General features: G+C 42.8%; 2 protein-coding genes and 1 pseudogene across 2 annotated transcripts; 2 read left to right on the forward strand and 1 right to left on the reverse strand.

Moving 5' to 3' along the window:
- The first annotated feature begins 21465 nt into the window (after positions 1 to 21465).
- LOC109748675 (aspartyl protease family protein At5g10770) lies at positions 21466 to 23801 on the forward strand. Its single transcript, XM_073497157.1, has one exon. It carries the CDS (start codon positions 22480 to 22482, stop codon positions 23593 to 23595), a length of 1116 nt encoding a protein of 371 aa, XP_073353258.1. The 5' UTR covers positions 21466 to 22479; the 3' UTR covers positions 23596 to 23801.
- On the reverse strand, positions 23531 to 26782 carry LOC109748673 (pentatricopeptide repeat-containing protein At2g03880, mitochondrial-like; annotated as a pseudogene).
- A 31822-nt stretch (positions 26783 to 58604) lies between these two features.
- Positions 58605 to 60370, forward strand: LOC109756563 (protein SLENDER RICE1-LIKE 2-like). Its single transcript, XM_020315411.4, has one exon. It carries the CDS (start codon positions 58633 to 58635, stop codon positions 60103 to 60105), a length of 1473 nt encoding a protein of 490 aa, XP_020171000.1. The 5' UTR covers positions 58605 to 58632; the 3' UTR covers positions 60106 to 60370.
- Positions 60371 to 72089: the final 11719 nt, after the last annotated feature.

Below are 72089 nucleotides of genomic sequence, written 5' to 3' on the forward strand. Positions count from 1 at the left end.
CCGAGCTGAACGTGTGCAGATCGCGGAGGTGTCGTACGTTTGGTACTAGGATCAGTCGATCATGCAGACGTACGACTACATCAACCGCGTTGTGATAACGCTTCCACTTTCGGTCTATGAGGGTACGTGGACAACACTCTCCCCTCTCGTTGCTATGCATCAGCATGATCTTGCGTGTGCGTAGGAAAGTTTTTTTAATTACTACGTTCCCCAACAGTGGCATCCGAGCCAGGTTTATGCGTAGATGTTATATGCACGAGTAGAAAACAAGTGAGTTGTGGGCGATACTAGTCATACTGCTTACAAGCATGTCATACTTTGATTCGGCGGTATTGTTGGATGAAGTGGCCCGGACCGACATTACGCGTATGCTTACGCGAGACTGGTTCTACCGACGTGCTTCGCACACACGTGGCTGGCGGGTGTCAGTTTCTCCAACTTTAGTTGAATCGAGTGTGGCTATGCCCGGTCCTTGTGAAGGTTAAAACAGCACATACTTGATGAAATGTCGTTGTGGTTTTGATGCGTAGGTAAGAACGGTTCTTGCTCAGCCCGTAGCAGCCACGAAAACTTGCGACAACAAAGTAGAGGACGTCTAACTTGTTTTTGCAAGGCATGTTGTGATGTGATATGGTCAAGACATGATGCTAAATTTTATTGTATGAGATGATCATGTTTTGTAACGGAGTTATCAGCAACTGGCAGGAGCCATATGGTTGTCGCTTTATTGTATGAAATGGTGATCATGACGGTGCTTTGGAGATGGAGATCAAAGGCACAAGATGATGATGGCCATATCATATCACTTATATTGATTGCATGTGATGTTTATCCTTTATGCATCTTATTTTGCTTAGTATGGCGGTAACATTATAAGATGATCTCTCACTAAATTTCAAGGTACAAGTGTTCTCCCTGAGTATTCACCGTTGCGAAAGTTTGTCGTGCCAAGACACCACGTGATGATCGGGTGTGATAAGCTCTACGTTCACATACAACGGGTGCAAGCCAGTTTTGCACACGCAGAATACTCGGGTTAAACTTGACGAGCCTAGCATATGCAGATATGGCCTCGGAACACTGTGACCAAAAGGTCGAGTGTGAATCATATAGTAGATATGATCAACATAGTGATGTTCACCATTGAAAACTACTCCATCTCACGTGATGATCGGACATGGTTTCGTTGATATGGATCACGTGATCACTTAGATGATTAGAGGGATGTCTATCTAAGTGGGAGTTCTTTAGTAATATGATTAATTGAACTTTAATTTATCATGAACTTAGTACCTCATAGTATTTTGCATTTCTATGTTGTTGTAGATAGATGGCCCGTGCTGTTGTTCCGTTGAATTTTAATGCGTTCCTAGAGAAAGCTAAGTTGAAAGATGATGGTAGCAACTACACGGACTGGGTCCGTAACTTGAGGATTATCCTCATTGCTGCACAGAAGAATTACGTCCTGGAAGCACCGCTAGGTGCCAAACCCGCTGCAGGAGCAACGCCAGATGTTATGAACGTCTGGCGGAGCAAAGCTGATGACTACTCCATAGTTTAGTGTGCCATGCTTTACGGCTTAGAACCGGGACTTCAACGACGTTTTGAACGTCATGGAGCATATGAGATGTTCCAGGAGTTGAAGTTAATATTTCAAGCAAATGCCCGGATTGAGAGATATGAAGTCTCCAATAAGTTCTACAGCTGCAAAATGGAGGAGAATAGTTCTGTCAGTGAACATATACTCAAAATGTCTGGGTATAATAATCACTTGATTCAACTGGGAGTTAATCTTCCTGATGATAGTGTCATTGACAGAATTCTTCAATCACTGCCACCAAGCTACAAGAGCTTCGTGATGAACTATAACATGCAAGGGATGGATAAGACAATCCCGAGCTCTTCACAATGCTAAAGGCGCGGAGGTAGAAATCAAGAAGGAGCATCAAGTTTTGATGGTCAACAAGACCACCAGTTTCAAGAAAAAGGGTAAAGGGAAGAAGGGGAACTTCAAGAAGAACGGCAAGCAAGTTGCTGCTCAAGTGAAGAAGCCCAAGTCTGGACCTAAGCCTGAGATTAAGTGCTTCTACTGCAAAGGAACTGGTCAATGGAAGCGGAACTGCCCCAAGTATTTGGCAGATAAGAAGGATGACAAGGTGAACAAAGGTATATGTGATATACATGTTATTGATGTGTACCTTACTAATGCTCGCAGTAGCACCTGGGTATTTGATACTGGTTCTGTTGCTAATATTTGCAACTCGAAACAGGGACTACGGATTAAGCGAAGATTGGCTAAGGACGAGGTGACGATGCGCATGGGAAATGGTTCCAAAGTCGATGTGATCGCGGTCGGCACGCTACCTCTACATCTACCTTCGGGATTAGTTTTAGACCTGAATAATTGTTATTTGGTGCTAGCGTTGAGCATGAACATTATATCTGGATCTTGTTTGATGCGAGACGGTTATTCATTTAAATCTGAGAATAATGGTTGTTCTATTTACATGAGTAATATCTTTTATGGTCATGCACCCTTGAAGAGTGGTCTATTTTTATTGAATCTCGATAGTAGTGATACACATATTCATAATATTGAAGCCAAAAGATGCAGAGTTGATAATGATAGTGCAACTTATTTGTGACACCGCCGTTTGGGTCATGTTGGTGTAAAGCGCATGAAGAAACTCCATTCTGATGGACTTTTGGAATCACTTGATTATGATCACTTGGTACTTGCGAACCATGCCTCATGGGCAAGATGACTAAAACTCCGTTCTCCGGAACAATGGAGCGAGCAACAAATTTGTTGGAAGTCATACATACTGATGTATGTGTCCAATGAATGTAGAGGCTCGCGGCGGGTATCGTTATTTTCTCACCTTCACAGATGATTTGAGCAGATATGGGTATATCTACTTGATGAAGCATAAGTCTGAAACATTTGAAAAGTTCAAACAATTTCAGAGTGAAGTGGAAAATCATCGTAACAAGAGAATAAAGTTTCTACAATCTGATCGTGGAGGAGAATATTTGAGTTACGAGTTTGGTCTTCATTTGAAACAATGCGGAATAGTTTCGCAACTCACGCCACCCGGAACAACAAAGCGTAATGGTGTGTACGAACGTCGTAATCGTACTTTACTGGATATGGTGCGATCTATGATGTCTCTTACTGATTTACCGCTATTGTTTTGGGGTTATGCTTTAGATACGGCTGCATTCACGTTAAATAGGGCACCATCTAAATCCGTTGAGACGACACCTTATGAACTATGGTTTGGCAAGAAACCAAAGTCGTCGTTCCTTAAAGTTTGGGGCTACGATGCTTATGTGAAAAGGCTTCAACCTGATAAGCTCGAACCCAAATCGGAGAAATGTGTATTCATAGGACACCCAAAGGAGACTATTGGGTACACCTTCTATCACAAATCCGAAGGCAAGACATTCGTTGCTAAGAATGGATCCTTTCTAGAGAAGGATTTTCTCTCGAAAGAAGTGAGTGGGAGGAAAGTAGAACTTGATGAGGTAACTGTACTTGCTCCCTTATTGGAAAGTAGTTCATAACAGAAATCTGTTCTTGTGACTGCTACACCAATTAGTGAGGAAGCTAATGATGATGATCATGTAACTTCAGATCAAGTTACTACCGAACCTTGTAGGTCAACCAGAGTAAGATCCACACTAGAGTGATACGGTAATCCTATTCTGGAGGTCATGTTGCTTGACCATACGAACCTACGAACTATGAGGAAGCGATGATGAGCCCAGATTCCGTGAAATGGCTTGAGGCCATGAAATCTGAGATGGGATCCATGTATGAGAACAAAGTGTGGACTTTGGTTGACTTGCCCGTTGATCGGCAAGCCCTCGAGAATAAATGGATCTTCAAGAAGAATACTGACACTGACGATAATGTTACTGTCTACAAAGCTCGACTTGTTGCGAAAGGTTTTCGACAAGTTCAAGGAGTTGACTACGATGAGACCTTCTCACCCGTAGCGATGCTTAAGTCCGTCCGAATCATGTTAGCAATTGCTGCATTTTATGATTATGAAATTTGGCAAATGGATGTAAAGACTGCATTCCTGAATGGATTTCTGGAAGAAGAGTTGTATATGATGCAACCTGAAGGTTTTATCGATCCAAAGGGTGCTAACAAAGTCTGCAAGCTCCAGCGATCCATTTATGGACTAGTGCAAGCATCTCGGAGTTGGAATAAACGTTTTGATAGTGTGATCAAAGCATATGGTTTTATACAGACTTTTGGAGAAGCCTGTATTTACAAGAAAGTGAGTGGGAGCTCTGTAGCATTTCTAATATTATACGTGGATGACATATTATTGATTGGAAATGATATAGAATTTCTGGATAGCATAAAAGGATACTTGAATAAGAGTTTTTCAATGAAAGACCTCGGTGAAGCTGCTTATATATTGGGCATTAAGATCTATAGAGATAGATCAAGACGCTTAATTGGACTTTCACAGAGCACATACCTTGACAAAGTTTTGAAGAAGTTCAAAATGGATCAAGCAAAGAAAGGGTTCTTGCCTTGTGTTACAAGGTGTGAAGTTGAGTCAGACTCAATGCCTGACTACTGCAGAAGATAGAGAGAAAATGAAAGGTGTTCCCTATACTTCAGCCATAGGCTCTATCATGTATGCAATGTTGTGTACCAGACCTGATGTGTGCCTTGCTATTAGTTTAGCAGGGAGGTACCAAAGTAATCCAGGAGTGGATCACTGGACAGCGGTCAAGAACATCCTGAAATACCTGAAAAGGACTAAGGATATGTTTCTCGTTTATGGAGGTGACAAAGAGCTCGTCGTAAATGGTTACATCGATGCAAGCTTTGACACTGATCCGGATGACTCTAAGTGACAAACTGGATACGTGTTTTTATTGAACGGTGGAGCTGTCAGTTGGTGCAGTTCTAAGCAAAGCATAGTGGCGGGATCTACGTGTGAAGCGGAGTACATAGCTTCTTCGGAAGCAACAAATGAAGGAGTCTGGATGAAGGAGTTCATATCCAATCTAGGTGTCATACCTAGTGCATCAGGTCCAATGAAAATCTTTTGTGACAATACTAGTGCAATTGCCTTGGCAAAGAAATCCAGATTTCACAAGAGAACCAAGCACATCAAGAGACGCTTCAATTCCATCCACGGTCAAGTCAAGGAGAGAGACATAGAGATTTGCAAGATACATACGGATCTTAATGTTTCAGACCCGTTGACTAAGCCTCTCTCACGAGCAAAACATGATCAGCACCAAGACTCCATGGGTTTTAGAATCATTACTGTGTAATCTAGATTATTGACTCTAGTGCAAGTGGGCGACTGAAGGAAATATGCCCTAGAGGCAATAATAAAGTTGTTATTTATATTTCCTAATATCATGATAAATGTTTATTGTTCATGCTAGAATTGTATTAACCGGAAACTTAGTACATGTGTGAATACATAAACAAACAGAGTGTCACTAGTATGCCTCTACTTGACTAGCTCATTCAATCAAAGATGGTTATGTTTCCTAACCATAGACATGAGTTGTCATTTGATTAACGGGATCACATCATTAGAGAATTATGTGATTGACTTGACCCATTCCGTTAGCTTAGCATTTGATCGTTTAGTATATTGCTATTGCTTTCTTCATGACTTATACATGTTCCTATGACTATGAGATTATGCAACTCCCGAATACTGGAGGAAAACTTTGTGTGCTACCAAACGTCACAACGTAACTAGGTGATTATAAAGGTGCTCTACAGGTGTCTCCGATGGTACTTGTTGAGTTGGCATAGATCGAGATTAGGATTTGTCACTCCGATTGTCGGAGAGGTATCTCTGGGCCCTCTCGGTAATGCACATCACTATAAGCCTTGCAAGCAATGTAACTAATGAGTTAGTTATGGGATGATGCATTACGAAACGAGTAAAGAGACTTGCCGGTAACAAGATTGAACTAGGTATTGAGATACCGACGATCGAATCTTGGGCAAGTAACATACCGATGACAAAGGGAACAACGTATGTTGTTATGCGGTCTGACCGATAAAGATCTTCGTAGAATATGTAGGAGCCAATATGAGCATCCAGGTTCCGCTATTGGTTATTGACCGGAGACATGTCTTGGTCATGTTTACTTATTTCTCGAACCCGTAGGGTCCGCACGCTTAACGTTCGATGACAATCGGTATTATGAGTTTTATGTGTTTTGATGTACCGAAGATAGTTCGGAGTGCCGTATGTGATCACGGACATGACGAGGAGTCTCGAAATGGTCAAGACATAAAGAATGATATATTGGACGACTATATTCAGACACCGGATGAGTTCCGGGGGTCACCGGATATTTATCGGAGTTTCGGGGGGTTATCGGAACCCCCGGGGGATATAATCGGCCAACATGGGCCTTGTGGGAGAGAGAGGAGAGGGCCTAGGGCTGCCCCCCCCCCGGGAGTCCGAATTGGAAAAGGAAGGGGGGCGGTGCGCCCTCTTTCCTCCCTCTCTCCCTCTCCTTCCTTCCCCCTTCCTCCTTGCTAGTTGGACTAGGAAAGGGGAGTCCTACTCCCACTAGGAGGAGGACTCCCCCCTCTCCTTGGCGCGCCCCAAGGCCGGCCGGACTCCCCCTTGCTCCTTTATATACGGGGGCTGGGGGCACCCTAGAACACACAAGTTGATTGTTCCAAGCCGTGTGCAGTGCCCCCCTCCACCATAATCCACCTCGGTCATATCGTCGTAGTGCTTAGGTGAAGCCCTGCGCCGGTAGCTTCATCATCACCGTAATCACGCCCTCGTGCTGACGAAGCTCTCCCTCGAAGCTCTACTGGATCGTGAGTTCGTGGGACGTCACCGAGCTGAACGTGTGCAAATCGCGGAGGTGCCGTACGTTCGGTACTAGGATCGGTCGATCGTGAAGACGTACGACTACATCAACCGCGTTGTCATAAAGCTTCCGCTTTCGGTCTACGAGGGTACGTGGACAACACTCTCCCTCTCGTTGCTATGCATCACCATGATCTTGCGTGTGCGTAGGAATTTTTTTGAAATTACTACGTTCCCCAACATCCTCTCCACCACCTGTTCCATTCCGGCTTGTAACTTGCTCTCTCTCTCTCTCTCTATCTCTCTCTCTCCCTCTCCCTCTCCCTCTCCCCCCCAATGTTGAGTAGTTGTATTAGTTCGTGAGGATTTGGATGAACCCTTGCGTGATTAGTACTTGGTTATTGAATAAGTGATCCGACTCTCTTTATATGTATTTCGTTAATCGTGTCATGGTGTTTTGAAGGGCCCCCACACAACATTAATCGCTTATGGACTTGAGGTGATTTATGTTGGTGAGCAGGCTAGTTGAGGAGGTAGGTAGTGATAGGGCCTAACTTCCTTCGTCACTGGTCACTGCAATAGGGATTAGTGGAGAACCCTAGAACTTCATGTCGTGTCCACGGGGAGAACACTCCCCTTAATTATTGTTGTGGTAACTGGAGTGGGGACACGTGGTGGTGGCACAAGTGTACGCAATAACCAGAATGGAGATGCATACTTTGTTGGCTCCGCCCACGCGAGATCATATACAAGTAGAACAGTGATACGATTATAGAGCTATGCTTCTGCATGTGTTGTCAGCATCACACTTGTGGTGATGACTCTGGATACCTCAAGAAAGTTTACTACTTAAGAATTATTTTCCATAGTATAGTCCCCTTCGTTTTCGGTCTTTTGTTTTCCGTTTGTAGTTTAGTAAACACTCCTTGTTATCTATCTTCCTAGCAACCTACTAAAATAGACTATTTTCAAACTCCGGTTTGGGTGCGTATAGAACTTCATTAAGTGACGACGTAGTTGCTGGGTTTGTGGTACCATCTTATTCGCTCCCTGTTGGATTCGAAACTTACTTATCACGAAAGTGCTACAACAGACCTGTGCACTTGTAGGTCATCAGAGCTAAAAACAGAGCAGCAAGAAGAAATTGCAGCTCTTAAGAGGGAACAAGAGGAGAAACTGCTTCTACATAAAAGAATCTACAAGACCCGGATGGAACGTTAAGTTTTTTTGTTAAGACAATTGCACAACGACTCTAATAACAGCATGTCGCAGCCCCTTTTGGGGGACCCTAATAACAACATGTCGCAACCCCTTTTGGGGAGCTCTAATAACAGCATGTCGTAGCCCTGACGGTGGTCTTCTTCGTTGTCGAACTTTGGTTGAGGATATAGCTTATCGTTAGTGTTTTGGTCAACTCAGGATTAGATATTAATCAAAAATCGGGCGATTAATTGATTTTATCGCTCAACTATTAATAGGCCAGTTTTTGCTTGCAATTCCAGGTTCTAGACACTAATAAGGTAAAAATGACCGATTAAATCGGATTCACCAGCTTCTGGACCCATATGTAACCAGCCATGTCAGCATCCAGTGGGCTCACATGTCAGGATCTTTGACCGGTCAAATATGATTGTTATTGATGGCCACCGTCACTGTTAAAACCTTGGCCAGGTGCTACCTCTTGAGCATCCATTGGTTTTTCCCTTGAAGAGGAAAGGGTGATGCGGCAAAGTAGCGTAAGTATTTCCCTCAGCTTTTGAGAACCAAGGTATCAATCAAGTAGGAGGCCACACGCAAGTCCCTCGTACCTACACAAACAAATAAGAACCTTGCAACCAACGCAATAAAGGGGTTATCCATCCCTTCACGGCCACTTGCAAAAGTGAGATCTGATAGAGATGATAATATTTTTGGTATTTTTATGATAAAGATTGAAAGTAAAGATTGCAAAGTAAAAATAGATTGGAAACTTATATGATGGAAAATAGACCCGGGGGCCATAGGTTTCACTAGTGGCTTCTCTCAAGATAGCATAAGTATTACGGTGGGTGAACAAATTACTGTCGAGCAATTGATAGAAAAGTGCATAATTATGAGAATATCTAGGCATGATCATGTATATAGGCATCACGTCCATGACAAGTAGACCGACTCCTGCCTGCATTTACTACTATTACTTCACACATCGACCGCTATCCAGCATGCATCTAGAGTATTAAGTTCATAAGAATAGAGTAACGCATTAGGTAAGATGACATGATGTAGAGGGATAAACTCAAGCAATATGATATAAACCCCATCTTTTTATCCTTGATGGCAACAATACAATACGTGTCGTTTCCCCTACTGTCACTGGGATCGAGCACCGCATGATTGAACACAAAGCTAAGCACTTCTCCCGTTGCAAGAAAGATCAATCTAGTAGGCCAAACCAAACTGATAATTTGAAGAGACTTGCAAAGAGAACCAATCATACATAAAAGAATTCAGAGAAGATTCAAATATTGTTCATAGATAATCTTGATCATAAACCCACAATTCATCGGATCTCGACAAACACACCGCAAAAAGAGTTACACCAAATAGAACTCCAAGAAGATCGAGGAGAACTTTGTATTGAGATCCAAAGAGAGAGAAGAAGCCATCTAGCTAATAATTATGGACCCGAAGGTCTGTGGTAAACTACTCACACATCATCGGAGAGGCTATGGTGTTGATGTAGAAGCCCTCCGTGATCGATGCCTCCTCCGGCGGAGCGCCGGAAAAGGCCCCAAGATGGGATCTCATGGGTACAGAAGGTTGCGGCGGTGGAAATAGGTTTTCGTGGTGCTCCTAGTTGGTTTCGGGGTATGTAGGTATATATAGGAGGAAGAAGTAGGTCGGTGCAGCCACGAGGGGCCCACGAGGGTGGAGGGTGCGCCCCCTGCCTCGTGGCCTCCTCGTTGATTGCTTGACGTCCACTCCAAGTCCTCTGGATCACGTTTGTTCCAAAAATCACGCTCCCGAAGGTTTCATTCTGTTTGGACTCCGTTTGATATTCCTTTTCTGCGAAACACTGAAATAGGCAAAAAATAGCAATTTGCACTGGGCCTTGGGTTAATAGGTTAGTCCCAAAAATAATATTAAAGTGTATAATAAAGCCAATTAAACATCCAAAACAGAATATATAATAGCATGGAGTAATCAAAAATTATAGATACGTTGGAGACGTATCACCAGGCCAAGCTGTAAGTTGCACGTCGGCATCTTCTGGGTCGTATGTCAGAAACATTGGCTAGTTAAACATGTGGGTTTTGGTTAATAGTGACGGGTATATCGTCACCGAAAACTACAATGAAGGATGGCAGGTCATATACAGTGACAATTTGGCCTTCACAGAAGATAGCTTTCAGCGACGAAATCAGGTTTGTCACGGAAAAGATGATCTTGCGTGATAGAAAAGGTGGTACCATCAAAGATTTATTTTCGACGGCGCTTCCGTGTCGACCGGGGTGATGGCTGAAAACGTCACCAAGCCATTTTTGGTGACGACAAATGGTTTTACGTGGCACAAGTATGCCGTCACAAAATAGATTATGTTTTGTAATGCCGTAAGTTGTTATCATTTGTGGGTGATTCCTATAAATCAATACCACATCTTTGAATAAAGTTCATCATTTTAAGGTGGTCTTACCAAACCAAACCAGATTAGAAAACCCGTAGAAAAAATGGGCCAAACCGGGGATGAACCGGGGGCATGTGTCACTCAGGAAAGTGCTCCCACCCAAGAAACGCATAGGAGGCACCCTAGCTTAGCCACCTTTAAGTTCTTACAAGATTTTAACATAAGCACCTTTGGAAGGTCTCGAAGCACATCAGTCGGTGGTCCCTCTGAGTCATCACGGATGTAGCCGAAATTGCGGACGGGGTTGGGCCAGGAGCAAAATGACGAGGAACCACTATGGTGGGTGGCCGCCGCCAGACGCGGAAGTCGTCGCCGGATTGGGAGCCGCGGAGCCATAGGAGGGGGGACGACGATGACCGGACCGTGCTGTGGCGGGAGGGGATGAGCGACGCGATCTGGCGGTGGTGGCCTGGTGGGGCGGCGGCGCAGCATGGTCTCTCGATTGTGAGAGAGAAGGGAGGGCCAGATGGACTGGGCTTACCCGACGCTAGACGGGCTGTCTGCGGGTGCATATGGCCCAATCAACCAGATAACTCAGATTTTTCTACTAGCTACCTCCTACGACAGGCAGCCCGTTCCCGTTCGCAAGAAAACACGTGATTAGGCAGCAATTAACGGCCAAAAACCAACCTGAAGACACGATCTGACAGCTATAAAGTGTGGATGCATGGGAGGGCAGGGATTATGTACGGTTATACTGTCTTAAATCTATTCAACACCCCCTTTCAAACTAACCCCATTGTGATGTTAACTGACGCCCCCTGATTTACACTCTGTCATCTAAGCTCCTTTCATTGAATTTATCCCGTAGATATAGATCTAGCTAGTATATTAGTCTTCCACTGGCGGTAGATTCATGGCAAGACAATGGTTACACCACTCGAACACTGGCCTAACTTTTAATTAACCTGCTTATTATTAACACTAGCTAATTGTTCGTGTGTTGCAACGAGGTCATACAATCCAACATATACCTTACATCGACCATATTGAAGAATTTTGTAAGCTTTCATTTAACTTAAGTATGGGCAAGGAAAGACATGGAAAGTTCTTTAGTTGAGATTTTGATAAGATTTGGTTTGATTTGAGTATAGATAGGGGAATGCAAAAAAAGATTTCATTTAGATGAGATTTTAGTATGGTTTGATTTGATTTTATTTGATCGAGTTAATGCAACACGTAGTTTGGGAATGTATCGATTTGGTTTAGATTATTCTAAGTTACTGTATTATGTTTGTTTTTGTTTGTGCAGCATTACCAAAAAATCAACAGGTGTACTGTGTTTTTTGAACATGGTACATGTATAGGCGCAGACGCTCCCCCTCATTCCTATGAACACGCGCATGCACACTCTAGCTCTATGAGCACCTCCACAGATGTACTGATTTGATTTAGATTGTTCCAGGTTACTATTTATTTGTTGATTTTTACTTTGTGCAGCATCCGTTAACATCAAAAAGAAAAATCAACAAGAGGCTCGTTGGGGACATCCAAGAAAAATAAATAAAGGAAGAAATCAAATGAGAAATAAAGGCTTGGAAGGAAAAAACCAGGGAAGAAGGTGAGGCAAACCTACAACTCCTCTTAATATAGAGAATAGATGCAGGAGGGTCACGATCTTTTTCCTGCGCACTGAGGAGCAAGGGCGACGCCTGCTTCACCTGCTCCATCGGTCGCCTAACTTTGACCTAACCGAGACGTACTTGACTATAGTTGACACCAGAGACCTTTTCCTGCGTACACCGTCGTCACTTTGGAGTTTGGCTTCCACTGCCCCTCTTCACAAGATGATGCGCTGTAGGAGAGGATGGCTGCTCGCGCCGTGCATCGTCTCCGTGCTACTTTTGGCACCAATCGTCTACGAAGGATTGTTCTTCGGCGCAAGCGACATGTCGCCGCCTGCGCTGACGCCACCCTTCATCAAGCAAGCAGACGAACGGGTGAGTGTAGCTTTCCGTTTATTTCATTACACTCGGTAGTACGTAACATCTACTGTAGTGAGATGGTTGACATTGCATGGTTCGTAATCAACAGCAAAGTAGTTTAAACGGGACGTGGAACTGAAGGCCCGTCGTCATCGAGATCATATAATTTCCGACTTTTTAAAACCATGGACGCGTTCGTGGCGGGTGTAAATGACCAACCTTCCCCATTAAGGCTCTTTTGATTCAAAAGAATTCTATGTTTTCTTACAGGACTTGAATCCTTCGGAATTTTCCTACAGCTCAGTCAAAAAAAAAAAACCATGGACGCGTTTGTGGCGGGTGTAAATGACCAACCTTCTACATTAAGGCTCTTTTGATTCAAAAGAATTCTATGTTTTCTTAGAGGACTTGAATCCTTCGGAATTTTTCTATAGCTTAGTCGTTTGATTCGCATGATCTGAAACCTTAGAAATGTTTTCATAGGATTCATTTGTTACAACTCTATTATGAAGAAAAAAACCATCCATTCAAACCTTGTGGTAGGATTCATTTGTTTTTTCTGCGCTATCAAACACCCTGTCTAAATTACTATAGTTTTATCATCATCACATGATAATCTATTGCTAGTTTTTTCTATTCATGCGTTTTGAGAATCATGTGAATCAGAGATGTCCTTATTAATAAGAAACAATAGAGTTGATCGAGCTAACGTTAAGGCAACTCTAGCTGAACCCTCAAAAGGGTATAACTCCTCAAAAATTTAGCGTTAAACCGTACCTAGCCCAACCATCAACCAGTTTAACTCCTCAAAAAAAAAAAATAGCGGCGCATCAACTGTGCCACAAATATGAGTGGTCGCAGCCATTTCTCAGAAAAAAAATTATCCCCCACTCCACTGTTGCTCACCCCCGCTCGCACCCATCCACGCTTGGGCCGCCCATCGCAACCCCACAGCCCCTGCTCACACCCCCACTGGCACCGCAGCCCCCGCTTTCCCCCATCCCCACTTTGAATCGACTGCCGCCTCCCGCCATTGCCCGAATCGACGGATCTAGCTGCCACTGAATCGACAAGGAGGCCCACCGCCAAATCTGTGTTGCGTCTGGAACGGGGGCGCACAGCCGCCCCGAGTGAGATCCATGTCTCGGCTGTCGTCGCCGCCGCCGTAGAAGAAGAACAAGTGTCATGGTGTGCGGCAGCGGCCATGGGGCACTTGGCCAGGGAGGGGGGGACATACGCAATTCGGAGACGCGAGAGAGGGTTGGCTCAGCACTTTCTAGTCCGCCGCGCAGGCGGCTTGTGCATACAACGTGGCAGCGATTTGTTTGTTCGGCGGTCGGACAAGGTTTACTTCTTTCTCGGTAGCCGCAGCATCCCGGACTTCATCGAGCCTCGAGTGGTCTCGCGATGAGAGGAAAGGATAATCGTGAGGCCTTCGAGCAGATCGAGGCCGAACGCATCGACAAGGCCATTATGGCTAACCTCATAAGGAAGCATCTAAACCTCGCCGCCGAGGAACAAGCATTCTATGTGGCCTACAAGAAGCATAACAACAACGACGATGATGTCGAACCCTCCTCCACTGCAGTGATCGATATTTCGTCTGGCTCCTCCGACTCCGGCGACTCCTAGGTGCATTGGGAAGAGCTCATGGGGGATCCGAGTAGTTTTAAGTATGGCATGTAGTTTTAAGTAGTTTTACGTTCTATGAACCCTCTAATGATGCTATGTATAATGTGCTATTTTTGTTTAATTAAGTAAGTTGGTAGTTTTCATTTTTGTTTGAAATGAAAATTATGTGCGGAAACAATTTAGGGAGTTAAGTTTAGGTTCGGCTAGGAACCACTGTTTCTAACTTCTCAAAATCTAGGAGTTAAGGTTTGAAAAGGCTTCTTAAGGAGCTAAATTTTGAGCGTTCGGCTAGAGATGCACTTGTGCACAAAACCTATTTTTTTTACCGGTATAGCATTCCACGGCCAAGAGAGGCGAGCGACTAATTAGGCCAATAATGCTCTATCTACGAAAAGCTCTACGTAAGGTAACGTAACCTTCCTAACAATAATTCCCCTTAATCCAATCCTGATTGTCCACGTTGTACATTACGTAAAATACGTACGTTACTTTACGTAGGTGTAGCATTGCCGCTAATTAGGCCGACCGGTTTAGCATTCCACGCATGCTCGTTTTGGGAACCTTCTGTGTTCAAGTCTGGATTTTTAGTATTTCTTATTGTCTTTTTACCGGTTTTCTTTTTTTTCAAAATGTTTGCTTTTCTAAAAAGGGGATTTGAATTTCAAAAATTCATGTTATCACAAATAGTGTGGGATTTTCAAAAAAAAAATCATATTTTCGAATATTATTCACAACTTCAAAAACAGAATCTGTTTTAAATAATTGTTCACAAATTCAATAAATTTTCAGGCTTTCAAAAGAAAATCAGAATGCCAAAAAAATTTCTTTTTTTCAAAACATCATAAATTCAAAAACATTTACATTTTCAAAATTAGTTCGTGAACTTTATAAAAAGGTCAGAATTTTCCAAAAAAACATGTTCAGAAATTTTTCAAATTTTTTCGCTTTTAACAAATGATCACAATAGACAACCGATTAAAAACCAGTTGCTACAGCGTCCCGGGTCGCTACACTGTCCGCTCCACTACAGTGTACGTGCGCTGCAGGCCTGCAGCAAATCGATACACCGAATCGGGGAAATCCCTATTTGACGCATTCTACAACAAAATGTCGCTCTACTGTTTGGGCCGGCCCGTTTAAGGGTTCTCAGCCTTCCCGGTTTTGGAAACATTCTAGAGGTCTCCAGCCAGATTTTGCTGTTTTCGGAAACTTCTAGAAGGTTCCTGAACCCGATGTTTTTTATTTTCTGTTTTTATTTTATTTTTTGTTTTCCTGTTTCTTTTTTACTTTTTCTGCGTATTTTCTTTACTTTTTTCGTTTTTCTTTTTTCTTTTATTTCTCAAATGTTTAAAACAAATCAGAAATTTTATAAATGTTCGCATTTTACAAATTTTGTTCATTTTTTCATAAAAATGTACAGTTTTCAAATGCTGATCACAATTTCCAAAAAGAAATATAATTTCAAAATGTGTTCGCTTCATTTCGGAAAATCACAAAATGTTCACCTTTTTTTTCTTCACAAAGCAAAAATATGTTGTTTCAAAAAAAAGTTCCCCTTTTCAAAATTCGTTCACAAATTCAAAAAAAAATGTTCACATGTTTAAATATTGTTCACAAATTAAAAATGGTTTAGGACTTTCAAAAAAAATGTTTCTGTTTCCAAATTTTGTTCACAAATTCAGAGATGTTCAGGAATTTCGAAAATTCTTCCTATTTTCAAATTTTGTTCAGAAATTGAAAATATATTTTCGTTCTCGAAATTTGTTCAAACGTGCAAAAAATGTTTGCATGTTTAATTTTTGTTCACCATTCAAAAGTGTTTGCGAATATAAAAAATGTTCCTTTCGCCAAATTTGTTCACATATTGAAAACCGCTACAGTTTTAAATTTCTTCTCAAATTCAAAAAATGTTCATGCTTTTAAAAATTAGTTTCCAAATTCAAAAAATGCTCAAGTTTCATAAAACTAGTTTGCAATTTTGAAAAATATTCACTTTAAAATTTTGTTGTTGTTTTTAAGAAAATGTTTTCATTTACAATAAGTAGTTCAATTTTTTATCCTATTTGTTTTTAATTTTTTTGAGTTTCCAAATAAAGTTTGCGTTTCAAAAAGTAAAATCACGTTTGGCGTATTTACATTTTCTTTAATATGCCATGTATTATGGTTCATATATATTGGGCTGCCATTTTGCACACTAAACCTCAGTTACTACAATGCTATAGACGCGTTTCCTTGCGGGAGTACTTGTGTTCGATCCCTTGCCCACAAGTTCTACAGAATTTTGCAAACTTGTTTTATTTTGTGCTGCTTCTGGTTAGTTCTAAAGGTCCGCGCTGCCAATTCTTCACACATAGCTCTCAAGGCGAAGTGGCTGGTGCATGGTGTCCACCTGCAAAGGTCGCCGGTTTGATTGCCTTGCTAGCGCACTCTTACTCTTTTGCATTTATTCCGCACAGGACAGTGAACAGGGCGGTCGAGGTGAACCCCCTCTTGTGTGAAACCGCGACTCCCTGCCGCAATAAGTGGCATATAGGAGGTCCCGCGAATCGGTCCGCTACAGTCTAGGTGCATGGCTAGCCCAGTCATGGCTACCTATGTGGTGAGTTTCCTATTGAACGCAACGAGCATCACATAGGACCTCTCGCCCACATTTCGAGTGGTCCGTACTATTTTCCGCGCTAAAATCCCCCACATTCTCCACCATGTCTGCTCCAATCATTGCCATTCTCCACCCCCAATTCTCAGCCTTTTCGCTTCCACCACCGCATGGACATGCTCGACGAGATGTTGGAGCAAGTAGAGGCGGAAGATCCATAGAACGCAAAGGCCCGGAGGATCAACTCGGCGGCACGACAATCCCGCCGCATCAAACAGAAGGGCGGCTGGAAGGGCTGGCGTGGCTGGGTACGGGTTGCGGGGGCTGGGACGTGGGGCACCGCCGTCGCAGCCCTCCATGCACACACCGTCCTGACGGGAGCAATATGAGTGGTCGTACTTCTACGCCGCAAAGTACCTTGTCTGGCCCAGCAATCCCCGGCCTCTGCCGCTAGTACGTGGCATATTGCGTCGACGTGAATGCAGTGCTGCTCCATTTCCCCAACTCGTCACCTCAGCTTATGCGTTTGCAGACACCCCGTGGATCAGCTTGGTGCCCACTCTCTATTTATCGGTATGTCTCAGTTGGCTGAGACATCGTATGACGACGCTGACAGGCAGATGATGGAGATCATCCACAGCAGAAGGGAGGTGGAGGCTACTATGAGGAGGGACAAGTGGATGACTAGGAGTCGAATGGGCACGCCCAGTCGGGCACCTAGTATGGCACGTACGCCCAACAGCCGGACTCGTCACCGAGCAGTCGGAGCAGGACGGCAACGATGACCTTAATCTGGACGAGTGGCCGGCCGATCCAAAGAAGAAGGATAGAAATGAAAGTTTTAACATGAGGAATGAAAAATTGTTGTGCGATGTATGGTTGTCCACTAGCATAGATCTAATCCATGGCAGTGAGCAAAAGGGCGCAACATTTTGGGCCAATATACATACTTAGTTCCATGTAAGCACAAAAAGTTCGACCCCTACCGCAACGAACTCATCCGCAATCATGGGATCAAGTCGCTCAACCATTGATGGTACATCATCCAAGAGGCCATGAACAAGTATTGTGGCCATTTGAAACAACTCATCGGTCAGTGGCCAAGTGGTGTGCTAATCACCGAACAAGTAAAATCTTCTACGTATTCTACATTTGGTTGGCTATGCTCTATGTTATTTGGCGGGCTATGTTCTATGTCATTTGGCCAGATATGTAACTTGTTGCTGGCTATGCTCTATGTCATTTGCCCAACTATGCTCTGTGTCATTATTATGCTCTATGTCATTTGCCCGGCTATGCTCTATGCTCTATGTCATTTGCCCAGCTATATATGTCTTTTTCCCGGCTACGATCTATGTAATTGTTATGCTCTATGTTATTGTCCAACTATGCTCTATGTCATTTGCCCGGCTATGCTCTATGCTCCATGTCATTTGGCCGGCTATGCTCTATGTATTTCCCCCGGCTATGCTCTATGCACATTGTCGACAATGTCCTTTGTTGTAGCCATCCTGTGCGTGCAATATTTTTAGTGAAGATTGAGAAGAGGAACTTTGTCCTCATGCATTGTTGGTCGAACTTCATCCTCATGCATTGTTGGTTGAAGTTGAATGGGCAACCCAAGTAGAAAAATGGCATTGCTAATTCCATCAAGAGCGCCAGCATCAGCAATGAGGAAGAGGCGGGTGATCCAACCAACCCAACAAAAAGAGCCTCCCAAGAAGGCTAGAAGGGGGTTTCGCGGAAAGAAATGGAAGGAGAAGAAGGAGAAGCGAGAAGGGGCGGCAGACAAGATGACAGAGAGGTTCGAGGGCATCTCGGCAAAGAAGGAGGATGCATGTGTCAAGCGCTCCAAAATGAAGGAGCAAAAGAAGGTAGAGAGGTTTACATGTTGATGGCAGTGGCCGATAAGAAGGTCGGGATCAAAGAGAGGAGAGTTGAGCCCGCAACTGCTTCGGCGGAGACACAAATGTTGACTTGAAAGTCGACGAGTTGTATACCGAACCGGAGATGTTGAAGTGCTTGATGGCAAGATGGAGGAGACCGAGAAGAAGGAGGCCCAGATGGAGGCGGCTGATGAGGATGAGCCGGTGGTGGAGTGAGCAAGGAGGCTCGGACAGCCGGCCTCGCAGGGCAAAAGTGTTTGTTTTTTGCACGGATTGTCGGACTGCATCTTTTGTGACCCGCCGCATGTCAAAACTATGAACATCCACGTCTTTTTAATTGTGATCGGCCTCTATGAACACCCTACTTCAATTTGATCCATATTGATATACATTTGAAATGAAAATTGATGCCATAATTGAGCAGACATTTAGGTGGTTGGATGCCCGGCTCCCGAAACAGTGTCCGTGGACTGATCCGGAGTACTCCACGCATAAATAGTATGTCAATTTTAGGGACCGTGTTGAAGATGCCCTTATTATCATCAAAACAACACGTAGACGCCTCCTTCCCTAAGAAAAGTCTATGGTTCCTTTGCCTCCCATCGGCGCCACCGCCGGTCTGCCTCGTCTCTAGTGCCCTTAGGGCCCTGGCGGCGCGATGGATCCCGGTCCTTGCTGGTCGGGAGGCTATGATTTTAGAGATTCCTTCAAGTTTCGTTAGGGTTTGTGTCCTGCTCAGGAAGACGAGACGGTGATGGCTCCCTGAAGATGGAATAAGGTTCTCCCTAGCTAGCCCCCATCCAAATGGTGTGTCTAGCATTATTGGTGGGCGTGTGGAGGCGTGTCTCCTGTGGATCTGTCCTTAGTGGACTTGCTCGGATCTAGTCGTAGTTCGTCTACATTCGTGTGTCTTCGGGTTGGATCATTTCAATATACGCCACTCTTCATCGACGGCGGTTGTTATTCTGCTGCGCTAGTCCTATGGGGTCTTAACACGACGACTTCCGACTGTCTACTACAACAATTTTTGACCGGCTCCGGTGAGGAAGAGGCGATGACGACGGCGCGCCTTCGGATCGCTTTAGTGCTTGTAGTCATTGCTAGGTGGTCTACGGATCTGGATGTAATTTTTATTATTTGTTATGTTTATTGTACAGTCATGATGGAAAATGAATAAATTGGAAGTTTTTCCCGAAAAAGAAAAGAAAAGAAAAGAAGATGCCCTTATTAGACTCAAAATATGCAATGTCTAAATTCGACTATTCAAGCAGGGAATACCGCATGCTGTTGGCGTCGTTCGGCCGGTTGACTTCCTGGCTGGCGTCCTCACATCAATGACCTTGGTTTTGCTTATCAAGGTAGCATGTTGCATACTGAAAGTTTGCTCAAAATTAATTATATATATCCAACGACTTAACTTTGCCCTATTTCAGTTCTTCTCCGACTCAAAATATGGATTCAACGATCGGCAATTCTGCGATTCATTGGATGATCAACCACGGTAACTGGTGTTTTAAGAACACATTTAGTGCTAGCATTAACCTTGTGTGATCTGCGTAAGAGTACTAATTTATTTGTCGACTTGTTTATTGTAATTTCATTGTTGCAGGTTGATACACTCTCTAAACATCACGGTGTGGTTTGTAGAGATTGTCAAATCCATTGGCATCTTGCCATACAACACCGGGTACCTCAAAGTGTTACTCCTCTTCATCCTTGCACCAACTATGGCGTCTTCCACCGGCTGCCCCTCCCCAACCTTCGGTAATTTTGTCTCTCTCTCTTTTCTGCAAAAATCGTTATTACTTACTACTCCCTCCATTCCTAAATATAAGTCATTTTAGAGATTCCACAATAGACTACATACGTAGCAAAATGAGTGAATATATACTTTAAAAGACGTTTATATACATCCGAATATAGTCTATAGTGGAATATCTAAAAGGACTTGTATTTAGGAACGGAGGGAGCATCTCTGTAATTTAACATAAGGCGTTTTCGGCACTATGAAAGCGTCAAAAAACATGTTATATTAAGTTACGGAGGGAGTATTTCTCAATGGACCTCTTTCGGAGCGAGTACTTCTCCATGGACCTCTTTTGGATGGCTCATAATTAAGCAGAGTCTCCGCTTATAACTAACAAATGGGCCATCTATTGTAAAGTAACGGGCACCAATTTACTACCCTCTAATCAACTAGCCTTGAATCACCCCACCCCCAAAAAATGTAGGTTTAATAGAAGCCACTATTTTATTTCTACAATGTTTAGCCTTGACAAGTTGCCACAATTCCATTTTGAGTCTCCAATTTCCACCACCACTTCACAAGGAGAATGATCTTTTGTTTTCTAATAACCTTTCACCCCAAGACCAACTTTAATCCTGGATCTACAAACTCTGGTCCATCTCACCATATGATATTTCTTCTGCCATAAAAATGTCCTCCTATGTTTGTACCATTTTCAATTTGAGTTTTATTCATAAGGAACATGGACAACACAGAATTCAACAGGATATTTGTATACCCCCACCCCATTGACATATCATTACCCTTGTAGTCATCACCAGTTTTGTTGAATTTTTTTTCCGCAAAATCCCAATCTGCCATTTTTAAACTAGTGTAGCTAATACGGACCCCAAGTACTCCCTCCATCTCAAAATGTAAGGCTTTTTTTTGACACTATGATAGTTCGGCCAACCTAACAATTGAATGTTTCAGCGTATGTGTTGGACTGATGGAATCATGTCCACCAATACAAAGGACCTTACTTTTCATGTAATTTATTTTAGCCCCAAACATGATCTCAAACAAATACAACTGTAATTCAAGTTAATGAACTTCTCTATATCATGTGAAATACAAATAATAGTGTCATCAGCACATTGTAAAAATAGCAACCACATTAGAGATCAAATAAGCAGCTAGACCAGTTAGGAGACCATTTTCTTGAGCTTTCATTACCATCCAATTTTCAACAATGTTAAACAGGAAACAGGATAGGGGGTGTCCTTGTCTGACCCCCTTTGCACTTTGAAAGTAAGCAGTTTCACTTCCAGTCTCGTTATTAAGCTTAGCCCCATTAAACACTTTGACCATTTTTCATCGAACCCTCTCAAAGCATCACATTCAAGTAGGAAATCTCAGTCCACTTTATCATAAGCCTTCTCAAAATCAAGTTTGGGTACAATTCCAACTTGTTTCTTTACATGATTGGAATGTGAAACTTATGCAAGGCCATCACCCCATCCATAATGTTTCTCTTCTTTACAAAAGAATTTCGATCAATGCTAATAAATTTGTCCACAAAAGGTTCAAGCCTAAGGTCATCACCTTAGTGATAAGTTTATAAATGCACCTAAGAAGGCAGATAGGTCTGAATTGTTGAATCTAGTTAGCAAAAAAAATCTTAGGGAATAGTGTGATTACCCCATAGTATGAACACTACACATCTAAAGTGCCAGCATATGCGTTTGCTTGATATATACATCATTTTGTCTTGTGTTGATAACTTGATATGTGTTGTTCAAGATAGTTTCTCATCGCGCTTATGTTTTTTGCACAATACACATGCAGTAATTTTGCACACAAGTAGTCAAGTACACATAAGCTATAAACATACTATAAATCCAAAAGACTAGTTCCAGATTGTCTAGAAATTCACAAGCGCATGTTTTCAAAACCTGAAAACCAGTTGAGTGACCGACTAGTCGCACAAAATCTAGACTCGACAAATAGCAAGTTGTTTGATTGTTTCTGAAAATATTTTCTTATTGTATTTGCATTTAACTATGAGTAGCTTACGATTATGTGTCTGGCCTGTTTTAAGTTTTAACAGATCATGTTGTCAACTCAGATGGAGCACTTGAGTTCCCATTGTTTCACAGGGACCATCCATGCGTCCAGCAACACCTCGGCAATACGAGGTCAGGAAACATCGTTGAGATGGACCTGTCGCTGCCGATTGACTTGATACAGAATGACGATATAAACAACTTCCTCTTTCTGATGCCCATCAAGCTGGGCACGCCACCGGTCTGGAATCTTGTGGCAGTTGACACTGGAGCCTCACTTTCTTTTGTTCAGTGCCAACCATGCACTCTCCGGTGCCACAAGCAATCTGATGCCGGGGAAATATTTGATCCTAGCAAGTCGGAGAGTTTCAGTCGTGTTGGGTGCTCAGAAGAGAGCTGCCGCACGGTCCAACGGGCGCTACGTCTCCAATCCAAAGCATGCATGGAGAAAGAGGACAGTTGCCTCTACAGTATGACGTTCGGAGGAACATCTTCGTATTCCGTCGGCAAGCTAGTGAGGGACAGGCTAGCAATCGGGCAGTATGCCAAGGGATACAGCTTCCCTGATTTCCTCTTCGGATGCAGCTTGGACACAGAGTATCATCAATATGAGGCTGGCCTAGTCGGATTCGCTGACGAGCCGTTTTCATTTTTTGAACAAGTGGCACCTCTGGTCAACTACAAGGCCTTTAGCTACTGCTTTCCAAGCGACAGAAGAAAGACGGGGTACCTGTCCATTGGGGATTACCCCCGTGTCAACTCCACATCCTATACTCCCTTGTTCCTGGCTTGGCAACGATCACAGTATGCACTGAAGCTGGATGAGGTGGTTGTCAATGGGATCGCGCTGGTCACAACCCCCTCAGAAATGATTGTAGACTCCGGGTTCAGATGGACATCACTGCTGTCCGATACCTTCAACCAACTTGACGCAACAATCACCAAGGCTCTGCAACCTCTGGGATATAATCGCAGCTATTATAGGGGATCAGATTATATCTGCTTTGAGGATGCGCACTTTCAACAGTTCAGCAATTGGGCCGCTTTACCAGCAGTGGAGCTGAAGTTCAACATGGGCATTACACTGACTCTACAACCCCAGAGCTCGTTCCACTTTCATAACGACTATGGACTGTGCACATACTTCATGAGGGATGCCAGTCTGGGAAGCGGTGTGCAGATACTAGGAAACACGATGACACGGTCTGTTGGCATCACATTTGATATCCGAGGGGGTCAATTTGCGTTCCGCAAGGGAGACTGCTGATTTGGCCCATGTAACTATGTAAGTATTTTTCTTGCATCCTTAGCTGCTAGTTCAGAATACCGCTGTTGTGTTCCCAGACAGATGATTGGCCCTGATGCATGTATGCTTGATTCCTTGTTTGCGGCCACATCCTTGACGGTGCAGGCTGTGTTCCACTGGCGGTTCCCTTGAAGGTAGCGGTCTGCTGCCACTCGTCGTGTTCCTGCTGCATACCTGATTCCCAATAATTGTATCAACTGATTATGGTCTAATTGAGCCTATGTACTGCTATGCTATTTATCGAAAATGTACTGCTTTGCCATTACTATTTACTAGTGAACAAAAATCTTAGCATACCTTGTTGTCTCCAAGTTACACCTGTGTCCACACGTCAGCTTGCATCACGTTTGCAGGCACGCAAGCAGCCGCGGCGCTGATCGCATGGTGTCAAGCCTCGTGTTGCTGTAAGCCAAACAAGTGTGGGTTCGCCCGTTACTATTGGGGTTCTTCATATGCTAAATATCCAAGGTTGGGCTAATCCACTGATGGAGATTATCCAGTAAGCAATATACCAGATTAGATGGTGATGACTGATGAGCATAAACATAAGCAGCTTTTAAAAAATTAATCTACAACATGCATGTACCAGGATTACTGTCTATAGATTCATTAGAGTGGCAATAAAGTACAAGCAATGAAGTATGAAAGACAGAACACCTGTAAAACTAACATGTATCAATATGCATTTTAGGCATGCACGGGTTCAGACAAACTAAGGTCCCACGCTACAACTCTTCTGGTTGGAGCCCATTGTACTTAAATGTCATTTTTTTTGGCAAACTTGCAGTGCATTATTTAAACCAAAGTAAAGTCATTATAAAGGCTTGCTCGGATAAAGTCCAGAATGAACACTTAAAGAAACAAAAACTGACAACTCACTTGCCCGAGCTAAAAGATGTGCTATCTTGCTCGCTTCCTGATTGACTTGGACGAAAGAGATCAAAAGAAAAACGAGGTCTCAATCTTGATGTCCATGAGCACGTCCCCAAGTGTGGATGGAACCTAGCAACTCGAAGGTAGACGCCACACCATCTGAAGGTAGTAAGATGGCACACTCAAATCACTGAAACCATTCTCCAGCACGAAAGTGGGACAGCCGAACGACCTCAGCTTCAGCTAGACGTGATTACTTAGCAGTCATATAAGGACAACCCCACATATTTCCTCTCTGCAATTTATGTTATCCCTGTCTGAATGAGAGTAGCGACAGAATCCCAATTAAACTTAGTCAGAAGAGAACCTCCCAGAGCATGGGGTCACAACTTAATCAGCAAATAAGCCAAGCCCAACTTCCCAAGAAGAAATGATTTCCTGCTGTGCCATGTTCCAAACACTGTTGACCTGATTCACGTTCATATGCCACAGGTTTGATCAAACATTCTCACTAACCACTACACCAATAGGATTCTACAGAATGCCAAGCATGTATTCAAGGTCAGCTTCCCTGCCGTAACCAAAACATGAAACCAAGTAATTTTTCCGACAACAATCTGGAGTACCTCGTTTGGGTAACAATCCTGGTATTATGTTTAATGGTAAGGATTTCACAAATAATTCTGGTATCATGCTTTATCATAAAGATTTCACCAATAATCCCTGCAACTGCAAACACCTTGCTTGAATGTGTGGTACCAATTGACATCCCTTACCGCAACCACTCTGTCAATCACGATGATGGCATACTTGAAGAATTCACGACAGCGGGCACATATTCTAAGGTTCTTCGCTATTCTCAGCATCTTCTCTGATGACACAGACCCACTAATCAATCCATACGCAAGGGCCTTCCACTGTGATGCCATAGCCCCTCATCTACCTCTTTGTATCCTAACTTCTCTACCTCTGTAATCAATTCATTTAACTTGTCATATACATCGAACAATTTATCATGCCTCCTCTCAATCAGCGACAAACACATGTACCTGTCCTCTCAGGCTCTCACCTCAATCCAACTTCGACCTGACTTCTTTTCTGATTCCGAAGTCCCTCATTGCAGTCCATGCCTCAGCCACCTCATCCTTCCTTACTGTTGTGGAGTCGACATTGGCAAGCATCACATAGGCTGAATTATCCTTTGCGTCAATTTTCAATAGGCACTGCTCCATGATTCCCGCCATATCAGCCTTGCGGTGAACCACACAACCTGTTAGGAGTGTCCGCCACACAGCTGCATCTGGCTTGCACGCAATTGCGGATGCAATGATGTCCGCATCCTCAAGGCGTCCCGCCCGAGCCATTCCACCAATCACACATGTGTAATGTTCAAGACCAGGATTCACCTTGTACTTTGAATGCATTGCTTTCAACCAAAAGTCGGCCTCTCTTGCTACACCGGCATTACTACATGGTGTGAGAAGAGCAAGAAACGTCAGCCCATCAGGCTCAAAGTACGAGTCCATCATCTCCTGGAACAACCCGTTAACCGTCTGGACATCCCCCTGCTGTGCATGCACAGCCAGCATGACATTCCACGTGATCAAGTTCCCATCATCACCCAATCCCTCAAACACCTTCCGTGCATCTTCCACAACCCGGCCTTCCCATATGCATCCCGCAGCGCGGTTCCCACAGACACATTCCCATCCAGTCGAATCACCAATGCATGCGCATGAATCCCACAAGCCTGCTCCAGAGCATCAAGTGCCGCGGCCGCACGGAGTGCACCGGACAGTGCGTTCCTGGTGGAAGCAACGACATTGGATCGCATGCCAACAAAGACGGACAGAGACTCCTGCCGACGGCCGTTCTTTGCGAGGCCAACGATGGTGGAGGAGTAGCAGACGGGGTCCCGGTAGGCAACAGGGATTTCGTCGAACAGGTGGTGTGCGGCGTCAGGGAGGCGGGATCGGGAGTACATAGTTATGAGACAGGAAGCTGAGAACGGAGAGGAGGCGAGAGCCAGCTTGAAGGCGAGTGAAGACGTGGCGCCATGGAGGGCGGCATGGAGCGGAGGAGGGAGGAGCGAAGGGGACGTGCTGAGGAGGTGGCGGAGGAGCGGGAGCGCGGAGGAAGGGGAGGAGGAGGAAACGGAAGACAACAGGGAGGAGGTGAGCGAGGCGGCGGTGGGGCGGAGGAGGTCTTGACGAGGACCGCGTGGCGCACCGCTGGGTCGCCGCCAGCCGTGACGGAGGCGGCCGCATGCGCGGGGTCAGTCACTGCGCCGGGTGAAGGACGGCGGCGGCGGCGGGCTGGGACGTGAGGCGAGGCGAGCCGGCGGTTTTTTTTTTGCGATTGCGGGGAAGCGTGGTGACAGCGGTGGTTGATTGGTGGATGTGGCGAATATTTTGACTTCTAAAAGCTACTCTCAACTGCGGAAATTCGTTGGTGCTCAACTGCGGCATCTCTCTCTCTTGTAATTCACTAGAGGCTGGGCGCCATCTAAGGCAGGCCTCTGCATTTCCATCCTAATTATGCACATGGTTTAACAACTACCGTTATGTATGTGAACACTGGCATTGAGAAAATAAAATGACTCGTAATTTCTTTATGCAATCACCAGCGAGTAAATTAGGCAAAGAAATGCCACAAACTAGTTTGGCATCATTTTGCTTAATTAATACGCAGTCAGGTTCAGAGATTTACATACCCGCAATCTGAAGACCTGTGATACAAATCATATATACCCAGAAATGCATGTTTGATCTCCTTCAATGTCTCGCCGAGCAACGCAGAGGCCTCGGATAGGCTTTCACACATCTGGCAGCAATCAACGCTTCCTCGGCGTCCCCGCAGCTTAGCTACTTTCCCGATGTGCACAAGTACAGCTCTAGAAAGATCGTGGATGGACTGACATATCCACGTTTTTTGCTCCCCTCCTACGCGTCCCACACACTTTCCTAAATGAGATGCGGGGTGAGATCAAGACGGGCAGCGGCGGCTGCGGCTTGCCGGAGCAGAACCAGCCGGTGTGAGTGACAGGAGCCACCACCTACATCAACACGTGGCTCGTCTGCACCGTACTCCACTAGGGCCGCCGTGTCCACGGCATGGCGAGGGACCTAGATGTGCCACCTATTCGTTTGCACACCTATATTGAAAATCAATTAACAATGGAACCAATTCAACACCTGATTACGAAACAATGAGAGCAAGCATCGTGAGTTTTAGTAACCATTCAGAACAAACCATAAGTTGGACAGCATATAGACTACAAACAACTTTTTGTTTGAGAAAAAATAGAAAAGTCCAACAAGCAACCCTTCAGGAAGGCAATATATAACCAGAAAAATTAAAACAACGCCAAAATCTTATAGACATAATCTATTTGAATAAAAATTCAACTCCCTATTTTGTTATCAGGATTTAGGGCATATTCCAAAAGGTCACATTCTTCCGATTTTAGCAAATGTAACTACAACTATCAGTTCTGTGGGGGAAAAGATTTAAAAGGTTGTTGTTGTTGGTAATCAGGTATGTTGCCATGAGATAATGAAATGGTTCCTTCCCAAAAAAGATCATGTACTCGTTAGTCTTTACTCAAGCTCCTCGGTATACTCCAGACTCCGGACAAGATATATCTAAGCATGTTTCCTGCAAGTGATATGATTAAGAGAAAGATAAACATGAAAAATGTTCAACTATGGCTAATACAACTTGCAGACTATTGATACTAAATTTGTGCATCTCAATAGTTTGATAAATAGTTTTGCATACACGCTTAATGAAGAATGTCAAAACTCACAAATTAAAACTCAGCCGCTGGCGTTGGGCATTGTTGACCGCGTAGCCGGCGGCAAGATCCTAGTTATACATAAGGGCTTCGGTATATCAATCCAAATAAGCACAACATTTGAGTGTCTACATTAAGAAGCCAATATAAGTAACCTTTCCAGGATAACTTGTGACCAATTTCGAAGTTGTAGAACTCGAGAATAACTACAGAAAAACACATACAAGTGTTTAGCACTTGGTTAACTGGTCGAAACTTACATCAAGACCATCAGTACCTTTTTCCATTAAATCGTTTTTTGTGAGCACACCAAACATTCTTTCACCTAAATCAAGAAAAAGTAAAGTCCAAACTCAAAAAATGAGTAAAATTGCAGCAATGGTACATAAAATTAAACGAAATTACTATATGTGAGCTTCCCTTTTCTTCAACAGAGTTAGCCCACAATAGGTTCATACAAAAAAATCAAAAAAATCAACCAAATAGCGATTGCCAACATAATATGCTGATATCCACAAAGATAAACTAAAAGCATAGGTCTCAATGGTTTATCTTTATGTCTGTTATTGTTCCAATAAATAAGGTGAAGATAAGATAGTTTGAATCTTTGTGGCATATTAAAAGTAAAGAACCCGCGAGAATAAGCTTTTTAAGACATTAGTGATCAGGAACACAATGACATTAACCACATTACCCAAAATGCAGTTCACCAAATCGCCTGCAACAAAGTCATACCTTTTGGGTTAACTTCCGTGAAATCTTGATAGCATCCAAAGTCGTAAGGTCCTAATTGGCTGGAGAAACAACCAGAATGATATAGCTAGGCTGAAAAAAGACCAAAACAGTTGTTGTTTAGACAGTGCATGGCACCATAATTCTAAATCAAACATGCTATTATATGGGATATGGTTGAGAGCAGAGCATGTTAGACAAAATATGCATAACATAAATACTAAATTTGTACATAACCATGAGTCATACAGCTACGGTGTTGGATAGGACATTTTTGGGTTGCTCTATTTCGTTCTGGGCAGCACAAGTAGATGCAACTATTGTTGAACTTAATCGCCCCTTCTAGTCCTTTTCTGTCTATTTGCCGGCATGTTTAGCCTACTTGTTGGAAAACATGCACATTGAGCCTGATTAGCATCCTTATTAGGTTTTCTTGGAGCCACATGCATGACAATGAGTCATGTGCATTAATTAATACACTACTGATGTATATCATCGGGGTTGCTTCATGTAGGGGAACGTAGTAATTTCAAAAAAATTCCTACGCACACGCAAGATCATGGTGATGCACAGCAACGAGTGGGGAGAGTGTTGTCTACGTACCCTCGTAGACCGTAAGCGGAAGCGTTTTATCAACGCAGTTGATGTAGTCGTACGTCTTCACGATCCGACCGATCCAAGTACCGAACGCATGGCACCTCCGAGTTCTGCACACGTTCAGCTCGATGACGTCCTCGCCTTTCTTGATCCAGCAAGAGGGGCGAAGTAGTAGATGAGTTCCGGCAGCACGACGGCGTGGTGACGGTGTTGGTGAAGAACAATCTCCACAGGGCTTCGCCAAGCACTACAGAAACTATGAAAGAGGATAAACTAGAGGGGACAGGGTTGCCAGCACACGGCTTGGTCTTTCTTGATCTTTCTTGGGTCCTAGCCCTACCCCTCTATTTATATGTTGAGCCTTGGGGTCGAAACTTGGAGTAAAAGCCTCCACAAAGTCAGTTTCACCCGAAAGGCAAGAGTCCTTCTCGGACTCCAGGGCCAGACGCCAGGGTTTCCCGGCGTCTGGACCCTGACGCCAGGGACCCTGGCGTCTGGCCTCTGGACTCCGCAAAACTTCCTTTTGTGCTTTCCAAAAACCTCGTGGGCTTTCCCCTTTGGCCCAGATAAAGTGTTCTCGTGCCCAAACATTTCGGGAAACATCCGGAACCCCTTCCGATGGATTCCGGAACCCTTCCGGAGATCAAACACTACTATCCACATATCAATCTTTACTTCCGGACCATTCCGGAGTTCCTCTTCATATCCGTGATCTCATCCAAAACTCCGAACAACATTCGGTCACCAACATACATAATTCATAGTACTATATCGTCAACGAACGTTAAGCGTGCGGACCCTACGGGTTCGAGAACTATGTAGACATGACCGAGACACCTCTCTGGTCAATAACCAATAGCGGAACCTGGATGCCCATATTGGCTCCTACATATTCTACGAAGATCTTTATCGGTCAGACCGCATAACAACATACGTTGTTCCCTTTGTCATCGGTATGTTACTTGCCCGAGATTCGATCGTCGGTATCTCAATACCTAGTTCAATCTCGCTACCGGCAAGTCTCTTTACTCGTTCCGTAATACATCATCCCGCAACTAACTCATTAGTTACAATGCTTGCAAGGCTTATAGTGATGTGCATTACCGAGTGGGCCCAGAGATACCTCTCCGACAATCGGAGTGACAAATCCTAATCTCGAAATACGCCAACCCAACAAGTACCTTCGGAGACACCTGTAGAGCACCTTTATAATCACCCAGTTACGTTGTGATGTTTGGTAGCACACAAAGTGTTCCTCCGGTAAACGGGAGTTGCATAATCTCATAGTCATAGGAACATGTATAAGTCATGAAGAAATCAATAGCAGAATACTAAACGATCAAGTGCTAAGCTAACGGATGTGATCCCGTTAATCAAATGACAACTCTTTGTCTATGGCTAGGAAACATAACCATCTTTGATCAACGAGCTAGTCAAGTAGAGGCATACTAGTGACACTCTGTTTGTCTATGTATTCACACATGTATCATGTTTCCGGTTAATACAATTCTAGCATGAATAATAAACATTTATCATGATATAAGGAAATAAATGATAACTTTATTATTGCCTCTAGGGCATATTTCCTTCAATCTCCCACTTGCACCAGAGTCAATAATCTAGTTCACATCGCCATGTGATTTAACATCAATGGTTCACATCTTTATGTGGTTAACACCCATAGTTGACATTGACATGTGACCAACACCCAAAGGGTTTATTAGAGTCAGTAATCTAGTTAACATCGCTATGTGATTAACACCCAAAGAGTACTAAGGTGTGATCATGTTTTGCTTTTGAGATAATTTTAGTCAATGGGTCTGTCACATTCAGATCCGTAAGTATTTTGCAAATGTCTATGTTTACAATGCTCTGCACGAAGCTACTCTAGCTAATAGCTCCCACTTTCAATATGTATCAAGATTGAGACTTTAGAGTCATCTGGATTAGTGTCAAAACTTGCATCGACGTAACCCTTTACGACGAACCTTTTTGTCACCTCCATGATCGAGAAACATATCCTTATTCCACTAAGGATAATTTTGACCGCTGTCTAGTGATCTACTCCTAGATCACTATTGTACCCCCTTGCCAAAATTAGTGTAGGGTATACAATAGATCTGGTACACAGCATGGCATACTTTATAGAACCTATGGCTGAGGCATAGGGAATGACTTTCATTCTCTTTCTATCTTTTGCCGTGGTCGGGCTTTGAGTCTTACTCAATTTCACACCTTGTAACACAGGCAAGAACTCTTTCTTTGACTGTTCCATTTTGAACTACTTCAAAATCTTGTCAAGGTATGTACTCATTGAAAAAACTTATCAAGTGTCTTGACCTATCTCTACAGATCTTGATGCTCAATATGTAAGCAGCTTCACCGAGGTCTTCCTTTGAAAAACTCCTTTATGCTTTGCAGAATAATTCTACATTATTTCCGATCAACAATATGTCATTCACATATACTTATCAGAAATGTTGTAGTGCTCCCACTCACTTTGTTGTAAATACAGGCTTCACCGCAAGTCTGTATAAAACTATATGCTTTGATCAACTTATCAAAGCATATATTCCGACTCCGAGATGCTTGCACTAGTCCATAGATGGATCGCTGGAGCTTGCATATTTTGTTAGCACCTTTAGGATTGACAAAACCTTCTAGTTGCATCATATACAACTCTTCTTTAATAAATCCATTAAGGAATGCAGTTTTGTTATCCATTTGCCAGATTTCATAAAATGCGGCAATTGCTAACATGATTCGGACAGACTTTAAGCATCGATACGAGTGAGAAAATATCATCGTAGTCAACACCTTGAACTTTGTCAAAAACCTTTTTTCGACAAGTCTAGCTTTGTAGATAGTAACACTACTATCAGCGTCCGTCTTCCTCTTGAAGATCCATTTATTTTCTATGGCTTGTCGATCATCGGGCAAGTCAACCAAAGTCCATACTTTGTTCTCACACATGGATCCCATCTCAGATTTCATGGCCTCAAGCCATTTTGCGGAATCTGGGCTCATCATCGCTTCCTCATAGTTCGTAGGTTCGTCATGGTCAAGTAACATGACCTCCAGAACAGGATTACCGTACCACTCTGGTGCGGATCTCACTCTGGTTTACCTACGAGGTTCGGTAGTAACTTGATCTGAAGTTACATGATCATCATCATTAGCTTCCTCACTAATTGGTGTAGGAGTCACAGGAACAAATTTCTGTGATGAACTACTTTCCAATAAAGGAGTGCTACCTCTTGAGCACTGCGTTGGTTTTCCCTTGAAGAGGAAAGGGTGATGCAGCAAAGTAGCGTAAGTATTTCCCTCAGTTTCTGAGAACCAAGGTATCAATCCAGTAGGAGGCCACGCACGAGTCCCTCGCACCTACACAAACAAATAAATCCTCGCAACCAACGCGATAAGGGGTTATCAATCCCTACACGGTCACTTACGAGAGTGAGATCTGATAGATATGATAAGATAATATTTTTGGTATTTTTATGATAAAGATGCAAAGTAAAGAAAAGAAAATAAAAACGGAAAAAGAAATAGCTAAGTGTTGGAAGATTAATATGATGGAAAATAGACCCGTGGGCCATAGGTTTCACTAATGACTTCTCTCAAGAGCATAAGTATTTTACGATGGGTGAACAAATTACTGTTGAGCAATTGACAAAATTGAGCATAGTTATGAGAATATCTAGGTATGATCATGTATATAGGCATCACGTCCGAGACAAGTAGACCGACTCCTGCCTGCATCTACTACTATTACTCCACACATCGACCGCTATCCAGCATGCCTCTAGAGTATTAAGTTCATAAGAACAGAGTAACGCTTTAAGTAAGATGACATGATGTAGAGGGATAAACTCATGCAATATGATATAAACCCCATCTTGTTATCCTCGATGGCAACAATACAATACGTGCCTTGCTGCCCCTACTGTCACTGGGAAAGGACACCGCAAGATTGAACCCAAAGCTAAGCACTTCTCCCATTGCAAGAAAGATCAATCTAGTAGGCCAAACCAAACTGATAATTCGAAGAGACTTGCAAAGATAACCAATCATACATAAAAGAATTCAGAAGATTCAAATATTGTTCATAGATAAACTTGATCATAAACCCACAATTCATCGGTCTCAACAAACACACCACAAAAGAAGATTACATCGAATAGATCTCCACAAGAGAGGGGGAGAACATTGTATTGAGATCCAAAAACAGAGAAGAAGCCATCTAGATAATAAATATGGACCCGAAGGTCTGAGGTAAACTACTCACACATCATCGGAGAGGCTATGGTGTTGATGTACAAGCCCTCCGTGATCGATGCCCCCTCCGGCGGAGCTCCGGAACAGGCCCCAAGATGGGATCTCACGGGTACAGAAGGTTGCGGCGGTGGAATTAGGTTTTTGGCTCGGTCTCTGGTAGTTTGGGGGTACGTAGGTATATATAGGAGGAAGGAGTACGTCGGTGGAGCAACGTGGGGCCCACGAGGGTGGAGGGCGCGCCCAGGGGGGTAGGCGCCCCCTACCTCTTGGCTTCCTGGTAGCTTTCTTGACGTGGGTTCCAAGTCCTCTGGATCATGTTCGTTCCGAAAATCACGTTCCCGAAGGTTTCATTCCGTTTGGACTCCGTTTGATATTCTTTTTCTGCGAAACTCTGAAATAGGCAAAAAACAACAATTCTGGGCTGGGCCTCCGGTTAATAGGTTAGTCCCAAAAATAATATAAAAGTGTATAATAAAGCCCAATAATGTCCAAAACAGAAGATAATATAGCATGGAGCAATCAAAAATTATAGATACGTTGGAGACGTATCAAGCATCCCCAAGCTTAATTCATGCTCGTCCTCGAGTAGGTAAATGATAAAAACAGAATTTTTGATGTGGAATGCTACTTGGCATAATTTCAATGTAATTCTTCTTAATTGTGGTATGAATATTCAGATCCAAAAGATTCAAGATAAAAGTTCAATATTGACATAAAAATAATAATACTTCAAGCATACTAACTAAGCAATTATGTCCTCTCAAAATAACATGGCCAAAGAAAGTTCATCCCTACAAAATCATATAGTTTAGTCATGCTCCATTTTCGTCACACAAGAATGCTCTCATCATGCACAACCCCGATGACAAGCCAAGCAATTGTTTCATACTTTAGTAATCTCAAACTTTTTCAACCTTCACGCAATACATGAGCGTGAGCCATGGATATAGCACTATGAGTGGAATAGAATATGATGATGGGGGTTATGTGGAGAAGACAAAAAAGGAGAAAGTCTCACATCAACGAGGCTAATCAATGAGCTATGGAGATGCCCATCGATTGATGTTAATATAAGGAGTAGGGATTGCCATGCAACGGATGCACTAGAGCTATAAATATATGAAAGCTCAACAAAAGAAACTAAGTGGGTGTGCATCCAACTTGCTTGCTCACGAAGACCTAGGGCACTTGAGGAGGCCCATTGTTGGAATATACAAGCCAAGTTCTATAAAGAAAAATTCCCACTAGTATATGAAAGTGACAAAACAAGAGACTCTCTATCATGAAGATTATGGTGCTACTTTGAAGCACAAGTGTGGTAAAAGGATAGTAACATTGTCCCTTCTCTCTTTTTCTCTCATTTTTTTGGGCCTTCTCTTTTTTTATGGCCTTTCTCTTTTTTTATTCCTCACTTGGGACAATGCTCTAGAAAATGATGATCATCACACTTCTATTTATTTACAACTCAATGATTACAACTCGATACTAGAACAGAGTATGACTCTATATGAATGCCTCCGGCGGTGTACCGGGATATGCAATGAACCAAGAGTGACATGTATGAAAGAATTATGAACGGTGGCTTTGCCACAAATACTATGTCAACTACATGATCATGCAAAGCAATATGACAATGATGAACGTGTCATGATAAACGGAACGGTGGAAAGTTGCATGGCAATATATCTCAGAATGGCTATGGAAATGCCATAATAGGTAGGTATGGTGGCTGTTTTGTGGAAGATATAAGGAGGTTTATGTGTGAAAGAGCGTATCATATCACGGGGTTTGGATGCACCGGCGAAGTTTGCACCAACTCTCAATGTGAGAAAGGGCAATGCACGGTACCGAAGAGGCTAGCAATGATGGAAAGGTGAGAGTGCGTATAATCCATGGACTCAACATTAGTCATAAAGAACTCACATACTTATTGCAAAAATCTACAATTCATCAAAAACAAAGCACTAAGCGCATGCTCCTAGGGGGATAGATTGGTAGGAAAAGACCATCGCTCGTCCCCGACCGCCACTCATAAGGAGGACAATCAAAGAACACCTCATGTTTCAAAATTGTTACATAACGTTTACCATACGTGCATGCTACGGGACTTGCAAACTTGAACAAAAGTATTTCTCTAATTCACAACTACTCAACTAACACAACTTTGATATCACTACCTCCATTTCTCAAAACAATCATCAAGCATCAAACTTCTCTTAGTATTCAACACACTCATAAGATAGTTTTTACTAATCTTGAATACCTAGCATATTAGGATTATTTAAGAAAATTACCATGCTATTTAAGACTCTAAAAAATAATCTAAGTGAAGCATGAGAGATCAATAGTTTCTATAAAACAAATCCACCACCGTGCTCTAAAAGATATAAGTGAAGTACTAGAGCAAAAAGTATATAACTCAAAAGATATAAGTGAAGCACATAGAGTATTCTAATAATTTCCGAATCATGTGTGTCTCTCTCAAAAGGTGTGTACAGCAAAGATGATTGTGGTAAACTAAAAAATAAAGACTCAAATAATACAAGACGCTCCAAGCAAAACACATATCATGTGGTGAATAAAAATATAGCTCCAAGTAAAGTTACCGATGGAAGTAGACGAAAGAGGGGATGCCTTCCGGGGCATCCCCAAGCTTTGGCTTTTAGGTGTCCTTAGATTATCTTGGGGGTGCCATGGGCATCCCCAAGCTTAGGCTCTTGCCACTCCTTGTTCCATAATCCATCAAATCTTTCACCCAAAACTTGAAAACTTCACAACACAAAACTCAGCAGAAAATCTCGTGAGCTCCGTTAGCGAAAGAAAACAAAAAACCACTTCAAGGTACTGTAATGAACTCATCCTTTATTTATATTGGTGTTAAATTTACTGTATTCCAACTTCTCTATGGTTTATAAACTATTTTACTAGCCATAGATTCATCAAAATAAGCAAACAACACACGAAAAACAGAATCTGTCAAAAACAGAACAGTCTGTAGTAATCTGTAACTAACGCAAACTTCTAGAACTCCAAAAAATCATCCAAAATAGGAAGACCTAGAAAATTTGTTTATTGATCAGCAGCAATTGGAATCAATATTTTATCACGTTCTGGTGATTTTTAACAATTATTTTCGTGAACAGAAAGTTTCTGGAATTTTCTGCAAGATCAAATAACTATCATCCAAGAAGATACTATAGGTTTAACTTGGCACAAACACTAATTAAAACATAAAACACATCTAACCAGAGGCTAGAACAAATATTTATTCCTAAATAGAAGCAAAAAGAAAAAAAACTAAAAATAAAATTGGGTTGCCTCCCAACAAGCGCTATCGTTTAACGCCCCTAGCTAGGCCTAATAGCAAGGATAGATCTAGGTATTGCCATCTTTGGTAGGCAATCCATATGTGGCTCTCATGATAGATTCATATGGTAATTTTATTTTCTTCCTAGGGAAGTGTTCCATGCCTTTCTTTAATGAAAATTGCAATCTAATATTCCCTTCCTTCATATCAATAATTGCACCAATCGTTCTAAGGAAAGGTCTACCAAGAATAATAGGACATGAAGGATTGCAATCTATGTCAAGAACAATAAAATGTACGGGCACATAGTTCCTATTTGCAACAATAAGAACATCATTAATTCTTCCCATAGGTTTCTTAATAGTGGAATCCGCAAGGTGCAAATTTAAAGAGCAATCATCAAAATCACGGAAACCTAGCAAATCGCACAAAGTTTTTGGAATCGTGGAAACACTAGCACCCAAATCACACAAAGCATAGCATTCATGATCTTTAATTTTAATTTTAATAGTAGGTTCCCACTCATCATAAAGTTTTCTAGGGATAGAAACTTCCAACTCAAGTTTGTCTTCATAAGATTGCATCAAAGCATCAACGATATGTTTGGTAAAGGCTTTATTTTGACTATAGGCATGAGGAGAATTCAGCACGAATTGCAACAAGGAAATACAATCTATCAAAGAGCAATTATCATAATTAAATTCCTTGAAATCCAAAATAGTGGGTTCATTAATATCTAATGTTTTGATCTTTTCAATCCCACTTTTATCAATTTTAGCATCAAGATCTAAAAACTCTGAATTTCTGGAACGCCTTCTAGGTAAAGGTGGATCATATTCAGCCCCATCATTATTAAGATTCATATTGCAAAACAAAGATTTGATAGGGAACACATCAATAACTTTTACATCTTCATCTTTATTTTCATAGGAACTAGAAGAACATGCTCTTATAAAGCAATCTTTCTTAGCACGCATCCTAGCGGTTCTTTCTTTGCACTCATCAATGGAAATTCTCATGGCTTTGAGAGACTCATTGATATCATACTTAGGAGGAATAGATCTAAGTTTTAAAGAATCAACATCAAGAGAAATTCTATCAACGTTCCTAGCCAATTCATCAACTTTAAGCAATTTTTCTTCAAGCAAAGCATTGAAAATTCTTTTGCGAATTCATAAATTCCTTAACACTAGTCTCAAATTCAGAGGGCATATTATAAAAATTTCCATAAGAGTTGTTCTAGGAATTACCATAATTATTAGAGGAATTACTAGGATAAGGCCTAGGATTAAAGTTTCCTCTATACACGTTGTTACCAAAATTATTCCTACCAGCAAAATTCACATGCAAAGATTCATTATTATTCTCAATCGAAGTAGACAAAGGAATATCATTGGGATCAGAAGAAACACTCTTATTAGCAAATAATTTCATAAGCTCATCCATCTTTCCACTCAAAACATTAATTTCTTCTATCGCATGCACTTTTTTACTAGTAGATCTTTCACTGTGCCATTCAGAATAATTAACCATAATATTATCTAGGAGTTTAGTAGCTTCTCCTAAAGTGATTTCCATAAAAGTGCCTCCCGCAGCCGAATCTAAAAGATTTCTAGAAGCAAAATTCATTCCGGCATAAATTTTTTGTATAATCATCCACAAATTCAAACCATGCGTGGGGCAATTACGTATCATTAATTTCATCCTCTCCCAAGCTTGTGCAACATGTTCATGATCAAGTTGCTTAAAATTCATAATATCCTTTCTAAGAGAGATAATCTTAGCGGGAGGAAAATACTTAGAGATAAAAGCATCTTTGCACTTATTCCAAAAATCAATATTATTTTTAGGCAAAGATGAAAACCAAGCTTTAGCACGATCTCTAAGCGAAAAAGGAAATAGCTTCAATTTAACAATATCATTGTCAACATCTTTCTTCTTTTGCATAGCACACAAATCAATGAAGCTATTTAGATGAGTAGCAGCATCTTCACTAGGAAGGCCGGCGAATTGATCTTTCATGACAAGATTCAACAAAGCAGCATTGATTTCACAAGATTCAGTATCGGTAAGAGGAGCAATCGGAGTGCTAAGGAAATCATTGTTGTTGGTATTGGTAAAGTCACATAATTTGGTATTATCTTGAGCCATCGTGACAAACAAGCAATCCAACACACGAGCAAACAAGAAGCGAATAAAAAGAGGCGAACGGAAAAGAGAGGGCGAATAAAACGGCAAGGGTGAAGTGGGGGAGAGGAAAATGAGAGGCAAATGGCAAATAATGTAATGCAGGAGATAAGGGTTTGTGATGGGTACTTGGTATGTTGACTTTTACGTAGACCTCCCCGGTAACGGCGCCAGAAATCCTTCTTGCTACCTCTTGAGCACTGCGTTGGTTTTCCCTTGAAGAGGAAAGGGTGATGCAGCAAAGTAGCGTAAGTATTTCCCTCCGTTTATGAGAACCAAGGTATCAATCCAGTAGGAGGCCACGCACGAGTCCCTCGCACCTACACAAACAAATAAATCCTCGCAACCAACGCGATAAGGGGTTATCAATCCCTACACGGTCACTTACGAGAGTGAGATCTGATAGATATGATAAGATAATATTTTTGGTATTTTTATGAAAAAGATGAAAAGTAAAGAAAACAAAATAAAAACAGAAAAAGAAATAGCTAAGTGTTGGAAGATTAATATGATGGAAAATAGACCCGGAGGCAATAGGTTTCACTAGTGACTTCTCTCAAGAGCATAAGTATTTTACGGTGGGTGAACAAATTACTGTTGAGAAATTGACAGTATTGAGCATAGTTATGAGAATATCTAGGTATGATCATGTATATAGGCATCACGTCCGAGACAAGTAGACCGACTCCTGCCTCCATCTACTACTATTACTCCACACATCGACCGCTATCCAGCATGCATCTAGAGTATTAAGTTCATAAGAACAAATTAACGCTTTAAGTAAGATGACATGATGTAGAGGGATAAACTCATGCAATATGATATAAACCCCATCTTGTTATCCTCGATGGCAACAATACAATACGTGCCTTGCTGCCCCTACTGTCACTGGGAAAGGACACCGCAAGATTGAACCCAAAGCTAAGCACTTCTCCAATTGCAAGAAAGATCAATCTAGTAGGCCAAACCAAACTGATAATTCGAAGAGACTTGCAAAGATAACCAATCATAGACAAAAGAATTCAGAAGATTCAAATATTGTTCATAGATAAACTTGATCATAAACCCACAATTCATCGGTCTCAACAAACACACCGCAAAAGAAGATTAAATCGAATAGATCTCCACAAGAGAGGGGGAGAACATTGTATTGAGATCCAAAAAGAGAGAAGAAGCCATCTAGATAATAACTATGGACCCGAATGTCTGAGGTAAACTATTCACACATCATCGGAGAGGCTATGGTGTTGATGTAGAAGCCCTCCGTGATTGATGCCCCCTTCGGCGGAGCTCCGGAACAAGCCCCAAGATGGGATCTCATGGGTACAGAAGGTTGCGGCGGTGGAATTAGGTTTTTGGCTCCGTCTCTGGTAGTTTGGGGGTACGTAGGTATATATAGGAGGAAGGAGTACGTCGGTGGAGCAACATGGGGCGCACGGGGGTGGAGGGCACACCCAGGGGGGTAGGCGCGCCCCCTACCTCGTGGCTTCCTGGTAGCTTTCTTGACATAGGGTCCAAGTCCTCTGGATCATGTTCGTTCCAAAAATCACGTTCCCGAAGGTTTCATTCCGTTTGGACTCCGTTTGATATTCTTTTTCTGCGAAACTCTGAAATAGGCAAAAAACAGCAATTCTGGGCTGGGCCTCCGGTTAATAGGTTAGTCCCAAAAATAATATAAAAGTGTATAATAAAGCCCAATAATGTCCAAAACAGAAGATAATATAGCATGGAGCAATCAAAAATTATAGATACGTTGGAGACGTATCAGGGAGCAGGTACAGTTACCTCATCAAGTTCTACTTTCCTCCCACTCACTTCTTTTGAGAGAAACTCCTTCTCTAGAAAGGATCCATTCTTAGCAATGAATGTCTTGCCTTCGGATCTGTGATAGAAGGTGTACCCAACTGTCTCCTTTGGGTATCCTATGAAGACACAATTCTCCGATTTGGGTTTGAGCTTATCAGGATGAAAACTTTTTCACATAAGCATCGCAACCCCAAACTTTAAGAAACGACAGCTTAGGTTTCTTGCTAAACCACAGTTCATACGGTGTCGTCTCAACGGATTTAGATGGTGCCCTTTTTAACGTGAATGCAGTTGTCTCTAATGCATAACCCCAAAACGATAGTGGTAAATCGGTAAGAAACATCATAGATTGCACTATATCCAATAAAGTACGGTTATGACGTTCGGACATACCATTATGCTGTGGTGTTCCAGGTGGCACGAATTTGTGAAACTATTCCACATTGTTTTAATTGAAAACCAAACTCGTAACTCAAATATTCGTCTCCGCGATCAGATCGTAGAAACTTTATTTTCTTGTCACGATGAATTTCCACTTCACTCTGAAATTCTTTGAACTTTCCAAATTTTTCAGACTTATGTTTCATCAAGTAGATATACCCATATCTGCTCAAATTATCTGTGAAGGTCAGAAAATAACGATACCCGCCGTGAGCCTCAACACTCATCGGATTGAATACTTCATTATGTATTCTTTCCAATAAGTCAGTTGCTCGCTCCATTGTTCCGGAGAACGGCGTTTTAGTCATCTTGCCCAAGAGGCATGGTTCGCAAGCATCAAGTGATTCATAATCAAGTGATTCCAAAAGCCCATCAGCATGGAGTTTCTTCATGCGCTTTACACCAATATGACCTAAACGGTAGTGCCACAAATAAGTTGCACTATCATTATTAACTTTGCATCTTTTGGCTTCAATATTATGAATATGTGTATCACTACGATCGAGATCCAACAAACCATTTTCATTGGGTGTATGACCATAGAAGGTTTTATTCATGTAAACATAACAACAATTATTCTCTAACTTAAATGAATAACCGTATTGCAATAAACATGATCAAATCATATTCATGCTCAACGCAAACACCAAATAACACTTATTTAGGTTTAACACTAATCCCGAAAGTATAGGGAGTGTGCGATGATGATCATATCAATTCTTGGAACTACTTCCAACACACATCGTCACCTCGCCCTTTACTAGTTTTTGTTTATTCTGCAACTCCCGTTTCGAGTTACTTAGCATCTGAACTAGTATCAAATACCGTAGGGTTGCTATAAACACTAGTAAAGTACACATCAATAACATGTATATCAAATATACCTTTGTTCACTTTGCCATCCTTCTTATCCGCCAAATACTTGGGGCAGTTCCGCTTCCAGTGACCAGTCCCTTTGCAGTAGAAGCACTTAGTCTCAGGCTTAGGTCGAGACTTGGGCTTCTTCACTTGAGCAGCAACTTGCTTGCCGTTCTTCTTAAAGTTCCCCTTCTTTCCTTTGCCCTTTTCTTGAAACTAGTGGTCTTGTTAACCATCAACACTTGATGCTTTTCTTGATTTCTACCTTCGTCGATTTCAGCATCACGAAGAGCTTGGGAATCGTTTCCGTTATCCCTTGCATATTATAGTTCATCACGAAGTTCTAGTAACTTGGTGATGGTGACTAGAGAATTCCGTCAATCACTATTTTATCTGGAAGATTAACTCCCACTTGATTCAAGCGATTGTAGTACCCAGACAATCTGAGCACATGCTCACTACTTGAGCTATTCTCCTCCATCTTATTGGCAAAGTACTGTCAGAGGTCTCATACCTCTCGACATGGGCACGAGTATGAAATACCAATTTCAACTCTTGGAACATCTTATATGCTCCGTGGCGTTCAAAACATTTTGACGTCCCGGTTCTAAGCCGTAAAGCATGGTGCACTAAACTATCAAGTAGTCATCATACCAAGCTTTTGTCAAAACGTTCATAACGTCTGCATTTGCTTTTGCAATAGTTCTGTTACCTAGCGGTGCATCAAGGACATAATACTTCTGTGCAGCAATGAGGTTAATCCTCAGATCACGGACCAAGTCCGCATCATTGCTACTAACATCTTTCAACTTAGTTTCTCTAGGAACATATCAAAATAAAACAGGGGAACTAAATGCGAGCTATTGATCTACAACATAGATATGCTAATACTACCAGGACTAAGTTCATGATAAATTTAAGTTCAATTAATCATATTACTTAAGAACTCCCACTTAGATAGATATCCCTCTAATCATCTAAGTGATCACGTGATCCAAATCAACTAAACCATAACCGATCATCACGTGAAATGGAGTAGTTTTCAATGGTGAACATCACTATGTTGATCATATCTACTATATGATTCATGCTCGACCTTTCAGTCTCAGTGTTCCGAGGCCATATCTGCATATGCTAGGCTCGTCAAGTTTAACCTGAGTATTCTGCGTGTGCAAAACTGGCTTGCACCCGTTGTAGATGGACGTAGAGCTTATCACACCCGATCATCACGTGGTGTCTGGGCACGACGAACTTTGGCAATTGTGCATACTCAGGGAGAACACTTATACCTTGAAATTTAGTGAGAGATCATCTTATAATGCTACCGTCAAACAAAGCAAGATAAGATGCATAAAAGATAAACATCACATGCAATCAATATAAGTGATATGATATGGCCATCATCATCTTGTGCTTGTGATCTCCATCTCTGAAGCACCGTCATGATCACCATCGTCACCGGCGCGACACCTTGATCTCCATCGTAGCATCGTTGTCGTCTCGCCAACTTATGCTTCTACGACTATCACTACCGCTTAGTGATAAAGTAAAGCATTACAGGGTGATTGCATTGCATACAATAAAGCGACAACCATATGGCTCCTGCCAGTTATCGATAACTCGGTTACAAAACATGATCATCTCATACAATAAAATATAGCATCACGTCTTGACCATATCACATCACAACATGCCTTGCAAAAACAAGTTAGACGTCCTCTACTTTGTTGTTGCAAGTTTTACGTGGCTGCTACGGGCTGAGCATGAACCGTTCTTACCTACGCATCAAAACCACAACGATAGTTCGTCAAGTTAGTGTTGTTTTAACCTTCTCAAGGACCGGGCGTAGCCACACTCGGTTCAACTAAAGTTGGAGAAACTGACACCCGCCAGCCACCTGTGTGCAAAGCACGTCGGTAGAACCAGTCTCGCATAAGCGTACGCGTAATGTCGGTCCGGGCTGCTTCATCCAACAATACCGCCAAACCAAAGTATGACATGCTGGTAAGCAGTATGACTTGTATTGCCCACAACTCACTTGTGTTCTACTCGTGCATATAACATCTACGCATAAAACCTGGCTTGGACGCCACTGTAGGGGAACGTAGTAATTTCAAAAAAATTCCTACGCACACGCAAGATCATGGTGATGCACAGCAACGAGAGGGGAGAGTGTTGTCTACGTACCCTCGTAGACCGTAAGCGGAAGCGTTTTATCAACGCGGTTGATGTAGTCGTACGTCTTCACGATCCGACCGATCCAAGTACCGAACGCACGGCACCTCCGAGTTCTGCACACGTTCAGCTCGATGACGTCCTCGCCTTTCTCGATCCAGCAAGAGGGGCGAAGTAGTAGATGAGTTCCGGCAGCACGACGGCGTGGTGACGGTGTTGGTGAAGAACAATCTCCACAGGGCTTCGCCAAGCACTACATAAACTATGACAGAGGATAAACTAGAGGGGACAGGGTTGCCGGCACACGGCTTGGTCTTTCTTGATATTTCTTGCGTGCTAGCCCCACCCCTCTATTTATATGTTGAGCCTTGGGGTCGAAACTTGGAGTAAAAGCCTCCACAAAGTCGGTTTCACCCGAAAGGCAAGAGTCCTTCTCGGACTCCAGGGCCAGACGCCAGGGTTCCCGGCGTCTGGACCCAGACGCCAGGGACCCTGGCGTCTGGCCCCTGGACTCCGCAAAACTTCCTTTTGCGCTTTCCAAAAACCTCGTGGGCTTTCCCCTTTGGCCCAGATAAAGTGTTCTCGTGCCCAAACATTTCGGGAAACATCCAGAACCCCTTCCGATGGATTCCGGAACCCTTCCGGAGATCAAACACTACTATCCACATATCAATCTTTACTTTCGGACCATTCCGGAGTTCCTCGTCATATCCGTGATCTCATCCAAAACTCCGAACAACATTCGGTCACCAACATACATAACTCATAGTACTATATCGTCAACGAACGTTAAGCGTGAGGACCCTACGGGTTCGAGAACTATGTAGACATGACTGATACGTCTCCAACGTATCTATAATTTATGAAGTATTCGTGCTATTATATTATCCATCTTGGATGTTTAATGGGCTTTACTATGCACTTTTATATTACTTTTGGGACTAACCTATTGACCCAGAGCCCAGTGCCAGTTTCTATTTTTTCCCTTGTTTCAGTGTTTCGAAGAAAAGGAATATCAAACGGAGTCCAAACGGAATGAAACCTTCGGGAAAGTTATTTTTGGAAAGAAAGCAATCCGGGAGACTTGGAGTGCACGTCAGGGGATCAACGAGGAAGGCACGAGGCAGGGGCGCGCCCACCCCCCTGGGCGCGCCCTCCACCCTCGTGGGCCCCTCGTGGCTCCCCTGACGTATTTCTTCCTCCTATATATACCAATATACCCTAAAACCTTCGGGGAACAGAATAGATCGGGAGTTCCGCCGCCGCAAGCCTCTGTAGCCACCACAAACCAATCGGGACCCTGTTCCGGCACCCTGCCGGAGGGGGGATCCCTCACCGGTGGCCATCTTCATCATCCCTGCGCTCTCCATGACGAGGAGGGAGTAGTTCACCCTCAGGGCTGAGGGTATGTACCAGTAGCTATGTGTTTGATCTCTCTCTCTCGTGTTCTTGAGGTGATACGATCTTGATGTATCGTGAGCTTTGCTATTGTAGTTGGATCTTATGATGTTTCTCCCCCTCTAATCTCTTGTAATGGATTGAGTTTTCCCTTTGAAGTTATCTTATCGGATTGAGTCTTTAATGATTTGAGAACACTTGATGTATGATTTGCCTGGGATAACCGTGGTGACAATGGGTTATTCTATTGATCCACTTGATGTATGTTTTGGTGATCAACTTGCGGGTTCCGCCCATGAACCTATGCATAGGGGTTGGCACACGTTTTCGTCTTGACTCTCCGGTAGAAACTTTGGGGCACTCTTTGAGGTTCTATGTGTTGGTTGAATAGATGAATCTGAGATTGTGTGATGCATATCGTATAATCATAGCCACGGATACTTGAGGTGACATTGGAGTATCTAGGTGACATTAGGGTTTTGGTTGATGTGTGTCTTAAGGTGTTATTTTACTACGAACTCTAGGGCTGTTTGTGACACTTATAGGAATAGCCCAATGGATTGATCGGAAAGAATAACTTTGAGGTGGTTTCGTACCCTACCATAATCTCTTCGTTTGTTCTCCGCTATTAGTGACTTTGGAGTGACTCTTTGTTGCATGTTGAGGGATATTTATATGATCCAATTATGTTATTATTGTTGAGAGAACTTGCACTAGTGAAAGTATGAACCCTAGGCCTTGTTTCCTAGCATTGCAATACCGTTTACGCTCACTTTTATCATTAGTTACCTTGCTGTTTATATATTTTTCAGATTACAAAAACCTTTATCTACCATCCATATTGCACTTGTATCACCATCTCTTCGCTGAACTAGTGCACCTATACAATTTACCATTGTATTGGGTGTGTTGGGGACACAAGAGACTCTTTGTTATTTGGTTGCAGGGTTGTTTGAGGGAGACCATCTTCATCCTATGCCTCCCACGGATTGATAAACCTTAGGTCATCCACTTGAGGGAAATTTGCTACTGTCCTACAAACCTCTGCACTTGGAGGCCCAACAACGTCTACAAGAAGAAGGTTGTGTAGTAGACATCAAGCTCTTTTCTGGCGCCGTTGCCAGGGAGGTGAGTGCTTGAAGGTATATCTTTAGATCTTGCAATCAAATCTTTTTGTTTCTTGTTTTATCACTAGTTTAGTCTATAAAAGAAAACTACAAAAAAATGGAATTAAGGTTGCCTCATATGCTTCATCTTTTTAATGTCTTTCGTGAAAATGATGGGAAGGAAAATTGTGCTCAAGTACTAGAAGAAGAATTACATAGAATGCTTGGCATAAAATATGTGAATGATGAGCATGATTGCAATGTTGTTAGTATGAATTCTTTGAATACCCATGATGCTAATGATATGCAAAGCCACAAGCTTGGGGATGCTATGTTTGATGAAGATGATATGTTTAGTCCCCCAAGTTTTGATGAGCAAATTTATTATGATGAAAGCATGCCTCCTATTTATGATGATTATTGTGATGACACGTATGCTATAAAGAATAGAGATAACCATGAAACTTGTCATCATGATTTTAATTTTCAATTGTATTATGCTTCACATGATAGTTATTTTGTTGAGTTTGCTCCCACTATTATTCATGAGAACTAATTTGCTTTTGTGGAGAGTAATAAAATTTATATGCAAGTAGATCATGAAAAAACTGCTTTATGTGCTGGTTATATGGTTGAATTCATTCATGATGCTACTGAAAATTATTATGAGAGAGGAACATATGCTTGTAGGAATTGCAATAATATCAAGTTTCCTCTCTATGTGCTTAAAGTTTTGAAGTTATGCTTGTTTTGCCTTCCTATGCTAGTTGATTATTGTTCCCATAAGTTGTTTGTTCACAAAATCCCTATGCATAGGAAGTGGGTTAGGCTTAAATGTGCTAGTCATATTCTTCATGATGCTCTCTTTGTGTTTCAATTCTTATCTTTTATGCGAGCATCATTGAAATCATCATGCCTAGCTAGGGGCGTTAAACGTTAGCGCTTGTTGGGAGGCAACCCAATTTTATTTTTGTTCCCTGCATTTTTGCTCCTGTTTAGTAATAAATAAATCATCTAGCCTCTGGTTAGATGTGGTTTTATGTTTTAATTAGTGTTTGTGCCAAGTAAGACCTATAGGATCTTCTTGGATGATAATTATTTGATCTTGCTGAAAAAAACACAAACTTTCTGCTCACGAAAACAATTGTTAAAAATCACCAGAAAGTGATAAAATACTGATTCCAATTGCAGTAGATCAATAATCCAATTATATAGGTCTTCCTATTTTGGCAGATTTTTATGAGTTCCAGAAGTTTACTTTTGATACAGATTACTACAGACTGTTCTGTTTTTGACTGATTCTGTTTTCATTGTGTTGTTTGCTTATTTTGATGAATCTGTGAGTAGTATCGGAGGGTATGAACCATAGATAAGTTGGAATACAGTAGATATACACCAATATGAATTTATAATGAGTTCACAACAGTACCTAAGTGGTGATTTATTTTCTTATACTAACGGAGCTTACGAGTTTTCTGTTAAGTTTTGTGTTGTGAAGTTTTCAAGTTTTGGGTAAGGATTCGATGGAGTATGGAATAAGGAGTGGCAAGAGCCTAAGCTTGGGGATGCCCAAGGCACCCCAAGGTAATATTCAAGGACAACCAAGAGCCTAAGCTTGGGGATGCCCCGGATGGCATCCCCTCTTTCGTCTTCGTTCATCGGTAACTTTACTTGGAGCTATATTTTTATTCACCACATGATATGTGTTTTGCTTGGAGCGTCATTTTATTTTATTTTGTTTTGCTTGCTGTATGAATAAAATACCAAGATCTGAAATTCTTAAATGATAGAGAGTCCTCACATAGCTACATAATTATTTAACTACTCATTGATCTTCACTTATATCTTTTTGGAGTAGTTTGTCATTTACTCGTGTGCTTCACTTATATCCTATGAGTAAATGGTTGAATGATTTGAATGTCATAAATCTAAAATTATATATGTTTCATATGCCTTTACCATGGGGAGTAATGCCTTCACATATAAGTAGTAGAGGTGGTAAATTTATTGAAGGTTAGCAAACATTGTATTGGTCACTTGAACAATTCATGAAAGAATATTGAAGGAAGAGAGATTTCACATATAAATATACTATCTTGGACATCTTCTATGATTGTGAGCCCCATTAATTATTTTCACACCTGAGCAAATTAGTTGAAGTTGGACAAGGAAGACAACATAATGAGTTATGCTTGGGTATATTTGTATAGAAGTTATATTGTTATGGATCCTCTAACATGTGGTGCTTGCTATTTAGAATCCTTTGCTAGCCAAAATATCTGTACTAAGCGGGAATACTGCTTGTGCATCCAAACTCCTTGAACCAAGTTTCTTCCATGAGTGTCCACCGTATCTACCTATATGCGGTATTTACCTACCGTTCCAAGTAAATTTGCATGTGCCAAACTCTAAACCTTCAAATAATAATCTGTTGCCCGAATCGCTCATGTAGCGACTAGGGGCTAGCAGTATCTTCCATGCTAGGTGGGTTATTCTCACGATGAGTGGACTTCGCTCATCATTCACGAGAAAATGGCTGGTAACTGGGATGCCCAGTCCCATGATCAAAAGATCGAAATCAAATCAAAAATAATTGCAAACAAAACTCCCCCAGGATTGATGTTAGTTGGAGGCACCCGTTGTTTCGGGCAAGCCATGGATTGATGATTGTTGGTGGAGGGGGAGTAAAAATCTTTACCTTTCTGTTTGGGAACCGCCTATAATGTATGTAGTATGGAAGATATTGGGAACTCTTGGTCGTTATGTTGACAATGAAAGCATACCTCTCAAAATTATTTTCATCTCTGTTTTTGCTTTGAGCTCTGGCACCTCTGCAAATCCCTGCTTCCCTCTGCGAAGGGCCTATCTTTTACTTTTATGCAAGAGTCAGTAGTATTCCTTCTCATTCCAACCTACTCTTTAGTTGGCAAGCATCATGTGATGGAAAGATCTAAGCATATATGGCCATTCAAATATATTTGAGCATGAATTATTATTGTTGACATTACCCTTGAGGTAAAAGGTTGGGAGGCGAAACATTAAGCCCTATCTTTCTCTGTGTTCGATGAATACTATTTGTTTTAAAAATATGCTTTGAGTGGTAGCAATCATGGAAGACTAAATGATAGTTGAGTATGTGAAGTTTGCTGAATCAAAGCTCTGACATAGACTCTTCCTGAAAATAAGATGAATTGCAATTGTTTGATGATTGAGAACATAGTTTGTTAGTTTTCAAGAAAGTTTATGATCTATACTTTAACATGTGAATAGTTTGTTACTTGATCATGCAAAGTTCTATGAGTTTAGCTACTGTTATGACATATAATGATGCTAGAAAAGGTGATTGAAAATATCATAGATTAAACTTATGCACCTGCTAGCATTCACACTTCATAAATTCTTTCTTTTATCATTTACCTACTCGAGGACGAGCAGGAATTAAGCTTGGGGATGCTGATACGTCTCCAACGTATCTATAATTTATGAAGTATTCATGCTATTATATTATCCATCTTGGATGTTTAATGGGCTTTACTATGCACTTTTATATTACTTTTGGGACTAACCTATTGACCCAGAGCCCAGTGCCAGTTTCTGTTTTTTCCCTTGTTTCAGTGTTTCGAAGAAAAGGAATATCAAACGGAGTCCAAACGGAATGAAACCTTCGGGAAAGTTATTTTTGGAAAGAAAGCAATCCGGGAGACTTGGAGTGCACGTCAGGGGATCAACGAGGAAGGCACGAGGCAGGGGGCGCGCCCACCCCCCTGGGTGCACCCTCCACCCTCGTGGGCCCCTCGTGGCTCCCCTGACGTATTTCTTCCTCCTATATATATACCAATATACCCTAAAACCTTCGGGGAACAGAATAGATCGGGAGTTCCGCCGCCAAAAGCCTCTGTAGCCACCAAAAACCAATCGGGACCCTGTTCCGGCACCCTGCCGGAGGGGGGATCCCTCACCGGTGGCCATCTTCATCATCCCTGCGCTCTCCATGACAAGGAGGGAGTAGTTCACCCTCGGGGCTGAGGGTATGTACTAGTAGCTATGTGTTTGATCTCTCTCTCTCTCGTGTTCTTGAGGTGATACGATCTTGATGTATCGCGAGCTTTGCTATTGTAGTTGGATCTTATGATGTTTCTCCCCCTCTACTCTCTTGTAATGGATTGAGTTTTCCCTTTGAAGTTATCTTATCGGATTGAGTCTTTAATGATTTGAGAACACTTGATGTATGTCTTGCCTGGGATAACCGTGGTGACAATGGGTTATTCTATTGATCCACTTGATGTATGTTTTGGTGATCAACTTGCGGGTTCCGCCCAAGAACCTATGCATAGGGGTTGGCACACGTTTTCGTCTTGACTCTCCGGTAGAAACTTTGGGGCACTCTTTGAGGTTCTATGTGTTGGTTGAATAGATGAATCTGAGATTGTGTGATGCATATCGTATAATCATAGCCACGGATACTTGAGGTGACATTGGAGTATCTAGGTGACATTAGGGTTTTGGTTGATGTGTGTCTTAAGGTGTTATTTTACTACGAACTCTAGGGCTGTTTGTGACACTTATAGGAATAGCCCAATGGATTGATCGGAAAGAATAACTTTGAGGTGGTTTCGTACCCTACCATAATCTCTTCGTTTGTTCTCCGCTATTAGTGACCTTGGAGTGACTCTTTGTTGCATGTTGAGGGATATTTATATGATCCAATTATGTTATTATTGTTGAGAGAACTTGCACTAGTGAAAGTATGAACCCTAGGCCTTGTTTCCTAGCATTGCAATACTGTTTACGCTCACTTTTATCATTAGTTACCTTGCTGTTTTTATATTTTCAGATTACAAAAACCTTTATCTACCATCCATATTGCACTTGTATCACCATCTCTTCGCCGAACTAGTGCACCTATACATTTTACCATTGTATTGGGTGTGTTGGGGACACAAGAGACTCTGTGTTATTTGGTTGCAGGGTTGTTTGAGAGAGACCATCTTCATCCTACGCCTCCCACGGATTGATAAACCTTAGGTCATCCACTTGAGGGAAATTTGCTACTGTCTTACAAACCTCTGCACTTGGAGGCCCAACAACGTCTACAAGAAGAAGGTTGTGTAGTAGACATCAATGACCGAGACACCTCTCTGGTCAATGACCAATAGCGGAACCTGGATGCCCATATTGGCTCCTACATATTCTACGAAGATCTTTATCGGTCAGACCGCATAACAACATACGTAGTTCCCTTTGTCATCGGTATGTTACTTGCCCGAGATTCGATCGTCGGTATCTCCAATACCTAGTTCAATCTTGTTACCGGCAAGTCTCTTTACTCGTTCCGTAATACATCATCCCGCAACTAACTCATTAGTTACAATGCTTGCAAGGCTTATAGTGATGTGCATTACCGAGTGGGCCCAGAGATAGCTCTCCGACAATCGGAGTGACAAATCCTAATCTCGAAATACGCCAACCCAACAAGTACCTTCGGAGACACCTGTAGAGCACCTTTATAATCACCCAGTTACGTTGGGACGTTTTGTAGCACACAAAGTGTTCCTCCGGTAAACGGGAGTTGCATAATCTCATAGTCATAGGAACATGTATAAGTCACGAAGAAAGCAATAGCAGAATAGTAAATGATCAAGTGCTAAGCTAACGGAATGGGTCAAGTCAATCACATCATTCTCCTAATGATGTGATCCCGTTAATCAAATGACAACTCTTTGTCTATGGCTAGGAAACATAACCATCTTTGATCAACGAGCTAGTCAAGTAGAGGCATACTAGTGACACTCTGTTTGTCTATGTATTCACACATGTATCATGTTTCCGGTTAATACAATTCTAGCATGAATAATAAACGTTTATCATGATATAAGGAAATAAATAATAACTTTATTATTGCCTCTAGGGCATATTTCCTTCACTTCAAACGTCTTCAGAGCAAATCTTTATGGTAGGGATGTCATCTAGTAATTCTTGAAGTGTACTAAACCTCTTTTTTTATGGAAATAAGGAAATCTGCAAGGAGAAGAAAGAAATGAAATGACCACCTCTTCAGTTACTTTTGGATCAAGCTTTCAAAGTCTAGCTATTTTTCACATCTGGAAGGATTTAAGTGAGATCATATATTCTATGTACTAAAAATGAAAAACGCCAATCTTCCATCAGATATACATGAGGATTAACAAATGCCTTAAAGTTTGGATAAAACACCAGTACTTCATGAAACGGAGTACATAGAGGCATGAATGCGCAGAGGGGAAACCTATCGCCTCCATTACCTTGTCCCAGTCGGCGTCGGCGCTGGACGATGTATGTGACATGGAAGATTAACCCATGATCCTAATCGATTGTGCATTTGCATTCAAACACAAATTTCTAATAATGCACAAATTTAGGGGGAGCTCTTACTTATCACATACTTCTCAAAGCGACGATGTATTCCTTTGCTTATATCAGTTGTCGAAGCTTTGATCTATATGTTGTCATCAAATACCAAAAAGGGCGAGATTGAAAGTGCAACTAATACCCAGGTGGTTTTGGTAATTAATAACAACATATAAGTCATTGATCTAATGCTCATTGATAATATTTTTCAGAGAATATCAAGGATTGGCATGGCAAGGACTAGTGACTGTGGACCCCTAAAAATTCTAAGGACAAGAATTGGCAAAGCTCCAAGACTCTACATTTTTGGTTAAGTGATCCAAGATCACATTGAGTCCATAGGAAATCCAATACTATTAAAAGGGATGAGGTTTTGATAAAGACTCAATTGGTCAAGTGCTTAGTGGTATTGCTGCAAAATCCCCAAACACTTCTCCACATCACATCTATCCAAAACCCTAAATTTACACTCAGTCCCACCGAAATCTTCCCATCTGGACCCACCGAGATGAACCCATACATTGCCACATGCCAAACCCTAACTTTTCGGTATAGCCGATGTGGATCTCAGTCTCACCGGGATGGCCTGACCAAGTTTCTATAATGAAGTCGCTTCATTTTGGAATCACCGAGATGAATCGATCAAAATTTCCGAAACGGGGTCTTGCCCTAGCCATTACACATCAGTCTCACCGAGATGTTTTATTCGGTCTCACCGAAACCTCCAACATTCAAATCTTTTGCACTAGTCAGTATCACTGAGAATTCGGTTCGGTGTCACCGAGTTGGGTCAAAGATTGTAACGGTTGGATCTTTGAGTGTAGGCTATATATACCCCTCCACCCCACCTACTCTCTAAGAGAGCCATCAGAACGAACCACCACTTCCACTACTCATTTTCTGAGAGAAAACCACCTACTCATGTGTTGAGATCAAGAGATTCCAATCTTACCATTTGAACCTTGATTTCTAGCCTTTTCCAAGTTGTTTTCCATTCAATCCCCTCTTCCACCAAAGCAGAATCTGTCAGAGAGTGATTGAGTGTTGGGGAGACTATCATTTGAAGCACAAGAGCAAGGAGTTCATCATCAAAAACACCATCTATTACCATTTGGAGAGTGGTGTCTCCTAGATTGGTTTCACTAGTGGGAGCATCCAAGAGATTGTGGAGTTGAACCAAGGAGTTTGTAAGGCCAAGGAGATCGCCTACTTCGTGAAGATCTACCTGAGTGAGGCTAGTCCTTCATGGACGTAAGCCATGATGGAATAGACAAGGTTGCTTCTTCGTGGACCCTTCGTGGGTGGAGCCCTCTGTGGACTCGTGCAACCGTTACCCTCCGTGGGTTGAAGTCTCCATCAACGTGGACGTACGATGGCACCACCTATCGGAACCACGTCAAAAATCATCGTGTCTTCATTGCATTTGATTTCTCTAATCCCTCCTTTACTTTCATATGCAAAGTCTTCACTTTCCGCTGCTCAATTCTTAGACTTGCATGTGTAGGGTGTATTTGACTTCATAGTATTAATAAAACTTGCCTACAACTAAAATTGGGAAAAGGATAAGTTTTTATTTGGTCAAGTAGTCTAATCAGACCCCACCCTCTAGACATACTTTCGATCCTATAAGTGGGAAGCCATTGCTGGGAGGCTCTTCATCAACCTTGCTGCCTCCATGACCATGTGTGAGTAGTTCCTTTAAGACCTACGGGTCCATAGTAGTGATGTCGCCTGAAGCTATGTCGGTATTTCCCCAAAGAGGAAGGGATGATGCAGCACATCGGCGGTAGGTATTTCCCTCAGATATGAAACCAAGGTTATCGAACCAGTAGGAGAACCAAGCAACACAACGTAAACATCCCCTGCACACAGATAACAAATCCTCGCAACTCGACGTGTTAAAGGGGTTGTCAATCCCTTTCGGGGTACGGCGCCTCAAGATAGGCAAACGGACGTGAGATAAAATTGTAGTAGATTGATAGATCGAATGCCAAATAAAATAAATAGAAATAAAACACAGCAAGGTTTTTTGTATTTTTGGTTTAATAGATTTGAAAATAAATGCAAGGAAAAAGTAGACCGCAAAGGCAAATATATGAGAAAGAGACCCGGGCGCCGTAGGTTTCACTAGTGACTTCTCTCGAGAAAAATAGCAAACGGTGGGTGAACAAATTACTGTTGGGCAATTGATAGAACTTCAAATAATCATGAAGATATCCAGGCGATGATCATTATATAGGCATCACGTCCAAGATTAGTAGACCGACTCCTGCCTGCATCTACTACTATTACTCCACACATCGACCGCTATCCAGCATGCATCTAGTGTATTAAGTTCATGGAAAAACGGAGTAATGCAATAAGAATGATGACATGATGTAGACAATATCTATCTATATAGAGATAAACCCCATCATTTTATCCTTAGTAGCAACGATACATACGTGTCGATTCCCCTTCTATCACTGGGATCAAGCACCGTAAGATCGAACCCACTACAAAGCACCTCTTCCCATTGCAAGATAAATAGATCAAGTTGGCCAAACAAAACCCAAATATCGGAAAAGAAATACAAGGCTATAAGCAATCATGCATATAAGAGATCAAAGAAACTCAAATAATTTTCATGGATATAAAAAGATAGATCTAATCATAAACTCAAAGTTCATCGATCCCAACAAACACACCGCAAAAGAGTTACATCATATGGATCTACAAGAGACCATTGTATTGAGAATTCAGCGAGAGAGAGGAAGCCGTCTAGCTACTAACTACGGACCCGAAGGTCTACAAAGAACTACTCACGCATCATCGGAGAGGCACCAATGGAAGTGGTGAACCCCATCCGAGATGGTATCTAGATTGGATCTGGTGGTTCTGGACTCAGCGGCGGCTGGATGAATATTTCGTCGACTCCCCTAGGGTTTTGGGAATATTGGGGTATTTATAGATCAAAGAGGCGGTCCGGGGGGCACCCGAGGTGGGCAAACCCACCAGGGCGCGCCTGGGCCTCCTGGCGCGCCCTGGTGGGTTGTGTCCTCCTCAAGGCACCCCCAGGCGCAGCCAGGGCCCATTATGTTCCTTCTGGTCCAGAAAAAATCTTCGTGGAGTTTCGTTGCGTTTGGACTCCGTCTGATATTGATTTCCTGCGATGTTAAAAACATGCAGAAAACATCAACTGTCACTTGGCACTATGTCAATAGGTTAGTACCAAAAAATAATATAAAATGATTATAAAACATCCAAGTTTGATAATATAACAGCATGGAACAATTAAAAATTATAGATGCGTTGGAGACGTATCAAGTAGTAGCTAGATGGCTCTCTATCTATCTATCTATCTATCTATCTATCTATCTATCTCTCTCTCTCTCTCTCTCTCTTGATCTTCAATACCATGTTCTCCTTCTTCCTCGTGTGATTAGGATCAATCGGATGTAATTTTGCGGTGTGTTTGTTGGGACATGATGAATTGTGAGTTTATGGTCAGATTGTCCGTTGATTCATATTGAATCTTTTGTAGTTTCTTTGTTGCATAATTAAGTAGCTATGTACGCTTTCTGATATATTTATCTTCTCTAGACAAGATTGATTGGTAGATCTTCAGATGGAGTGGTGCATAGTAGTGGGTTCAATCTTGTGTAGTGCTCTATATCCCAGTGACAGAGTAGGGACAAGACACGCATTTGTATTGTTGCCACTAAGGATAAAACAACATGGTTTGGTCTTATTGCTACATTTCTTCCTGTCTACATTATGTCGTCTTGCTTATTGTATTACTCTGTTTCTTGTGAACTTAACACTTTCCGATGCATGCTGGATATGCGGTTGGATTAGCGGTCTACTTGTCATGGACGTAATACCTATATGAGATTATGCCATGAATGATCATAGTTATAATCGTTTCTACTCTTGTCAATTGCCCAATTGTAATTTGTTACCGTTCCATTTGCCTTCTTTCGAGAGAGAGAGATACCTCTAGTGAACCTATGGGCCCCGTGTCTATTTTTCCATCAATACAAACACCTAAAAGTTGCCTCTTTACTATATTTGCCTTTACTTGGTGGTAAAATCAAGTGGGCTGAGATTACCACCTACAAGTGGCACCGTGACAACGCAATAATTTTACAAATTTAACAAAATAAATAAAATATTATTATTCATAATTCCAGATAAATCTTTGTGGTAGAAAATAATTTTTCAATTTTTAGAATTAAAAATGAACTTAATATTCTGAATTTGGAAGTCGACCGTTGTGATAGTGATTAATTTCAATTATTTATTAAAATTAATTAATTCCAAAATTGACAGCGCAGTAGGGTTTAATTTAGTAAATTAATAAAATATTTCTGAAATCGAGCGTTGCGATACAAATTTTACTAAATTATTAAATTTAGACATAATTTAGGAATTGTTCTTCGCGATCAATTATTTTTAGTAATTTAATAAATAATTCCAAATCGACAATAACTATTTTTGCTGCTGGAATCAACGGTTAATGCGGGGATTAATTTCATGAATTAATTGAAATCAATCCTGAAGACCTAAAACGTAAGCACTTACGTCACTCATGCCATGCCGGGCTCGGGCCCTAGTTTTCAGCCCATGGCCCGGGCCAAGTGTGTGGAAAAAAATGAAATAATGTTCATCTGTGTGTGTTTTTAGAAATAGGTTCAAGAATGCACATATGTATTCTAAAAACAAATAAACTGGCATGTTTTTCAATTCATTTTTTTGTTGAAACGGAATGGTTTCTTGGGTCCAAGCAGGCCATAATCATATTGGGGTTTCTGTAAGCCTGGCACGGACCCGAGCCCGGCCCGGCCCGGCTCTATGCCCCCGATCTATTGTGAGCCATCCAATTTGCTTCCCCCAACCCTGCCCGCGCATCCACGGTTTCCCGGACGCCAAAACGCTTCGCTACGACGCTGTCCCCACCTCCACGTGTGCACCCAATTGGCGCTCTCCACACCTACAAATACGCCCCAAAGCGTGGACTGGACGCTCACACACAGCCAGCACTCGCAGCCTTCACGCAGCTCGCCCGTGAGGAACACATGGGCCATTTCTCCTTCGGCTGGCAGGGCAAGGAGCCCGCCCCCGCCGCCTCCCCGTCCGGCGCGGGTGCTACGCTGCCTCTCCAGTCCGTCCAGGGCACCGCCGCCGCGACGGTCGGCGCTGACACGGCGTACTGCCTCGACCCGGCCATGTACGCGCCCGCAGTCCCACCCACGGTCCCGCCGCCCGTTGCGGAGGCGGCGGCGAGGAGGCGCCAGGAAGCGGAGAACATCGCGCTCTATCTCATCCACATCCTTCGCAAGTGCGCTGAAACCATCGAGGCGGGCGACTATGCGGCCGCGGCCGGTAAGCTCGCCGAGGCGCGCACGATGCTCGCGACGTCTATCTCGACGACCACCGGGATCGGCCGCGTCGCCAGCCACTTCACTGCCGCGCTTGCCCAACGCATATTCCCGGCATCACCGCACTCCTCCTTCGCGCTGGACGCCTCGCCGGAGCGCGCTCGCGAGCTCTACCGTCAGTTCTATGACGCGGGGCCCTACCTCAAGTTCGCGCACTTCACGGCCAACCAGGCCATCCTCGAGGCGTTTGAGGGCTGTGACCGCGTGCATGTCGTGGATCTCGCCATCAAGCAGGGCATGCAGTGGCCTGCCCTCATCCAGGCCCTCTCCATCCGCCCTGGCGGCCCGCCGTCCGTCCGCATCACCGGCGTCGGATCTGCGCCCGCCGCAGACGAAGTTGGCCTCCGCCTCGCCGAGTTCGCACGCGCCATGAACGTCCCCTTCTCATTTCAAAGGGTCACCGACGACAGCCTGGACCAGCTCCAGCCGTGGATGTTCCAGGTCCTCCCTGGAGAGGCGGTGGCCGTGAACTCCATCTGCCAGCTCCACCGCCTCCTGGTGAACCCGGACGCCGCATCCACCTCTCTCCCCACTCCCATTGACGTCGTGCTCGGCTGGATCGCGTCCATGCAGCCCAGGGTGTTCACGGTGGTGGAGCAGGAGGCGGACCACAACAAGCCGGGGCTGGTGACACGCTTCGACAATGCCATGTTCTACTACGGCTCCGTGCTCGACTCCATGGAGGCCATGTCTGTGAGCCGTGGCGGCGCCATCGGCAACGGAGCCGGCGCCGACGCGTACGTGCAGAGGGAGATCTTCAACATCGTATGCTACGAGGGCAGCGCCCGCACCGAGCGCCACGAGCCGCTGGCGTACTGGTGCGCTCGCCTCTGGCGCACGGGTTTCACCCACGTGCCACTGGGTCCGAGCGCGGCCTATCAAGCCGCTAAGCTTGCCCGCGTGTTCTCCTGCACCGGATTCCGAGTCCAGGAGATCGGCGGTTGCCTCTCGCTCGCGTGGCACGAGCACCCCCTGTTCACGGTGTCCGTGTGGAGCGCAATGCCCGCCGACGGCGCCGACACTGCCAAGGAGCACGACGATAATCACAAGCTGAAGATGAGCATCGGCGAGAGCAGCGACAGCCACCTGCCGGACATCGGGGCGCAGTGAAAGAGCACGACATGCATGCATCGTGGTTTGAATAATTGTAAAGAGTCGTTGGAGGCAGATCGTCGATCGAGTTTAGTTTGTTAGTTAGTCGGAGCTTAAGCTGTAGTCGTGAGTCAGTCGTCAGATGGATATCGGTCTAGGTCAATAAAGTGTCGCTCTCAAGTTTGTGAGAGATCGTGTCGTCATTCCTTCCTGGTTTTATCTATCGAACAGTTAATTTGTTTCATCAGTTGCAAGTAGATCATGGTTGCTTGCTACTACTTCATCTTGAAGATACACTAGAGGCTAGGGTGCCACTTGGTGGCGCTACCTAAGGCGGGCCTGTGCGCTCCCATTTTAATTATGCACATAGTTTAACAACTACCGTTATGTACGAGGAAATTAAATGCCTTCAAATTTCTTTATGCAATCACCAGCAGGTAAACTAGGCAACGAAATGCCACAAACTAGTTTGGCATCATTTTGCTTAATTAATACGCAGTCAGGTTTAGAGATTTATGCACCCACAATCTGAAGACCTCTGATCCAAATCATATATATCTATAAATGCATGTTTGATCTCCTTCAATATCTCGCAGAGCAATGCAGAGGCCTTGGATAGGCTTTCACACATATGACAACAATCAATGCTTCCTCGGCTTCCCCGCAGCTTAGCTACTTTCTCGATGCGCATAAGTACAACTCTAGAAAGACCATGGATGGACTAACAGCTCCACATTGTTTTTCTCCACTCCTACGCGTCCCACACACTTGCCTAAAGGAGATGCAGGGCGAGATCGAGATAGGCAGCGGCGACGGCGCCTCGCCTAAGCAGAACCAGTAGGTGTGAGTGACATGAGCCACCAGCTACATCAGCTAGTCGCTCGTCCGCACCGTACTCCAGTAGGGTCGCCGTGTCCACGACATGGCGAGGGACCTAGATGTGCCACCTATTAGTTTGCAGATCTATATTGAAAATTAATCAACAATGGAACCAATTCAACACCTGATTATGGCACAATAAGAGAAAGCATCTTCAGTTTAGTAACCATTTAGAAGAAACCATAAGTTGGACAGCATACAGAGTACAAACAATCTTTTGTTAGAGAAAAGATGGAAAAGTCCAACAAGCAACCCTTCAGGATGGCAATATATAACCAAAAAAACTAAAACAACGCCAAAATCTTATAGACACAATCTATTTGCATAAAAATTCAACTTCCTATTTTGTTATCAGGATTTAGAGCCTATTCGAAAAGGTCGCATGCTTCAGATTTTAGAAAATGTAACTAGAACTTTCAGTTATGTGGTGGGGAAGATTTAAAAGGTTATTTTTGTTGTTGGTAATCAGCTCTGTTGCCATGAGATAATGAAATGGTTCCTTCCCAAAAAAAGATCCTGTACTGGTTAGTCTTTACTCAAGCTCCTCAGTATACTCCATACTCCGAACAAGATATATCTAAGCATGTTTCCTGTAAGTGATATGATTAAGAGAAAGATAAACATAAAAAATGTTCAACTATGGCTAATACAACTTCTAGACTGTTGATACTAAATTAGTGCATCTCAATAGTTTCAAAAATTGGTTGATTCATTCTTCATGAAGAATGTCAAAACTCACAAATTAAAACATCAGCGACTGACGTTGGGCATTGTTGACCGCATGGTCGGCGGCAATATCCTAGTTATACATAAGGGCTTCGGTATATCAATCTAAATAAGCACAACATTTAAGTGTCTACATTAATAAGCCAATATAAGTTACCTTTCCAGGATAACTTGTGATCAGTTTCGAAGTTGTAGAACTCGAGAATAACTACACAAAAACACACACAAGTGTTTAGCACTTGGTTAGCTGGTCGAAACTTACATCAACAACATCAGTACGCTTTTCCATGAAATCATTTTTTGTGAGCACACCAAAGATTCTTTCACCCGAATCAAGAAAAAGTGAAGTTCAAGCTCAGAAATGAGTAAAATTGCAGGAATGGTACATGAAATTAAACGAAATTACTATATGTGAGTTTCCCCTTTCTTCCATAGAGTTAGCCCACAATAAGTTCATACAAAAAGTCAAACATATTGACCAAATAGTGATTGCCAACATAATATGGCTGATATCCACAAAGATAAACTAAAAGCATAGGTCTCGGCAGTTTATGTTTATGTCTGCTATTGGTCCAATAAATAAGGTGAAGATAACATAGTTTGAATCTTTGTGGCATATTAAAGTAAAGAACCCGGGATAATAAGATTTTTAACACATTAGTGATCGGGAACATGAAGGGGAGCCTCGGCGCAGTGGTAAAGCTGCTGCCTTGTGACCATGAGGTCACGGGTTCAAGTCCTGGAAACAACCTCTTACAAAAATGTATGGAAAGGCTGTGTACTATAGACCCAGAGTGGTCGGACCCTTCCCCGGACCCTGCGCAAGCGGGAGCTGCATGCATCGGGCTACCCTTTGGTGATCGGGGACATAATGACATTAACCACATTACCCGAAATGCAGTTCACCAAACCGGCTGCAACAAAGTCCTGCCTTTTGGGTTAACTTCTCGTGAAATCTTGATAGCATCCAAAGTCGTAAGGTCTTGATTGGCTGGAGAAACAGCCAGAATGGTATAGTTGGGCTGAAAAAAGACCAAAACAGTTGTTGTTTACACAGTGCATGTCACCATAATTCTAAATCAAACTTTCTATTATATGGGATATGGTTGAGAAAAGAGCATGTTAGGCCAAATATGCATAACATAAATACTAAATTTGTACATAACCATGAGTAATACAGCTGCAATGCTGGATAGGACATTTTTGGGTTGCTTTATCTCGTTCTGGGCAACACAAGTAGATGCAACTATTGTTGAACTTAACTGTCCCTTCTAGTCCTTTTCTGTCTACTTGCCGGCATGTTTAGTCTACTTGCTGGAAAACATGCACCCTGACCCTAATTAGCATTTTTATTAGGTTTTCCTGGAGCCACTTGCATGACAATGAGTCACGTGCTTTAATTAATATACTACTGGTGTATATCATCGGGGTGACTTCAAACATCTCCAAAGCAAATCTTTATGGCAGGGATGTGATACTCTCCATCGTATCTACTTTTCCAAACACTTTTGCCCTTGTTTTGGACTCTAACTTGCATGATTTGAATGGAACTAACCCGGACTGACGCTGTTTTCAGCAGAATTGCCATGGTGTTATTCTTGTGCAGAAATAAAAGTTCTCGGAATGACCTGAAACTTCACGGAGAATATTTTTGGATTTTATAAAAAATACTGGCGAAAGAATCAAGGCCAAGGGGCCCACACCCTGTCCACGAGGATGGGGGGCGCGCCTACCCCCTGCCTCGTGGGCCCCCTGGTGCTCCACCGACCTCAACTCCAACTCCATATATTCACGTTCGGGGAGAAAAAAACCAGAGAGAAGGATTCATCGCGTTTTACGATACAGAGCCGCCGCCAAGCCCTAAACTCTCTCGGGAGGGCTGATCTGGAGTCCGTTCGGGGCTCCGGAGAGGGGAATCTGTCGCCGTCGTCATCATCAACCATCCTCCATCACCAATTTCATGATGCTCACCGCCGTGCGTGAGTAATTCCATCGTAGGCTTGCTGGACGGTGATGGGTTGGATGAGATTTATCATGTAATCGAGTTAGTTTTGTTAGGGTTTGATCCCTAGTATCCATTATGTTCTAATATTGATGTTGCTATTACTTTGCTATGCTTAATGCTTGTCACTAGGGCCTGAGTGCCATGATTTCAGATCTAAACCTATTATGTTTTCATGAATATATGTGAGTTCTTGATCCTATCTTGCAAGTCATTAGTCACCTACTATGTGTTATGATCCGGCAACCCCGAAGTGACAATAATCGGGACCACTCCCGGTGATGACCGTAGTTTGAGGAGTTCATGTATTCACTAAGTGTTAATGCTTTGGTCCGGTACTCTATTAAAAGGAGGCCTTAATATCCCTTAGTTTCCAATAGGACCCCGCTGGCACGGGAGGGTAGGACAAAAGATGTCATGCAAGTTTTTTTTCATAAGCACGTATGACTATATTCGGAATACATGCCTACATTACATTGAAGAATTGGAGCTAGTTCTGCGTCACCCTATGTTATAACTGTTGCATGAATAATCACATCCGACATAATTATCCATCACTGATCCAATGCCTACGAGCTTTTCACATATTGATCTTTGCTTAGTTACTTATCCGTTGCCACTGTTACAATTACTACAAAACTGCTACTATTACTTTGCCACCGTTACCGTTACTTCCATACTACTTTGCTACTAAATACTTTGTTGCAGATACTAAGTTATCCAGGTGTGGTTGAATTGACAACTCAACTGCTAATACTTGAGAATATTCTTTGGCTCCCCTTGTGTCAAATCAATAAATTTGGGTTGAATACTCTGCTCTCGAAAACTGTTGCGATCCCCTATACTTGTGGGTTATCAGGATGTCATCTAGTAATTCTTGAAGTGTACTAAACCTCTTTTTTATTGAGATAAGGAAATCTCCAAGGAGGAAAAAGTAATGAAATGACCACTTCTTCAGTTACTTATGAATCAAGCTTTCAGAGTCTAGCTACTTTTCACACCCAGAAGGATTTAAGTGAGATCATATATTCTATGTACCAAAAAAGAAAAAGGCATATCTTCCATCAGATATACATGAGTATTAAGAAATGCCTTAAAGTTTGGAATAAACACCGGTACTTCATGAAACGAGTACAAGCAATGAACCAACCCCTTTCTATATGCTACAGTCATGCGATCATCATAAATTACAAGAAAGTAGGATAGTTAAATCTCAAAATGAATTCTCCCACAATATTTAGAGTACAGTCGATTCCATTAAGCAGTTGCGTACAAAATAAATTTGGAGGTCATATGAGGAGCAAAATTTACACAAGTTACACTAAAGTACCTTTTCGACGAATGCTCGAACGACGCTTCTAATTTCCTGAACAATAATCTCCTGCTGACCCTCTAACAAGCATAAAAAGACAGTATCAAATAAGAGAATTACATCTTAAAACATGAATAACAAAAGAACAATGCCTTATAAGTTTATTTAGGAACTATGGACAGTGGGGAGAAGCTCCCACTAGTGCAGAACCTGGCATTATCACCGGTTCGTAAGGCCCTTTAGTGCCGGTTCTGTAACCAGCACTAAAGGGTGGGGACTAAAGGTCCCCCCCTTAAGTACCGGTTCAGCACGAATGCCACTAAGGGGCCACCACGTGGCGCAAGCCAGCACCGGGGGCGGGGAGACCTTTAGTATCGGTTGGTAACACCAACCGGTACTAAAAGGTTGGGGGGTTTTGGGTTCATGATTTCTTTTTCCTTTAATCTTGTGTTTTCCATTTAATTCTTTTTCATTTGCTGGTATTTTACGATACTACATATTGTACACGTTATGCATATATATAAATAGAATTTCTCGTAGAACCGATCATCTATATATATATATGTCTCGCACCACCATTCGCACATACACATGTATATATATACAATTTCTCCTACATGGAGGCATTACTGCGGTAGCGGCTAATGGTATTCTCCTTTGGGATCTATGACCCGGTCGAGCAAAAATCTCGCTATTTCCTCTTGAATTGCTAGTACGCGATCCGTTGGTAGGAGCTTATCCCGCACCTCATTAAACTTTTAAGAAGGAGATCAATATGCATGTATTAGTCGTTGTGTGATTATCGATAATAATGTAAAAATTGTGAATAGTGTTCTGGCAAACGTACCCATAGCTGTCTAGAAGATGTGCTCCTTTCGGACGCCATCATGCGAATGTTCTCGCAAACGTAGTATGCACATAAATCAGTCCCCGGCGCCTGCTTCATGGCCTTACGAGAATAGAATTCAATCAGATAATAATTAATCAAGCATGATAATTAATGGTATTGAAACTAGAATTAAAGAGATGGTAGCTAGCTAGTACTACTTAATTACTTACCCTGGGTCAATACCAATACATCTTTTGTTTCCATTCGCCTGGAACCGTTTTAATGAACTTTTGCCAAGCCCTGCCTGCCGGCAAAGAAAATGAATAAAGGAGTTATTAATTAGTTGATATCAGGAAATGACGAACTAAAGAGGCCAACATATAGTTCAATAATGATTGAAATTACCTGTCAACTATCCCCTTCACGATTGAGTACTCACTAGATTCTTTAAGTAGTGAGTCCAGTACTTCAACTTTTCCTTCTTCAACTTGAATGTCTAACAAGATCCAGTGGTAACTGCGTGTGCATACGTTTGCATGTATAAATTAAGCGGGCATGTGCATAACACTCATCAACTACCGTAAACCCTATACACTTATTAACATCTAGCTAGTAAGCAAAAATAGAATTTGTAGTACAAGATAGTATGACTCACCGGAAGTTGTAAGGAAGTAGTATATCTCGATTGGTATTGAGGCGCTTCAAGAACTCTAGCATGTTTTTCTCTACGTCGTCTCGATACCATTCATATGTTCATGCCTCTCATTAATGGTATTTGGGTCAATGAACCCAATGCCATAGCGTCCAGCTTTTTTCATTTCATAGATCTTCATCCTGCATAATACCACAGAAATTAATATAGTGAGGATAATTACAGGTAATGATCAACAAGCACTACAACTAGCTCGAGACTTAAATTACAGAAAGAAATCACTTACAGACAATAGCAACTGACGATAGATTTGTCGAGTGCGTCTTGATTGAATAACTGAAACAGTTCTGTATACTCAACAGACAGAGCTGTCTCATGGAAGTAATGCTCTTCCTTGACTTTCACCATGAGGGACTCTTGATTGGTAGTCTTGGCAATTCTCATGTACCATTGATGCAATTCATACATTCTCGTTGAGAGCTTCTTGACCTCCTCAGGCTTGACCAAAGGTTCGACGCGGACATATTTTCGTTTTATGTCCTCCTCTCTAATCGTATCCATGGGCTCGAGCTCTAGGAGTTGATAAACAGTGATACCGAGCTCTTCAGCCTGCCTTCTATGCTCATTGGTTATTACCAGTTGATCGGTGCCGGTACTCGCATGTGTTGCTACAATGAGCGGGGGGATCGATTGCACCGCCTGTTCTCCCAGCTGGGGAACGGTTTTCCCGCTTTTTTGGCAGCTGCTTGGCTCGAGCTCGAGCTCGACTCCTTCTTTTGTTGTGCTCGGTATGCCTTCCTGATTTGGCGCTCATAGTCTGAGTCAACAGGCTTGGGAGCTGGTGCTTCAGCCATACGAATAAAGTGGTCAATGACTTAATCAGGCACTTTCTCCTTTGGCGGCGGTGGTGGTTTCGGTCCAAAATGGGTGTGCAATTGGGCCTTCACTTCGGCTTCGTTTTCCTCGTCGGTCATGTCGTAAGGCCTCATCGGAAGAGGCGCGAGGCTTGGACCATATTTAAATCGATTGCCTCCTCCTGTACCTCATGTACCTCGACTTGTAGCGCTACGCACCATAGCTGCGGCGGCTCTCTTCCGCTGTTGCTGAGGCGGCGGAGACGGCTTACGTGGCTGACTTGGAGGAGGAGGAGTGGGCTGACGCGGTGCCGGACTTGGAGCAGGAGGAGTGGCCTGATGCGGTGCCGGACATGCAAGAGGAGGAGTGGCCCGACGTTTTGGCGGACTTGAAGGAGCAGGACTCTGCTGAGGCAGTGGCTGATGACTTGGAGGAGCGAGAGTCTGCTGACGCGGTGGTGGACTTCGAGGAGGAGTCGGATGACACGGTGGTTTCGGTGGCCTTGGAAAGATGATGCAATCCTTTCTCCATAGGATGATACGATGTATGCGCCCTCTCCCCGTGTGTGCTCCTCGTCACCTCCAGGAATGTCAAGCTCTAGCCCCGAATATTGGTCCACCACTTCATCAATCATGACACGAGCATAGCCAGCTAGAATCGGGTTGCAATGGAAGGTTGCTTCGGGGGGATTTGTATAAGCAACGGCGTCTGCCACCTTCATGGATATGTTCTTCATTTTGAAGTGTAGCTCACAATTAGTGTTCTCCATGATGTCATCCACAGGGTATCTATCCAGCAGTGCCTCGCCCGGGGCGGAATCCACGCTGCTTCTCGGCATGGATGGGACGGTGCTATCCAAGGCTGGATCATCCGCTAGCTGCTGCCACTGCTGAGACCCCCTTTCTTGGCTAAGTGAGTCGATCTGCTGCTGTTGCCTCTCCAATAGGAGTGCCAACTCTGCGTGCGTTGATTCTAGGCCTTTAAGGCGTTCTGCTTACTGCTTCCTCTGCTCCTCCTCCAAGTTCCTCTTCTTCTCCTCCTCCATCTTCCTTCTCGCACGACTTCTGTAGTCGGCGTTCCAGTCCGCAAACCCCTCATACCATGGAACAACGCCTTTGCCTCATGTTCTTCCCGGGTGTTCAGGATTTCCCAGGGCGCGCGTAAGCTCGTCGTTCTCTCTGTTGGGCGTGAACACCCCCGTTCGAGCCTCTTCTATTGCAACAAGTAACTTCTCTTCGGCTCCTTTAAGACTTGCTTTCTTCGAAACCTTGCTTGTCTTCGGGTCGAACGCCCCCATGTGCATAGAACCAAGTCCTGCACCTGGGGGGCCAGCTCAATGTAACTGGAATGACCGCTGCATCCACCATCTCTTGCTCAGACTTATCCCACTTAGGCATTGCCACCGCGTAGCCACCTGGCCTCAGCTTACGGAACTACTCCTTTTTTGTGGCATTGGCCTTGTTTATTCTCGACCGTTCCATAGATAATTCCGATTCCTTGAATTTCATGAAAGCGGGCCAGTGATCTCTTTGCTTCTCCAGTGTTCCTGTGAATTCTGGAGTCTTCTTTCCTCCTTTGACGTAGTTGGCCCATATAGTTTTCTTGTGGTTGTTGAATGCAATTGCCATCTTCCTAAGAGCATCGGCCTTCACTTTCTGCACATCTGCATATGTGAAATGATCTGGTAGGGTGAAATGTTCCATGAGAGATTCCCAAAGTAGATCTTTTGCTCTCTCGTCGACCCAAGTAAGATCTGGACGTTCCTTTGCTGGCTTTTTCCATTCTTGCGTGGAGATCGGGAGTTAGTCCTTCACAAGAACTCCACACTAACGAATGAACTTGTTCTCAATGTTCTTAGGCGTGATTGGTTCGCCATCAGTTTTGATGGCATCGATGTTGTACTTTACGCCCTCCTTCAACTTTTTGGCTGGGCCTCGCGCTGTCCTGCTGCCTGTAGAAGATTTGCTCGATCCGGAGGGCTGAAAGAAGAAAGATCGATTCGTTAATATATCTTCAAATTATTTAAAACATGTGATGATCACCAGATGCCTGCTTATATAAATATACCTCGCCGGTCTCTGCTATTTCAAGCTCAACATTTTCTTCGTCACCATAATCATAGTTCTGGACTTCATCAATTCGGTCGTCACGATCGAATATCATATCACCCTCCCCGGTATTGTTCAGATATTGGGAGCCGTCATCTTCTTCATTCTGATCATCTGGCCGGCGAGGGGAGCGTATGATCTCGAACAGGGCCTCTTCTCCTTCTCTGCCGGTATTGTCCGCCATAGGTTTTATTTAACTAATCCAGAGGAAATATAAAACAATTTAGTATTCAAATTACAATGCATGCATGCAATCAATAAGGAAAAACTGAATCATAGTACATAATATGCATCATTAAATATAATCTCGAATACATTGTCTCGAATATTATTGAATAATATATATAATCTCGAATACATCGTCTCGAATAATATATATAATCTCGAATACATCGTCTCGAATATTATATATCGAATACATCACTAGCTAGCTAGCTAATAAAGATTGAATACTACAGAATAATCTAGTTCACTCGCGGTTTCTGAGGCGCGGGCGGTGGACAGCCAAAGAGAAGGAACCATCACAGGACCATAGCTCGGGTGAGATCCCCAAAGAACCTGCCAGGTATTGGAGAACCTGACGTCGATAGCAGCCATGTAGCGATGGACGTGCTCGTCCTCCTCCCTGACACGATGATGTACCACCTCCGGCGGGGCTGGCTCCCTCCGCACCGAAAGTGGCCCACGCGAACGCCACCAAAGGAGCTCAGGGTCGACGACGGGACCCGGGGCCGGGTTCCTCACCAAGCGGCGCGCCCCTTAAGGTAGCACCTCCCAGCGCCAGCCCGACGGAGCCCAGTCCCGGACATGGGTCCTCTAAAGCAGGACGTCGTCGCGAACGGGTCGACGGCGAGGATGCGGGACGGACATCGTCGAGAACAAATACTATATGCAAACATAACACTTTTTAAATGATTAGATTGTGATTTCTTATATAGAAATTTAACAAATGATATCGTTGCATATGTCAAAATTCTATATGCAAATATAACATTTTTTAAATTATATATGCAAATTCTAGCTAATTCATCTAACATTAATATATATATCTAGCTAATTCTATATGCAAATTCTAGCTAATTCATCTAACATTAATATATATAGCTAATTCTATATGCAAATTCTATGACATTAATCTAATCTAATTAATTAATTCATCTAAAACCTTTGTATAAAAAATAGAAAAACAGAAAAAAAACTAAAAACTAAAAACTAAAAAACATTTGTGTGTGTGTGTGTGTGTGCGGGCTTGGGGGCGGCCGGCTATGGCGGCCGGGGTTCTCACAGCGGGGCGACGGGGGGCGGCGACGGCGACGGGGCGGCGGCGAGACGGTGATGACGGGGACGGCGACGACGGGCCGGGGCGTCGACGGGGACGGGGGCGGCGGCGCGCGGCGGGGGTGGCGACGGGGACGGCGACGGGCGAGGGCGATGTCGAAGCAGAGAGGAGAAGTGAGATGAAACTGAAATTTTCATAAGTGCTATATATAGGACGGACCATTAGTACCAGTTGGAGCCACAAACCGGTACGAAAGGTCAAATTTGGCCAGGCCAAGCGGCGGGAAGCGACCCCCTTTAGTATCGGGTGGTGGTTCCAACTGGTACTAAAGACCCCCCCTTTAGCACCGGTTGGAGCCACGACCCGGTACTAAAGGGGTGAGCTGGCGCAGGTGCGGTGCGGCAAGTTTAGTCCCACCTCGCTAGTTGAGGAGCGCCAAGACCAGTTTATAAGCCCCGGCGCGGGCACTGCATTGAGCTCCTCTCGAATGCAGGCCTTCTAGGCCTACCTCTCCTACTCTGCCCTGTGGGGCCTACTAGGCTTGCGGGCCTGCATCCTGGCCCAACTACAGGTTGGGTTTCTAGTCGTATATAGGCCGTTGTGGCCCAGTAGGCGGGCTTTTTTATTTAGTTTATTCTCTTTTCTGCTTTATTTAATTTCTTTTATTTATTTCTGAGTTGCTTTTTTGCTATATTTAGAGTTTGTTTGTGAATATTTTTGCTTTAGGTACAAAAAATTACAAATTTTCTGTTAGTGCCAGTAGTTTTCAAATTTGAATACTTTAAATTTGAATTATTTGAAATTTGTGTGAATCACTAGTTTGTGAATAACTTAACTTTAAAAATAGATTTTTCAGTGTTTCTTTTTTCTTATGTTTAATATTAGAGTGTTTTATCATTATATTCAATTTGGTAATACTTAGGTTATTTAAAAAAATGAAATGCTTTTGTAATAGATGAGTTTTCGTCTGAAACCCTGATACTTCGAAAGAGATCGTCCATTTTGTACACGAAGTGCATCCAGTTTTTGTCGTAACCCTCTCAACTTTTTTGCACATGCTATGTGGGTGAAATGATGATACCATGCCGGCTTTCAACCTTTTCAGAGTTCATTTGTACTGCTTTTCAATTTCAGGGTCATTTATCTCAAAAAATCAGTAAATGCATGAAAAATAGCAAATGATGTCAGAAAGGGTTGAAAATTGATGACGTGGCTTTGGATGGTGCATACTGAACGCACAAAAAGTCTAGAGTTGAAATAAGTTTAAAAAGATGAAATGCCATTGTAACAGATGAGTTTTCGTCCGAAACCCTGATACTTCGAAAGAGATTGTCCATTTTGTACACGAAGTGCATCCATT

The sequence above is a fragment of the Aegilops tauschii genome, chromosome 4 (genome assembly GCF_002575655.3).
Source record: "Aegilops tauschii subsp. strangulata cultivar AL8/78 chromosome 4, Aet v6.0, whole genome shotgun sequence".
Classification (NCBI taxonomy): Eukaryota; Viridiplantae; Streptophyta; class Magnoliopsida; order Poales; family Poaceae; genus Aegilops; species Aegilops tauschii.

Bases quoted from the DNA above. Each gene is read 5' to 3' on its own strand.
- LOC109748675 (XM_073497157.1), top strand. From the start codon at position 22,480: ATGGACCTGTCGCTGCCGATTGACTTGATACAGAATGACGATATAAAC.
- LOC109756563 (XM_020315411.4), top strand. From the start codon at position 58,633: ATGGGCCATTTCTCCTTCGGCTGGCAGGGCAAGGAGCCCGCCCCCGCC.